General features: G+C 39.7%; 1 protein-coding gene across 1 annotated transcript; it reads right to left on the bottom strand.

The window, feature by feature from the left end:
• Positions 1–26,034: 26,034 nt before the first annotated feature.
• Positions 26,035–68,447, bottom strand: SCN1B (sodium voltage-gated channel beta subunit 1). Its single transcript, XM_075840433.1, has 7 exons — positions 68,230–68,447; positions 61,589–62,082; positions 48,892–49,058; positions 31,518–31,755; positions 31,155–31,296; positions 29,695–29,786; positions 26,035–29,033 (listed from the first exon to the last, which is right to left on the bottom strand). The coding sequence occupies exons 2-6, from the start codon at positions 61,626–61,628 to the stop codon at positions 29,720–29,722; spliced, it is 654 nt and encodes a 217-aa protein (XP_075696548.1). The 5' UTR covers positions 61,629–62,082; positions 68,230–68,447; the 3' UTR covers positions 26,035–29,033; positions 29,695–29,719.
• Positions 68,448–72,089: the final 3,642 nt, after the last annotated feature.

The raw sequence follows: 72,089 nt of genomic DNA, 5'->3' as shown, positions 1-72,089 counted from the left end.
CGTTGTCGGAGGCCATGACTTGAGAGGACACAACAACCGGAGACACTTCTGATCGGTTACAAGTGATTTACATGGACGGCGCCTCTCAGTCACTGAGCACCAGAGCATTGAAAGTCTAACGGCGGAGTACCGGAGCCTCATTTATATTTATATACCGGGTAATTCATCTGGGGGTCTATCTATCTATCTATCTCATATCTATCTATCTATCTTTCTATCATTCAATTCATTTATTTTCACCTTTTTGGTGCAGTAAATGGGAGCCTCTACTTTCTGTTCCTTTCCTATTTCGGGCAGTATTGGGTGGCACCCACGAGGACACACAGAGACATAACATATTTGCAAACATTGGGTCGCCATGCAGCCCTGGGCGCAGCCTGATCGAGGTAAAAACTGCTGCGTGATTGAGGTCCTCATCCTTGGGTTTAGGGCCGCTCTGGAAGGCTTTGCAGCCTGCACAAAAACATCAATACAGTTCTCTTGGCCACCCACAGTGGGGTTTGTCCAGCTTCCCATGACCCTTTACCAGAATAATCAGATTGTTACTTTCCAACAAGTCTTATTCCTTCAGGTCTATGATAACACATCACGCTGGTTCTTCTAAAAGATCCAATCAATGTCTACGTGTCTGAAAACACGGAAAATAATATGAATATTTGTATTCTTAGTGGGTTTAATGACTCAATTTTTATTTGTTTATCTGTGTTCTGCCTAGTGCACGGCCTGAGGGGGCGGAGCATGACAAAAGGAATCTCTATTTGTGCCCTATAAATCCTTGAGTCATGCTCCGCCCCCTCAGGTCCTGCACAATGCATCAGTGGTCACGGTTATCCTTTAACCTTTTGGCTCCGCAGACGGTTTTTGCTTTGAGGACACAGCCCCATTTTTCAAATCTGACTTATCTCTGTCTGTGATAATAACTATGAAATGCATGTTCTTACCCAAGCGATTCAGCAAGTGTTAATAGAGAAATGCTACTCAATATTAATTACCCTAATTCTGCAGTTTTTGGTAATATTCCATATGTGGCCCTATTGTGCAACTTAACTAAAACACCGGCCTCAAAAACTAAGGAGCGCCTGGATTTTGTGACCTCCTTTTTATTAGAATGTTTTCCAGGCACCATTATAGGCTTGCAGAGGCTTTGAGGTGCCAAAACATAAGAAACAGCCCTCAAAAGACCCCATTAGAAAAATACCCCATATGATGACCTAAAAAGCAATGTGGGAACACAGCAAGACGCAGAAGGGAAGGAGCGCCATTTGGCTTTTGGAGCGCAAGTTTTGATGAGTTGGTGTTCAGGTGCCATGTTGCATTTTCAGTCTCTGAGGTACAAGTAGTGGACATCCCCCAGAAGTAACCCAATTTTGGAATTTACACCCCTGCAGGCATTCATCTAGGGGGTGTAGTGAGAATGTTGACCCCACAGCTGTTTTTAAGAAATTTCTCTGCAGTGGATGATGCAAAGCAATAAATGCCAGGGGGCACTGTGAGTGGCACATTCTACGTGGGGCACAAGGTGGCAACATCTAGAGGGGGCACTGTATAATATTTTCTACAGGGGGCATTGTGTGTGCAACTATTTACAGGGATCACTGCATTGTACTATCTACAGTAGCACGGGAAGTATTATATTAGTTATATTCTTATATATAGGAGCAGTATTATATTAGTTATATTCTTGTATATAGGAGTCAGTATTATAGTAGTTATATTCTTGTATATAGGAGGCAGTATTATAGTAGTTATATTCTTGTATATAGGAGGCAGTATTATAGTAGTTATATTCTTATATATAGGGGCAGTATTATAGTAGTTATATTCTTGTATATAGGGGCAGTATTATAGTAGTTATATTCTTGTATATAGGAGGCAGTATTATAGTAGTTATATTCTTGTATATAGGAGGCAGTATTATAGTAGTTATATTCTTATATATAGGAGCAGTATTATAGTAGTTATATTCTTGTATATAGGGGCAGTATTATAGTAGTTATATTCTTGTATATAGGAGCAGTATTATAGTAGTTATATTCTTGTATATAGAGGCAGTATTATAGTAGTTATATTCTTGTATATAGGGGCAGTATTATAGTAGTTATATTCTTGTATATAGGGCAGTATTATAGTAGTTATATTCTTGTATATAGGAGCAGTATTATATTAGTTATATTCTTATATATAGGAGCAGTATTATAGTAGTTATATTCTTGTATATAGGGAGAGTATTATAGTAGTTATATTCTTATATATAGGAGCAGTATTATAGTAGTTATATTCTTGTATATAGGGAGAGTATTATAGTAGTTATATTCTTGTATATAGGGACAGTATTATAGTAGTTATATTCTTGTATATAGGAGCAGTATTATAGTAGTTATATTCTTGTATATAGGAGGCAGTATTATAGTAGTTATAGTCTTGTATATAGGGGCAGTATTATAGTAGTTATATTCTTGTATATAGGGGGCAGTATTATACTAGTTATATTCTTGTATATAGGAGCAGTATTATAGTAGTTATATTCTTGTATATAGGAGCAGTATTATAGTTGTTATATTCTTGTATATAGGGGCAGTATTATAGTCGTTATATTCTTGTATATAGGGAGCAGTATTATAGTAGTTATATTCTTGTATATAGGGAGCAGTATTATAGTAGTTATATTCTTGTATATAGGAGCAGTATTATAGTAGTTATATTCTTGTATATAGGGGGCAGTATTATAGTAGTTATGTTCTTGTATATAGGGAGCAGTATTATAGTAGTTATATTCTTGTATATAGGGGCAGTATTATAGTAGTTATATTCTTGTATATAGGGGCAGTATAATAGTAGTTATATTCTTGTATATAGGGGCAGTATTATAGTAGTTATATTCTTGTATATAGGGGACAGTATTATAGTAGTCATATTCTTGTATATAGGGAGCAGTATTATAGTAGTTATATTCTTGTATATAGGGGCAGTATTATAGTAGTTATAGTCTTGTATATAGGAGGCAGTATTATAGTAGTTATATTCTTGTATATAGGGGCAGTATTATAGTAGTTATATTCTTGCATATAGGGGGCAGTATTATAGTAGTTATATTCTTGTATATAGGAGGCAGTATTATAGTAGTTATATTCTTGTATATAGGGGGCAGTATTATAGTAGTTATAGTCCTGTATATAGGAGGCAGTATTATAGTAGATATATTCTTGTATATAGGGGCAGTATTATAGTAGTTATATTCTTGTATATAGGGACAGTATTATAGTAGTTATATTCTTGTATATAGGGACAGTATAATAGTAGTTATATTATTGTATATAGGGGCAGTATTATAGTAGATATATTCTTGTATGTAGGGGCAGTATTATAGTAGTTATATTCTTGTATATAGGAGGCAGTATTATAGTAGTTATATTCTTGTATATAGGGGGCAGTATTATAGTAGTTATATTCTTGTATATAGGTGGCAGTACTATAGTAGGTATATTCTTGTATATAGGTGGCAGTACTATAGCAGTTATATTCTTGTATATAGGGGCAGTATTATAGTAGTTATATTCTTGTATATAGGGGCAGTATTATAGTAGTTATATTCTTGTATATAGGGGGCAGTATTATAGTAGTTATATTCTTGTATATAGGTGGCAGTACTATAGTAGGTATATTCTTGTATATAGGTGGCAGTACTATAGCAGTTATATTCTTGTATATAGGGGCAGTATTATAGTAGTTATATTCTTGTATATATGAGCAGTATTATAGTAGTTATATTCTTGTATATAGGGGCAGTATTATAGTAGTTATATTCTTGTATATAGGGGCAGTGTTATAGTAGTTATATTCTTGTATATAGGAGCAGTATTATAGTAGTTATATTCTTGTATATAGGGGCAGTATTATAGTAGTTATATTCTTGTATATAGGGGCAGTATTATAGTAGTTATATTCTTATATATAGGAGCAGTATTATAGTAGTTATATTCTTGTATATAGGGGCAGTATTATAGTAGTTATATTCTTGTATATAGGAGCAGTATTATAGTAGTTATATTCTTGTATATAGGGGGCAGTATTATAGTAGTTATATTCTTGTATATAGAGGCAGTATTATAGTAGTTATATTCTTGTATATAGGGGCAGTATTATAGTAGTTATATTCTTGTATATAGGGCAGTATTATAGTAGTTATATTCTTGTATATAGGAGCAGTATTATATTAGTTATATTCTTATATATAGGAGCAGTATTATAGTAGTTATATTCTTGTATATAGGGAGAGTATTATAGTAGTTATATTCTTATATATAGGAGCAGTATTATAGTAGTTATATTCTTGTATATAGGGAGAGTATTATAGTAGTTATATTCTTGTATATAGGGACAGTATTATAGTAGTTATATTCTTGTATATAGGAGCAGTATTATAGTAGTTATATTCTTGTATATAGGAGAAGTATTATAGTAGTCATATTCTTGTATATAGGGAGCAGTATTATAGTAGTTATATTCTTGTATATAGGGGCAGTATTATAGTAGTTATAGTCTTGTATATAGGAGGCAGTATTATAGTAGTTATATTCTTGTATATAGGGGCAGTATTATAGTAGTTATATTCTTGCATATAGGGGGCAGTATTATAGTAGTTATATTCTTGTATATAGGAGGCAGTATTATAGTAGTTATATTCTTGTATATAGGGGGCAGTATTATAGTAGTTATAGTCCTGTATATAGGAGGCAGTATTATAGTAGATATATTCTTGTATATAGGGGCAGTATTATAGTAGTTATATTCTTGTATATAGGGACAGTATTATAGTAGTTATATTCTTGTATATAGGGACAGTATAATAGTAGTTATATTATTGTATATAGGGGCAGTATTATAGTAGATATATTCTTGTATGTAGGGGCAGTATTATAGTAGTTATATTCTTGTATATAGGAGGCAGTATTATAGTAGTTATATTCTTGTATATAGGGGGCAGTATTATAGTAGTTATATTCTTGTATATAGGTGGCAGTACTATAGTAGGTATATTCTTGTATATAGGTGGCAGTACTATAGCAGTTATATTCTTGTATATAGGGGCAGTATTATAGTAGTTATATTCTTGTATATAGGGGCAGTATTATAGTAGTTATATTCTTGTATATAGGGGGCAGTATTATAGTAGTTATATTCTTGTATATAGGTGGCAGTACTATAGTAGGTATATTCTTGTATATAGGTGGCAGTACTATAGCAGTTATATTCTTGTATATAGGGGCAGTATTATAGTAGTTATATTCTTGTATATATGAGCAGTATTATAGTAGTTATATTCTTGTATATAGGGGCAGTATTATAGTAGTTATATTCTTGTATATAGGGGCAGTGTTATAGTAGTTATATTCTTGTATATAGGAGCAGTATTATAGTAGTTATATTCTTGTATATAGGGGCAGTATTATAGTAGTTATATTCTTGTATATAGGGGCAGTATTATAGTAGTTATATTCTTGTATATAGGGGGCAGTATTATAGTAGTTATATTCTTGTATATAGGAGCAGTATTATAGTAGTTATATTCTTGTATATAGGGGCAGTATTATAGTAGTTATATTCTTGTATATAGGGGGCAGTATTATAGTAGTTATATTCTCGTATATAGGAGCAGTATTATAGTAGTTATATTCTTGTATATAGGGGGCAGTATTATAGTAGTTATATTCTTGTATATAGGAGCAGTATTATAGTAGTTATATTCTTGTATATAGGGGCAGTATTATAGTAGTTATATTCTTGTATATAGGGGCAGTATTATAGTAGTTATATTCTTGTATATAGGGGCAGTATTATAGTAGTTATATTCTTGTATGTAGGGGGCAGTATTATAGTAGTTATATTCTTGTATATAAGAGGCAGTATTATAGTAGTTATATTCTTGTATATAGGGGCAGTATTATAGTAGATATATTCTTGTATATAGGGGCAGTATTATAGTAGTTATATTCTTGTATATAGGGGGGCAGTATTATAGTAGTTATATTCTTGTATATAGGGGGCAGTATTATAGTAGTTATATTCTTGTATATAGGGGGGCAGTATTATAGTAGTTATATTCTTGTATATAGGGGGGCAGTATTATAGTAGTTATATTCTTGTATATAGGGGCAGTATTATAGTAGTTATATTCTTGTATATAGGGGCAGTATTATAGTAGTTATATTCTTGTATATAGCAGGCAGTATTATAGTAGTTATATGCTTGTATATAGGGGGCAGTATTATAGTAGTTATATTCTTGTATATAGGAACAGTATTATATTAGTTATATTCTTGTATATAGGGGCAGTATTATAGTAGTTATATTCTTCTATATAGGGGCAGTATTATAGTAGTTATATTCTTGTATATAGGGGGCAGTATTATAGTAGTTATATTCTTGTATATAGGAACAGTATTATAGTAGTTATATTCTTGTATATAGGGGCAGTATTATAGTAGTTATATTCTTGTATATTGGGGCAGTATTATAGTAGTTATATTCTTGTATATAGGGGGCAGTATTATAGTAGTTATATTCTTGTATATAGGAGCAGTATTATAGTAGTTATATTCTTGTATATAGGGGCAGTATTATAGTAGTTTTATTCTTGTATATAGGGGGCAGTATTATAGTAGTTATATTCTTGTATATAGGAGCAGTATTATAGTAGTTATATTCTTGTATATAGGGGGCAGTATTATAGTAGTTATATTCTTGTATGTAGGGGAGCAGTATTATAGTAGTTATATTCTTGTATATAGGGGCAGTATTATAGTAGTTATGTTCTTGTATATAGGGGGCAGTATTATAGTAGTTATATTCTTGTATATAGGAGCAGTATTATAGTAGTTATATTCTTGTATATAGGGGCAGTATTATAGTAGTTATGTTCTTGTATATAGGAGGCAGTATTATAGTAGTTATATTCTTGTATATAGGAGCAGTATTATAGTAGTTATATTCTTGTATGTAGGGGCAGTATTATAGTAGTTATATTCTTGTATATAGGGGGCAGTATTATAGTAGTTACATTCTTGTATATAGGGGCAGTATTATACTAGTTATATTCTTGTATATAGAGGCAGTATTATAGTAGTTATATTCTTGTATATAGGGGTAGTATTATAGTAGTTATATTCTTGTATATAGGGGGCAGTATTATAGTAGTTATATTCTTGTATAAAGGGGGCAGTATTATACTAGTTATATTCTTGTATATAGGGGGCAGTATTATAGTAGTTATATTCCTGTATATAGGGAGCAGTATTATAGTAGTTATATTCTTGTATATAGGGGCAGTATTATAGTAGTTATATTCTTGTATATAGGGGCAGTATTATAGTAGTTATAGTCTTGTATATAGGGGCAGTATTATAGTAATTATATTCTTGTATATAGGGGCAGTATTATAGTAGTTATATTCTTGTATATAGGGGCAGTATTATAGTAGTTATATTCTTGTATATAGGGGCAGTATTATAGTAGTTATAGTCTTGTATATAGGGGGCAGTATTATAGTAATTATATTCTTGTATATAGGGGCAGTATTATAGTAGTTATATTCTTGTATATAGGGGCAGTATTATAGTAGTTATTTTCTTGTATATAGGGGCAGTATTATAGTAATTATATTCTTGTATATAGAGGTCAGTATTATAGTAGTTATATTCTTGTATATAGGGAGCAGTATTATAGTAGTTATATTCTTGTATATAGGGGGCAGTTTTTTAGTAGTTATATTCTTGTATATAGGGGCAGTATTATAGTAGTTATATTCTTGTAAGGGGGCAGTATTATAGTAGTTATATTCTTGTATATAGGGGGCAGTATTATAGTAGTTATATTCTTGTATATAGGGGCAGTATTATAGTAGTTATATTCTTGTATATAGGGGGCAGTATTATAGTAGTTATATTCTTGTATATAGGGGCAGTATTATAGTAGTTATATTCTTGTATATAGGGAGCAGTATTATAGTAGTTATATTCTTGTATATAGGGGGCAGTATTATAGTAGTTATATTCTTGTATATAGGGAGCAGTATTATAGTAGTTATATTCTTGTATATAGGGAGCAGTATTATAGTAGTTATATTCTTGTATATAGGGAGCAGTATTATAGTAGTTATATTCTTGTATATAGGGGGCAGTATTATAGTAGTTATATTCTTGTATATAGGGGGCAGTATTATAGTAGTTATATTCTTGTATATAGGGGCAGTATTATAGTAGTTATATTCTTGTATATAGGGGGCAGTATTATAGTAGTTATATTCTTGTATATAGGGGCAGTATTATAGTAGTTATATTCTTGTATATAGGGGGCAGTATTATAGTAGTTATATTCTTGTATATAGGGGCAGTATTATAGTAGTTATATTCTTGTATATAGGGGGCAGTATTATAGTAGTTATATTCTTGTATATAGGGGCAGTATTATAGTAGTTATATTCTTGTATATAGGAGGCAGTATTATAGTAGTTATATTCTTGTATATAGTGGCAGTATTATAGTAGTTATATTATTGTACATAGGGGCAGTATTATAGTAGTTATATTCTTGTATATAGGAGCAGTATTATAGTAGATATATTCTTGTACATAGGGGCAGTATTATAGTAGTTATATTCTTGTATATAGGGGACAGTATTATAGTAGTTATATTCTTGTATATAGGAGCAGTATTATAGTAGTTATATTCTTGTTTATAGGGGGCAGTATTATAGTAGTTATATTCTTGTATATGGGGAGCAGTATTATAGTAGTTATATTCTTGTATATAGGGCAGTATTATAGTAGTTATATTCTTGTATATAGGGGCAGTGTTATAGTAGTTATATTCTTGTATATAGGAGCAGTATTATAGTAGTTATATTCTTGTATATAGGGGCAGTATTATAGTAGTTATATTCTTGTATATAGGGTCAGTATTATAGTACTTATATTCTTGTATATAGGGGGCAGTATTATAGTAGTTATATTCTTTTATATAGGGGGCAGTAATATAGTAGTTATATTCTTGTATATAGGGGGCAGTATTATAGTAGTTATATTCTTGTATATAGGGGGCAGTATTATCGTAGTTATATTCTTGTATATAGGGGCAGTATTATAGTAGTTATATTCTTGTATATAGGAGCAGTATTATAGTAGTTATATTCTTGTATATAGGGGCAGTATTATAGTAGTTATATTCTTGTATATAGGGGGCAGTATTATAGTAGTTATATTCTTGTATATAGGAGCAGTATTATAGTAGTTATATTCTTGTATATAGGAGCAGTATTATAGTAGTTATATTCTTGTATATAGCAGCAGTATTATAGTAGTTATATTCTTGTATATAGGAGCAGTATTATAGTAATTATATTCTTGTATATAGGGGGCAGTATTATAGTAGTTATATTCTTGTATATAGGGGCAGTATTATAGTAGTTATATTCTTGTATATAGGAGCAGTATTATAGTAGTTATATTCTTGTATATAGGAGCAGTATTATAGTAGTTATATTCTTGTATATAGGGGCAGTATTATAGTAGTTATATTCTTGTATATAGGAGCAGTATTATAGTAGTTATATTCTTGTGTATAGGGGCAGTATTATAGTAGTTATATTCTTGTATATAGGGGCAGTATTATAGTAGTTATATTCTTGTATATAGAGGGTAGTATTATAGTAGTTATATTCTTGTATATAGGGGCAGTATTATAGTAGTTATATTCTTGTGTATAGGGGCAGTATTATAGTAGTTATATTCTTGTGTATAGGGGCAGTATTATAGTAGTTATATTCTTGTATATAGGGGCAGTATTATAGTAGTTATATTCTTGTGTATAGGGGCAGTATTATAGTAGTTATATTCTTGTATATAGGGGCAGTATTATAGTAGTTATATTCTTGTATATAGAGGGTAGTATTATAGTAGTTATATTCTTGTATATAGGGGGCAGTATTATAATAGTTATGTTGTACATTTGGTGCACAAGGGGGAACAAGAATAAAATAAGGCTGGGTAATAGAAGACATCGAGGTAAGAGTGCCCTCTTTGCAAGCTTACAATGTATATATATGCCCCTATGGTGCTGGCCAGATCACGATAAAACATTGTCACCCCCACCCAAGTGCATGGCGCTATCTGTAGTGCAGGCAGCTGCTTTTAGCTCCTGCAAGATGTCCCACTGTCGCGGCATGTCTGGGTGAAGTCTCTGCCTCCTCTTTACACTCGGCAACCACGTCACCTGCAAAAACCCCAGTCCAGATGACAAAATTAATTCAGACACCAGACCCCCCAAAAAACGTACTGTTCCTGGGTCTTCTTGCCTCTTCACTGGACGCCGCAAGCACCTGAATCAGGGGCCCTGCTCACAAGATCCTGACAATGGGCAGCAATGTAATGAGGCCCGTGCGTATCTTCAAAGTGACTACCGCTGGGCCCTGCTCATAAGGCTCAAGTGACATTACATAGGCAGCGACTACTGGTGGACGGGCCACTTTTTTAACTTTTGTTACTGAGCCCCTGACTGGATTATCGGAAAAACTCCTCTGATACGGTATGTTTAACCCCTTCATCTCACTATGCCCCTGGGGATGAATAAGTTAACCCCTTCCATGCAGTAGACCACAGGGATGTTTAATACATTAGACCACCAAGTTTGTTGGCGATGCCATATTCAGTAACTAGACCGGTAAATATGTTGGTATAATCCCTTCCACTGCCCTAGACCTCAGAGATATTAGATAAGTAGATTTTATATATATATTTTTTTTCTTGTAATCTCTTATTCATGAAGAATAAAAGAACTTTATCAATACGTCCTATAAAAACATGTCCTCCTGTAAACATTGCAGCGGCGCTCAAGCCCCCCCCTCACTGTATGAGACATCCGCACATTCGGGTGTCCCCGCCGCGGCCGCGTCACATACCGCTGCGCTATTCTGACCTTCAATAAGCAACAGAAACCGGACAAAAAGAGCGAACGCAATTGTGAACAGAGGATTTATTATCTCATTGCTAGGATGATTGTTACCGGCCCTACAGAACCGGGCAGCACTTCCCGGACCCCCGTCTTATTCGGCCGCGCTCGCTATGTGACGGTCTTATCCAGGCTCCGATATTACACACGTTTTCTAGAAACGTTCATCATTTCTGGGAAATCTCAACATTTCACTCTCACTTTCTCCCGCGTCTAACCTCTCCATCCTCGCTCTGCCTGGTAACTGATGATCACCGCTAGATTTATTTTCCTATCGGTGAAAACTGTAACCACCGTCCAATCACCTCCCTGATTTTAAAACAATGAGTATTGGGCGTCAAACAAACTTTCGAAAATATATAATAGATAAAAGATATTCGCAGAAATCATACCCCTTTTATATCCAGTCGGTATTATTTGGTAGTCAAGGTGGCAATATTGAATTATGATAATTTTTTTCAGAATCGAACCTCTTCGTGGCGATGATGAAAATGGCAATGCACGACGAGTGTCATTGCAGAAACCGGCAAGGTATGGAAAGATTCACGATATACTATATTATCTGTTCCATGTAATGGAGTATATCTGATCTATAGGGAGAGTTTTACTCTATATATAGTTATGGAGTCTGTAACATGTAACTACTACTACTGAAACCCCGATCCAGCAGGGCTACATACTCTGCTACCGGCACCGATCTAGCAAGGCTAAATACTCTGCCACCAGCACCGATCCAGCAAGGCTAAATACTCTGCCACCGGCACCGATCCAACAAAACGAAATACTCTGCCACCGGCACCGATCCAGCAAGGCTACATTCTCTGCCACCGGCACCCCTCCAGCAAAGCTACATACTCTGCCCCCGGCACCGCTCCAGCAAGGCTAAATACTCTGCTCCAGCTAGGCTAAATACTCTGCCCCCGGCACCGCTCCAGCAAGGCTACATCCTCTGGCACCGGCACCGCTCCAGCAATGGCGCATCTGTACTCGGCCCGCCTCCACCTCAGACCTCTAGACAGTGGTTCCCAAACTTTCTGATGCCAGGATCCACTTTTGGCCGAGACCTTTGTTTGGGACCCCACACTGCCGTACTTAGGCCCATTCCAAAAACAATCCCTGCACCATCACAAATAATGTAATGTAATGAGGCCCGTACATATCTTCAAAGTGACTACCGCTGGGCCCTGCTCATAAGGGTCAAGTAATATTACATAGGCAGCGACTACTGGCGGACGGGCCACTTTATTAATTTTTGTTACTGAGCCCCTGACTGGAATATCGGAAAAACTCCTCTGATACGGTATGTTTAACCCCTTCATATCACTATGCCCCTGGGGATGATTAAGTTAACCCCTTCCATGCAGTAGACCACAGGGATGCAGACATTGACATGTTTAATACATTAGACCACCAAGTTTGTTGGCGATGCCATATTCAGTAACTAGACTGGTAAATATGTTGGTATAATCCCTTCCACTGCCCTCAGAGATATTAGATAATAAAAGATATTCACAGAAATCATACCCCTTTTATATCCAGTCGGTATTATTTGGTATAACCGAAAAACACAGCATGGATCTAAAATGGTTCAGATAGAGTAAAGATGCAGCCGTCAGCAAGCATGTGTTCAATTATGAACCAGATCCTGGGGTGTATACCCATAAAGCATCCTAAAGCATTGCATATGACCGAAAGAAGAAAAGATGCAAGACAAGAACATATGAGAAAATAGAAAAGTACTTTAATGAAAATTACACATAAATACACAACAATAAAAAGAATCCATCAACCAACAGGTTAAAAAAGACATGCACGCCATGCACTATACAAGGTAAGTAACGTCTAAGATAGACAAAAAGTATAATCTGGTAATAAGGGTACGTCGGTACATAAATATAAATAAATAAATGCAAAATGACTACAAATGGGGGTAGCATTTGAATGGTGTGTACACCACTATATGTGGGAATAAGTACTCAAAGGTATGAAAATAATACCATGAATGAATGACATCAATATATGGACAAGTATGAACAACATATGGTGATGATAAATCACGTACCCATTAAACATCCAGGTGAGTGCACGGCAATGTGTCTGCCCCAACGCGCGTTTCGGCGCAACTGCCTTCGTCTGGCAGACATTGACATGTTTAATACATTAGACCACCAAGTTTGTTGGCGATGCCATATTCAGTAACTAGACTGGTAAATATGTTGGTATAATCCCTTCCACTGCCCTAGACCTCAGAGATATTAGATAATAAAAGATATTCACAGAAATCATACCCCTTTTATATCCAGTCGGTATTATTTGGTAGTCCAGGTGGCAATATTGAATTATAATAAATGTTTTTCAGAATCCAACCTCTTCCTGGCGGAAGGACTGAAGACGAAAATGGAAACATATGACAAGAGTCACAATGGAAGCCAGGAAGGTATGGAAAGGTCACGATATACTATATGATCTGTTCCATGTAATGCAGTATATCTGATCTATAGGGAGAGTTTTACTCTATATACAGTAATATACCCTCATTGTCAATGGAATTAATGTCCCCACTGGAGTCTGTAACATGTAACCCCAGAGGGATGATGGGAAAAGAGGATAAAGATAACTGTGATGACTCCACTTTTTGGGGATTTATGTAAATAAAACGTATTAATGGTATAACGAAATATTATTCAGCTTTGTATCGGGAGCTCCGGAGCGGCGGGACGTCATCACAGGAGCGTCCTGATTGGGAGGGTGGACGCCGGGAATCACGTCAAGGGAAGGAGTTTGGTAATGAGTGCCCAACGGGAGCATCGGTCATAGACTTTGTCATAGGCTTTCCTCTTCATTCTCAAGATCTCTGATTGCTGTCAGTAATGTTATTCATTCTTTACACCCCCTACGTGTGCAGGACTTGTAACATGACTTATTAAATAAGATATTTTTACTGAACACGGCTGATATCACAGGGACACATAAGCATGCGGTTACTTTCTTTTCTTGAGGCACGTCATACGTAACGGTTACAACACATAAAGTGGCGCAGTCTTGGGAACGTTTATATAACAATTAAACAGATAGAGATCTTAGAGATCACACCCAGACTGGGTCACTTCACACAACCCTACGCCACCTTTACAACTGTCCCGCCTTGTCAGACACTTTCCTCTTATTCGCACCCTCCAGACACCTTCTCACACCTTCCAGCTCTATTCTTCCAGGCTCTTGTCACCCAGGGGTGCTGGCCCCATCCTACTGGGGTAAATCTGTTACAGGACACCTTACACGGCCCCCAATGTTTTGCTGAAACACGCCCGGCAGGCACTTATACCAGGAAGTCTCCAGACCCTCCCCAAGTCTCCTCCGGGATGTAGGTAGTCTCTCTACTAGGACCCTGATCTCAAGGGTCACCTACTGTTATCTGCTCCAATGACTATTTCAGCAGTCCAGCCTTTCTCAGGACTACAATTACCAAACCTTGTGTCAACCAGTCCCCCCAATGTAATATTCCTCACTGGCCCAGCAGTCCAGAAATTTCTCTATTCTCTACTACAAACTTCTATCTGAGTTGAGCTTAGTACCGCTTTTCCCATCCATGGTTCCCACTCCCAGACTGACTCAGACCAAGAAGACTCCCCAGAGCTACCGCTCCAACAAGACTAAATACTCTGCCACCGGCACCGCTCCAGCAAGGCTAAATACTCTGCCACCGGCACCGCTCCAGCAAGGCTAAATACTCTGCCACTGGCACCGATCCAGCAAGGCTAAATACTCTGCCACTGGCACCGATCCAGCAAGGCTAAATACTGTGCCACTGGCACCAATCCAGCAAAGCTAAATACTCTGCCACCGGCACCGCTCCAGCAAGGCTAAATACTCTGCCACCGGCAGCGATCCAGCAAGGCTAAATACTGTGCCACCGGCACCGATCCAGCAAAGCTAAATACTCTGCCACTGGCACCGATCCAGCAAGGCTAAATACTGTGCCACCGGCACCGATCCAGCAAAGCTAAATACTCTGCCCCCGGCACCGCTCCAACAAAACTAAATACTCTGCCACTGGCACCGCTCCAGCAAGGCTACATACTCAGCCACCGGCAGCGATCCAGCAAGGCTAAATACTCTGCCACTGGCACCGATCCAGCAAGGCTAAATACTCTGCCACTGGCACCGATCCAGCAAGGCTAAATACTCTGCCACTGGCACCGATCCAGCAAGGCTAAATACTCTGCCCCCGGCACCGCTCCAACAAAACTAAATACTCTGCCACTGGCACCACTCCAGCAAGGCTACATACTCAGCCACCGACACTGCTCCAGCAAAGCTAAAAACTCTGCCCCGGCACCGCTCCAGCAAGGCTACATATTCTGCCACCGGCACCGCTCCAGCAAGGCTACATACTCTGCCCCGGCACCGCTCCAGCAAGGCTACATATTCTGCAACCGGCACCGATCCAGCAAGGCTACATATTCTGCCACTGGCACCGCTCCAGCGATGGCTCATCTGTTCCCGGCACACCTCCACCTCAGACCTCTAGAGCAGTGGTTCCCAAACTTTCTGATGCCAGGATCCACTTTGTTTGGGACCCCGCACTGCCGTACTTAGGCCCATTCCAAAAACAATCCCTGCACCATCACTAATAACGATAATTGTATTAAAAACCAAAAAATACCATCCAAAGAACGTATTGTCCCTCTATCCCGCTTTTCAGCTGTTCTTGACCTTTATTTTGCTTTTTAGCTGTATATTGCCTGTATTCTCCTGTCCTCCTGTATACTGCCTCTATACTCCTGTCTCTATTCTTCTGTATACTGCCTGTATTCTCCTGTCCTCCTGTATACTGCCTCTATACTCCTGTCTTTTTGTATACTGCCTCTATACTCCTGTCTCTATTCTCCTGTATACTGCCTCTATACTCCTGTCCTCCTGTATACTGCCTCTATACTCCTGTCTTTTTGTATACTGCCTCTATACTTCTGTCTCTATTCTCCTGTATACTGCCTCTATACTCCTGTCTCTATTCTCCTGTATACTGCCTGTATTCTCCTGTCCTCCTGTATACTGTCTCTATACTCCTGTCTCTATTCTCCTGTATACTGCCTGTATTCTCCTGTCCTCCTGTATACTGTCTCTATACTCCTGTCCTCCTGTATACTGCCTCTATACTCCTGTCCTCCTGTATACTGTCTCTATACTCCTGTCCTCCTGTGTACTGTCTCTATACTCCTGTCCTCCTGTATACTGCCTCTATACTCCTGTCCTCCTGTATACTGTCTCTATACTCCTGTCCACTGGCGTAGCTATAGGGGTCGCAGCGGTCGCAATTGCGACCGGGCCCCGAAGCCAGGGGGGCCCACGGCCCCCCCGCACCACATCAATAAAAAGTTACTATAGTAACTCGGGCCGCGGGCCCCTGTTACTATAGTAACATACTTTACTTACCTTCCTGGTTCCGGATCGCAGCGGAGGTCCTGACGTCAAGCGCTGTGCGCAGCGCATGACGTCACAGCGCTATGCCGCCGCGCACAGCATCGAGACTACAGAACTCCCGCCGCGGCCGAAGAGGAAGGTAAGGTTAGCCCTGACTGGCGGGGTCCGACTCCTGGGACCCGCCAATCAGCTGTTTTGAAGGGGCCGCAGCACTCGTACGAGAGCTGCTCCCCTTCATTCCGGTCACACTGTGAATCGGTGTCGGCGATTCACACTGTGAGCGAGTAGTGAAATGAAGGGGAAGCAGCTCTCGTACGAGTGCTGCGGCCCCTTCAAAACAGCTGATTTGCGGGTCCCGGGCGACACATCAGCTATTGATGGCCTATCCTGTGGATAGGCCATCAATGTTTAGGGACTGCACAACCCCCTAAGCCTACGATGTAGCAGGCTTAGGGGGCCCAGGAGACAGGATCACAGATTGTGTGATCCTGTCTGCTGGGCCCTGTATCTAAGCCTACCACACTGTAGGTTTAGATACAGGGCCCCAGCACACAGTAATCTTATACTGTATAAGATTACTGTCTGCTGGACCCTGTATCTAAGCCTACCTTGTGGTAGGCTTAGATACAGGGTCCCACAGACAGTATCACACATGGGCCCTGTATCTAAGCCTTAGGGTATGTGCACAGACACTAATTACGTCCGTAATTGACGGACGTATTTCGGCCGTAAGTCCCGGACCGAACACAGTGCAGGGAGCCGGGCTCCTAGCATTATAGTTATGTACGATGCTAGGAGTCCCTGCCTCGCTGCAGGACAACTGTCCCGTACTGTAATCATGTTTTCAGTACGGGACAGTTGTCCGGCAGCGAGGCAGGGACTCCTAGCGTCGTACATAAGTATGATGCTAGGAGCCCGGCTCCCTGCACTGTGTTCGGTCCGGTACTTGCGGCCGAAATACGTCCGTCAATTACGGACGTAATTAGTGTGTGTGCACATACCCTAACACACGTGTTACTAATCATTTTTTGTGTGTTTTCTTGCAGGTTCGGTCGTTGGACTACGTCGGATTCCAGGACTACTTCGATGACAGCTTTTTTTTTATTGTCAATAAAATGGTTAATGAGGGTTGTGGGTTTTTTTTTATTTCAATAAAATATTTTTTCAATGTCTTTGTGTTTTTTTTTTAAACTATATTACTACCGCCTTAGTAATGGCCGCCGGCTGATTGACAGCATCCATTGCTAAGGCAGGGCTTAGTGTTAGCGGATGCAGAGGTGAACACTAACCCCCTCTATTACCCCGGTACCCACCGCCACCAGGGGTGCTGGGAAGAGCCGGGTACGATCCAGTACCTGACAATCTGTAGTGATGGTCGGCCACTAGGGTGGCCGCAGGCTGGTATTATCAGGAGGGGAAAGGCCAAAAACAGTGGCCCTTCCCATCCTGGTGATGCTAGGCTGCTGCTGCTTTATTGTATCTGGCTGGTTATGAAAATGGGGGTGACCTCACGTCATTTATAAAAAAGAATAATAATTGGAAAGAACGATGTGGGGTCCCCCCCAATTTTCATAACCAGCCAGATACAACACAGCAGCAGCAGGCAGCATTACAAGGGTGGGAAGGGCCACTGTTTTTGGCCTTCCCCAGCCTAATACTACCAGCGTGCGGCCACCCCGCTGCCTGCCCGTCACTACAGATGGTCGGGTACTGGTTTGTACCCGGCTCTTCCCAGTACTCTTGGTGGCGGTGGGTACCGGGGTAATAATGGGGGTTAGTGTAGCCTCTGCACCGGCTAACATTAAGCCCCGCCTTAGTAATGGAGGTTGTCAATCAGCCGGCGGCCATTACTAAGGCGGTGATAATAAAGTTTAAAAAGATACAAGCACATAGAAAAAATATTTTATTGAAATAAAAAAACACAACCCTCATTAACCATTTTATTGAGAATAAAAAAAACGCCGTCATTGAAGTCCTCGAATCCGAAGTCCAACAACCGAACCTGTAAAAAAACACAAACACACAAAAATAATCAGTAACACATAAAGAAGCAAAATTATTATTCTTACCTGTCCTGAGTCCAGCGCTGGAGACGCAATGTCAGCGAGCTGGGCCCTGTATCTAATCCAATCATGTGTGATACAGTCTGCTGAGCTGTGTATCTAATCCAATCATGTATGATACTGTCTGCTGGGCCCTATATCTAATCCGATCATGTGTGATACTGTCTGCTGAGCCACTGTATCTAATCCTATCATGTGTGATACTGTCTGCTGGGCCACTGTATCTAATCCTATCATGTGTGATACTGTCTGCTGAGCTGTGTATCTAATCCTATCATGTGTGATACTGCCTTCTGAGCCACTGTATCTAATCCTATCATGTGTGATACTGTCTGCTGAGCCACTGTATCTAATCCTATCCATAGTTTATAGGGTCGTAGTGCTATAGATATGCTGTCTCATATACACACTTTTTTTGGGGCAGACACATATGTATTGGGGCTATTTCCCCTGACATGTTAAGCCCTGAGGGTATGTTCACACGGCAGCGTCCGTTATGGCTGAAATTACTGTGCTGGTTTCAGGAGAAAACAGCACCGTAATTTCAGCCGTAATGGCATGTGCAGGCGTCTTTTGCTGCGTCCATTACGGAAGTAATTGAAGCTGGTTTTCTATGGAGTCCATGGAAAACGGCTCCATTTACGTCTGAAGAAGTGACAGGCACTTTTTTACGCGCCGCCTTTTGACAGCGGCGCGTAAAAAAAAATGACCGTCGGCACAGAACATCGTAAGACCCATTCAAATGAATGGGCAGATGTTTGCCGACGCTTTTGAGCCGCATTTTCGGACGTAATTCAATGCTAAAACGCCCGAATTACGTCCGTAAATAGTGTGTGTGAACCCAGCCTTAGTGACGCCCCGGCTGCTAGTGCTGCATTGTTGGGTCACTTAGGAGACCCAGCGATGCAGCTGAAAGCGGACCGTCAGCCATGAGAAGTTTGCGCGGGGGGGGGGGGGCCCAGTAAGAATTTTTGCATCGGGGCCCATGAGCCTCTAGCTACGCCCCTGCTCCTGTCCTCCTGTATACTGTCTCTATACTCCTGTCTCTATTCTCCTGTATACTGCCTGTATTCTCCTGTCCTCCTGTATACTGTCTCTATACTCCTGTCCTCCTGTATACTGCCTCTATACTCCTGTCCTCCTGTATACTGTCTCTATACTCCTGTCCTCCTGTATACTGTCTCTATACTCCTGTCTCTATTCTCCTGTATACTTCCTGTATTCTCCTGTCCTCCTGTATACTGTCTCTATACTCCTGTCCTCCTGTATACTGCCTCTATACTCCTGTCCTCCTGTATACTGCCTCTATACTCCTGTCCTCTGCCTCAAGGTACCCTGCTGCTACGCGTCACTGAGGCTCGACTTTGGCCTATCGGTGAGTGGCTCGTCACCCCCAAGAGTTCTTCACACAACCCCTAAGGGAGTCGCGACCCACAGTTTGGGTAGCACTTCTCTAGACTACAGCTCACTGTCTTCTCCGTGACTCCTGCCGCACTGGACGCGGTCACCCCCCATCATCACCCCACAAGCTGCAGCTATTTACAAAGGAATACAGTCCATAGATGGAGAATTTGCCGTTCATCCTCTTCACAGCCTCATTATAAGACTGAATTCACACAGCTGTAATACTGCAACATCCAGATCCCCAGGGATTTACTGACCCAAATTTAGATCACTATATCTGAAACTGGCCAATGAGAGAGCTCTGCTACACTGTAACGAGCCCTGCACCTGTGTGAGGATGAATTTTTTTGATCACAGGATGTAAACCATGAATGTTTCAATTTAGGACGGGAGCCCCCATATCACCTCCGAGAACCGGACCCCACCTGACTCCCCATCGCTGCCACATACAGGAGAGGTGGCCACGCATGCACGTGGTCCTCCGATGCACTGTCTGGTGGTGGCTTTGGCACCAACAGAGGGTACAGCAGAGGGCGTCATCCAACATAAGGGCGATCCTAGTGGACTGACCATGTAGGGTGTATTTACATATCGTGGATAATAAGAGTCCCACGGGGGTACAGTATAGCCCTATGGGCGCTGTATTAGGGATCCATACAACACGTAAGGACTAATCTCGCAGTTGATACCCCGCGCCGCCGCGCGTGTCTTTAAGTGAATTGCGTTGTCACATGATAAACAACCTATTTTATTTTTTTGCAGTGACATGGGATAAAGTTGATTATGTACTAGATCGTTCGATACGTACCCTTCAAAAGGTATGGTAAGTAATGAGGTTAAGTCCATGGGACGGCTAAATTGCTGGATTATCCGGAATCCCAGACTACAGAACGGTTGGACATACTGTATATATATATTTTTCTGCGCAGGTATATACAGATAATGACCTTATACCTGTAGGTCTATGGCGGTGATCTGTGATGTCCTCCACCAACCGGGCTGTGTACGTCCTACTGCTGCCATGTTTTCCACCACAGTCTTTACTAACTCGCCAGTCATGGACTGTCACTGTAAAACTCCGCTAATCCACCATGGGGTTCATTTTTGAGCTGTGACGGCGGATATTCCCTGGAGATTTTAACCCCATGGAACGGGGTCTGTCAATGTATGGTGCTGGGAGCTTGTACATTTACAGAGATTCGATCACAAGGTCACATCAATTGTATTTATGTGATCACACGCGGAGGTTGGGTGTGATCATTTGATCCTTGTGATGGTACGATCATTAGTGATCGCAGGATCACCAGGAAGCGGGATCTCTTGGTTTTAAGTGACAGCCCTGGGCATAACAAAGTAGAAAAAAGTGTTGGGGTACAGATGTGATGCTTGAAGTTCCTCTTGCGTTACACAATTGTCCTTCTTATAACAGGAAACATTTCTTATGGGGTCCTTAAAGGGAATGTGTCGCTAGAAAATGTATTTTTTTTTTTTTTTTAGTTAAACAGTTAGTATATAAGTGATTACACATTGTTTTAATTTTTTCACAAGTCAGGAAATATCATAAATTAGATTCTAATTTATAACATTTCCATGTGCTGGGCACTAGGGGGAGCACTTCCCAAAATTGCAGCATGGTTAATGTGGTAAAGCAACCTCATTGCTTTATGCTGCAAATTTGGGGTAGACACTCGCTCTAGTGTCCTCACACAATCCCCCCTCCCTTATTCTGGCTAGTGCCAGGAGAAGGAAGGGTTTGAATCTTCATACCTCCTACACTGTGTGCCGCCATTTTCTGAGCGACTGCACAGTGTATGGGGGATGAGATACAGTGCTCAGCAGACAGTATCACACGAATGTAAAACACACATCACATACACGAACATAAATTACCTGCTCCTGCCGCCTCCGCTCCTCTGCCTTGCGCCTTCGCTTCGTTGAACATATGGCCGGAAGTCGTGACCGGAAGTCATCATCTTACTGTCCGGCCGCGTCTTCCGGTCCACATGAAAATGGTTCCGGATTTCGCTCTACCAAAGACCTTCCTTTTGGTCTGTGTGGGAGCGGCGCATGCGCCGTTCCCACACAGACAGCATACGCTGCAGTGAATGGAACGGCTCCCGTTCGCATTGTCTATGGGGATGTATGTGCCGTATTCCATCTCTGTATGTGTCGTTAATCGACACATACAGAGATGAAAAAAAAAATGGCAGCCCCCATTGAGAAGTAAAAGTACGAACAAAGTGAAAAAAGTACAACACGAGAATATAAATAAATACAATTTATTTTAATATCATACTAAAAGCAATATGATAAAAAAATAATAATTTTCATGACACCTTCCCTTTAAATGCCAGACCTGTGAATGTACTCGAGACATTGTGACATCTGAGCCTGGGTCTCACCATCCAAAGTCTAGAGTAAGAAAAATCTCATCTTCTGTTTCTGTTTTCTAGTTGTGTAGGAGATCTACTCTTATCCCTGGCCAGCATCGTCTCATCACTGGTTGGAATTATCGGCAAGTTCTTCACAATGTTCCTGTAGGTCACTCATAAGACGACTCCACTGCTTCCTGCTCCATCTTCTCTTCTTCTCCGACTTCAAACCATTCGATTCTATAACCAGGTAGAAAGTCAAAGATTTCTAGGACCTCTAAAGTCAGGACCAGTGTCTCAATAGATCCAGAAAATGTCCATCAATGTATCTAAAAAATGTGTAGACCTCGAACATCCTCGTCCTGACAAAGCAACTATCATCATGATGGGAGTCGTAGTTGTGCAACTGTGGAGAGCCGCAAGTTGAAGAATACATGTCTACTTCTCTGGAGGCCCAATGGACACCTCGACAAGAATTAGGAGCCCATGACTACTGTACAGTCTCCATATTGAACTGTCCGCACTGAGTGATTGGGGAGGTTCCTTCCTGCTACTGTAGTCTGAGTACTGACTGGTCTTCAATGTATCACCTATGTGCGTCCTATGTGCCTCTATAGGGACCAATATGGGGTTTGTATTTTTGGTTTCTGTTGATAACTACCATTGTAAAGCAGAACTTAGATCTTAACTCCCAAGGACCCCATCATTGTAATTGACCAACTATGACCATCTCTAATTGTGAGGTCGTTCCCATGACAATGAGCCGATCATTGGCATTCGACCACCCTCCAGTGATGCTACAAGTAAACTGTAGTCTTACACAGCACCCAGTGAAACCAATAGACAACATCTACTAGATGGTCAAACCACGTCCTCCGTAGCAAAAGCGGCTGCTCTGATTAATAGGTGGTGGAGTCCCGAGCTAATGACTCCCCCCTCCATGAGATCCACCTGATTCAACCCCTTGAATTATGTACTCAAGCATTTAGTTACTCTTCACGCTATCATTGTTGGAGTCGCTTATATCCTGCACTTATATAACATGATTTATCTTTATACGAAATGTAACAGTCGTAAAATATATAAAACACCTCTATACAATAAATATATCTGATTACAGTAAGATCTGCATGTAACAAATGTCTCATGTGTTTATGTATTGTGTATGTCTAGATACCGTATTTATATGTGTTCGCCGTAATCAGTTTGGCGCTAACTAGACTTGGATGCGGAGTCTAGACTGTGGGTACAGTGGCTGGCACTGGCGTCAGTGTGGCTGGCACTGGGAGCACTGTGGCTGGCACTGCAGCACTGTGGCTTTTACTGGGGGCACTGTGGCTGGTACTGGGGGTGCTGTGGCTGGCACTGGGGGCACTGGCTGGCACTGGGGGCACTGTGGCTGGCACTGGGGACACTGTGGCTGGTACTGGGGGCACTGTGGCTGGTACTGGGGGCACTGTGGCTGGTACTGGGGGCACTGTGGCTGGTACTGGGGGCACTGTGGCTGGTACTGGGGTCAGTGTGGCTGGTATTGGCGCAATGTGGTTTGCACTGGCAGCTTTATGGCTATTAGGAGGGGTTTAACAGGGTCTCTGCATCCTTGGCGCACTTATGTCAGACTTCTAGTAAAAAAATCTTTGAGCAGTCCAAAAGGACTTTAAGTGTCCTATAGAGACTTTTCACTCTGCATGTCAAAGACAGCATAGCCATGAGCGGTGGGTGGTGGGACACTGCAAGAATAAAGAATATTCCAGAGTTTACCCATTGCTATTGACCTGTACGCGACCATTATGTGACACCCAATGTAAATTAATAGAAGCAACTCTATAAAAGCCTCGAGTTAAGCCCAGTGACATATCTACAGTCTTGGGCTCTGCTATGTCTGAGTTGCTGGATATCCCCGTGGTACTGTCTTGCGAACCTGATTTGCTGCAAGTGGCATATATAAGAGAAGGAACCCCATTATAGTGCCGGGTTTTACCACCCAGGACAAAGTCACTTCCTGTCCTTGACCCTATTTCCCACCAGGGTTGCCATCCCTTAGTAATTTCAGGACTACTTAGCACAAAATCACGCACAGATCAAAATTTTTACGGACACATTACAAAATCAAGAGTTAATGATAAAGGGATAGTGGCCCCTGCAGATAGTGCCCCTCATAGAGCCTACTGTAAATAGGGCCCTAAAACAGTCCCCTGTAGATAGGGGGCGATTCCCCCCAGGGAGTCGCCCGTAGATAGTGCCTCCCAGAGAGTCCCCTGTGAATAGTGCCCACCGGAGAGTCCACTGTAGATATTTCCCCCAGAGTGTCCCTTGTAAATAGTGCCCCCCAGAGAGTCCCCTATAGATAGTGCCCCCCAGGGAGTCTCCTGTAGATAGTGCGCCTCAGGAAGTCCCCTGTAGATAGTGCTCCCTAGAGGGGTTCCCTGTAGATAGTGTCTCCATAGACACTGCCCCCCAGAGAGTCCCCTGTAGATAGTGCCCCCCAGAGAATCCCCTCTAGATAGTGCCCCCCCCAGAGAATCCCCTGTAGATAGTGCCCCCCAGAGAGTCCCCTATAGATAGTGCCCCCCAGAGAGTCTCCTGCAGATAGTGATGCCTCAGGAAGTCCCCTGTAGATAGTGCCCCCCAGGGAGTTCCCTGTAGATAGTGCCCCCCAGGGAGTCACCTGTAGATAGTGCCTGCGAGAGTCCCCTGTAGATAGTGCCCCCCAGGGAGTCTCCTGTAGATAGTGCCCCACAGGGAGTCCCCCGTACATAGTGCCCCCCAGAGAGTCCCTTGTAAATAGTGCCCTCCAGAGAGTCCCCTGTAGATAGTGCCCCCCAGGTAGTCTCCTGTAGATAGTGCACCCCGATAGTGCCCCCAGGGAGACCCTGTAGATAGTGCCACCCCCAGAGAATCCCCTGTAGATAGTGCCCCCCAGAGAATCCCCTGTAGATAGTGCCCCCCAGAGATTCCCTTGTAGATAGTGCCCCCAGGGAGTCCCCTGTAGATAGTGCCCCCAGGGAATCCCCCGTACATAGTGCACCTCAGGAAGTCCCCTGTAGATCGTGCCACCCAGAGAGTCCCTTGTAGATAGTGCTTCCCAGAGAGTCCCCTGTAGATAGTGTCCTCCAGGGGGACCCTTGTAGATAGTATCCCCAGGCAGTCCCTGTAGATAATGCCCCCAGAGAGTCCCCTGTACAAACATTACATTTTCAACTGTCCCCGTTCCCGCACCATCCTAAAGCGATGCAGGCCTGGTCAGAGACCAGGCCTTTATTCAGCGGAACGACGCAGCCGGCACGATGACGTAATCGCACTGACTGCATCATTGCTAAAGCGCCAAATGGCGAGGCACTGGGCTGATAGTTCTCGTGCCTCGCCAGGCAGTGCTAGACTAATTAATTGTATCCGCGTCCTAATGTTGCATATTTCAATTTTGGCGCATGCGCTGTGCAAACCTTCAGGGGAAGAAAAAAAATGATGGACATTGTTTTTTTCTGCCTGAGACTACGAACGGCAGCAAAAACACCCGGTTTTTGCAGACTGTCCGTAAATATATAGACGGTTGGCAACCCTGTTCCCCATCCACTGGTTTGCTACCAATGTAGTCCTGCACAGCTATCCAAGGTCCCCGCAGCAGCCGCATGGTCCACCTCCATGCTATGTACAGCCTTGGGCTCGGGCCATATGTATCTAGAACCCAAAGCATAGAGACAAACAGACTCAACGTATCAATTAATATGTAAGTAAATGACACAGCAGACATTGTATCAATGTTTATATTGTCCGATTTCTTTATTATTCTCAGTCAAATAAATAGAATATTTCTTTAAAAAACAAACAAAAAGAAACAAAAAACAAACAAAAAGAAACAAAAAAACACCACACGACCCGCAAATTTCCCAGCCTGGAAATAACATGAAGAACGCAAAAGTATCTATATAAAAAATAGTAACCGTAGAATAAAATTAATATGACATTTTATAGCAGGGATTACCATGGTGACAGCGGGTGATGACAGACGGATTTAACACCTTCATCTCCAGCTTGAAGCATCTGCTGGTAGAGGAAGGGTTAAGAAGCAGGCACAATAAGACAGTAGAAGCTTGCTTTGCAAGGCTGCAGCTTGTTGGTACAGTACAATTCAGCATGCATCATACATAATTTGCGGCTACGCAGTAGCCCTACTAAATGATATGCTACTGAGGAAGTTTGTTATGGCATGCCAAGTTCTCCATGAGGCTTCAAAGGCCAACTCCAGCCCTCACCAGATTGACTGCACTTAACCAAGATCGTCCACCCAAGTCATAACCCCAGGGTCTAGAATCCAGAGATCTGGGGCGCTCTTTGATATGGACCTGCCACCAATGAGCTGCTTTAGTTGCCCATGGACCTTCAGAGTTGACATGGAAGGTCCAAGGAGGTCACCAGAGATGGAGCAGTTCTCATTATCATTGTGTGCAGGAAACGAAAGCTGAACACCATCTGCTGGATCACCGCTGGAGACCACTGACCGACCAGGAATATCTACTACACCCCTGGATCACCAGGGATGACCACTGATTCACCAAAAATGATCACTAGATCCTCAGAGATGCCCAATGATCACCAATTTTGGATGTCAAACCACTACGGATGGAGACTAAACCTCAGATCACCAGTTATGGGCACCTCAGTCTCCAGGGACAGGACTGTGCACTCCACCTTGTTGGCGTGCAGGGCTTTTGTAGAGGACGGAGAACATCTATGGTGAACACAAGGTAATGGAGTCAGAAATGGAGCAGATCTCCAGCGTGAGGACCCCACAAAAGAGCAGATCTCAGCTTCGTAGACTCCTGTGGGTATAATAAGTGGTAACGACAGGTTGTAAATAAATGCAGTCAGACCTGAATTTTCATCTGGAGTTGCCCTTTAATTAATCTGAGGGACACTTATTACACCTTGTGCACGAGAAAGAAAGGGGCAAAGAAGTGACTTTGGCCATAAAACCTGAACCGTTTATAGAATCGATTCGGTCCTTGCATCAGTTTTGGTTTTACGCAAATTGCGCAGATCATTCACTGTGATGACTCTCCGAGTTTAGCCAAAGTTCGGCATTAAAGGGGATGTCAGGTTTGGATGATTGACCACTCCTCTGACGATCATCTGGTATCACTCAGGGCAGTGAGTGATTAGCATTACACAACCCCCATTGAAATGAGCCATCTGTGTAATGCACGGGTACACACAGTCCTGTAGAGAGTAGCCTTCGTAACTCTCCACCCTGTTAATAGAGCAGGGCCCCAAGTGGGGGGCCATTCACCCTCCATAGGACCTAAACCGATAAATTGTACTTGTAATACCCTGCCTGACCACATGGTGTGCTGTTCAAAAGAGAGACATGTCCATGCGTAACATAGAATGCAGAGCACTTTCATTTAAGCACAAGTGCCACCCAGTGGTAGAAATATTTAGTGCAATCATTTACATTTTCTAGTCTGAAACACACATAGGACATATTTATAATGTCAGGAAATAAATGGTATAGCCCAGTGTTAGAATTTGATGCATGCTTTGTGTGTGTATAAATCTATATATATATATATATATATGGGATAGATATTTTCTAAACCTCTCTATAGTCTTATAGATAAGGGCTGCAGGTGACCACAGGTGCTTCCAATATGAAAATGTTCAGAGCCTCCTAGCCGGGGCTTAAAACGCGTTAGGCCTCGGAGACGGCCTTCCCTATGGACTGCCATACCTCACAGGGGGAGAAGCAGCCTGGTCAAATCTTCCTCTTTCAATCATACATAATATAATCTAATTTTATTCTCTCTTTTTTTTTAGTTTGTTTTATTCTGTATTACAAAATAAATAACATGCTTTGATAAAAAGTCATTTAACCCCTTCACCCCGAGCTTCGCAGACCCAGAACACAGCAGGAGTTGGGTAACCACACTTGGATTGCACCCCGGTATGTAGTTCACATTCAAAATGTCGCCCCAGTATCCATTGCGGAAGCCGGAACAGCAGAGCTGAGTGAGTTCTATCCACTTTTGCAGCGGTTTTCTCCCCCCGTAATGCCGTCCTGACCGTCAACGTTTATTTAAAGCTTCGAATGTGCAGGGGCTTTAACTCATTGGGTGCCAGACCACGTTGCAGCATGTTGTCCGACAGTACTTTCAGGGTAAAGCCCCACCTGGCCTGGTCGAGTAAATACAAGACTAGGCGCAATTTATTTTTTGCAGAGCAGATAAGAAAAAAATAGGATATGCGTTTGGAGCGACATGCAAGGAGTATTAAGCATGCCCACTGCATCCAAAATACTATGAAAAAAATAGTTTCTTTTTGTTTTCCAGTACATAGAGAAAATTTGGCGTGGATTTGATGGTCGGCTCCCATGAATGTAGCCCCTCCCCCACTCCATGCCCTCAACCGCCCCCCCAAAAAATTAAAGCAATAGTAGCGCAAAAAAAAAAGTCCAACTTTCCATGGAAGCATTTTGAGGAAATTTCCTTAACACCTTCATTGCTGGGTGAGGTAGCAATGAAGAAGCTAAGGAACATTGCATATATGTGTGACCCAGAATGAAGCAAAACGAGTCTTCTCCGCGTCTTCTGTTTGGCATAAAAAGCAACAGAATAGATCTGGAGGCAATCCTGGGATCAGTGGTGGTGGCGGTGGTAGCATTGCCGGCGGTGGTAGTGTTAGCGGTGGCGGAGGTGGGCGCATTTGTGACCCGTTACAGTTTTCGGTCCTCCCAGCAGTGTTTACATTGCTCCTGGCTCCATGTGTTCTCCCAGCTGCAAACAAAATTGAAAAAATTATTTAAAGGGGCAGTACGCCTTAATTTACCCCTTTCGGCCCAAGTCATTTTTGGCCTTCAGAACCACACAAATCTTTTTGTTTTTTTCATCTTGGCATTCCTGATATTTTTATATGCATACCTCCCAACTTTTGATTCTTCATTCACGGGACATATTAGACCACACCCCTGATTGCCCAGGATCGCCCACAAAACATTCTATTAACACCCACTTGGGGGCACATTTGCATAAACCTTGTCCCTTTTGAGATCCGAAAAACAGGACACAACTGACGGTATGAATATGAGGTCTTGTTTTTCTACGGGACGTGTCGTATCTTTCATCCATTCCACATTGGCGTTACGGATACATTTAGCATGCTGATTGTTATTACGCAGAGGCCTCTTTTAGGGCATTTGCAAGAGACACCCCTGGGACATTTGTCAGGTCTCGGACTGTCTTCATAGTGACAGCTTTCCATGGTTATGCCTTTAGCACCCTTTTGCAGCTCCTCTTTTGGCCATTGCAAAAGTATTAGCACCCCTAATCCATGCTCTAACCACTGCACTTATATTCTCCAGTCCGGGTGCCACTGCTATCATTGCACCCCCTATAGTCACACCCTAGGTCTCATTGTCAGAGAGGTCCAGTTACTCACCTGGTTTCCCTGGTCCTGGGTCCTGCTATTCCTGGGGTTGCACTCCTAGGCAATTATCTTTAGTCTCAGCGGTTATTGCTAAATAATCTGAACTGTAGAAGAGAGAAAATGAAAAGAAAGTCAAAGTCTAGATCCAATAATGCAAAAAAAAGGGGAAAAACACAATGTTCATATGTGAGTTATTCCTACTAAAGGTCATGCAGAATAAATAAAGTGAATCTCTAACTTTTAGCACTATATCATTTTTAGGTCCAAAAGTTTCTGCTTCTTAAAGGGGTATTCAGGCCAAAAATATTTATCACCTGTCCACTTGATAGGTGATATATGTCAGGATGGTGGTGCTTTAACTGCTGGGACCCCCACTGATCCCCCCCACTGATCGCTGGATTGGGTGACCCTTGTTTCCTATCTCCCAGCTACATGATCAAGGAAGGAGTTGCTGCTCGGCTCTGCACAGCGCTCGGAAAATTCTGTCACTACCATGCTCTTGTGATCAGTGGGGGTCCCAGCGGTCGGGCACCCACCGATCGAACATTTATCACTTATCCAGTGGATAAGTGATACATGTTTTTCCCTTTTATATATGTAGCTCTGCTTTTCTTACAAAGCTGAAATCCTCTGCATAGACTTACAGTTACATGATAAAATTATGGATACTTGCAACCACCACTAGAGGGAGCTCAGGAGCTAACTGCATACAATGTAGACATTGAACTCAATAATAAAACAGTATGCAGTAAGCTCCCTCTAGTGGTGGCTGGAGGCAGGCAGAATGTTATCATGTAACCGTGACTATGCAGGGGCTTTGGAGCTCTGGATCAGAAACATGATGACAGAAGCAACAATAAACCTATTTAGAATTTATTTTTTTTCAAGGGCAGACCTAACCTTTAAGCGTTCAGTACAATTAATTTAATGTGACATCCAATAGTCCAGAAATTCTGCTAATTCAGAATAATTAGGTATTCTGGAATCAACTCACAAGCCTAAAAGAGTAATTCTGGGTAGAGAAAACTATATACTCTGATATATATTTATCAGAGGATATATACTCTCTTGATTCACATTCACGGCAGTATTTTCTTTCGCACTATTAAAAGTAAGCAATATATACTTTGCAATGGTTGTCTGGTAATCCAGAATATTTCATCGTCCGGCACCAATCAGGTTTAGTTGGTGTAAACTGCAAGTTTGAACATTAGGCTGTAATACATGGAATTGCCACTAGATGGTGATGCATATTAACAAATCTATGGAGATTTCTATTTAATGGCTCTGGCAGTGCCTGGGGATAGGGATGGCGCATAATCAGATTTTCCAAACGCAGAGGGTCCCATCTAAAACAGCCTCATGAGTAGTAACACCCTTACTATCATCCAGTGGGGTCCAGTAACCATTTTAGGCACCTATGGAGCTAACATTTAGTCACAGAGTCACCCAGGCTCCCACACTTCACTCACGCATTCTCCAGAACTGCCTCTTCCCCGGCCGCAGCAATCTTTCGATAACAATAGATCATTTCAACCACCAGCCATATTGTGAGCACCACAATGAGGACGTACATCATGATCTCTGACACTATGGAAGCGACATCTCTGTTACCTGCGTGAAGAGACAGAATCATATGATATTCCGCAGACCAATACTGTGATTATTTTTGCTTTTTCCACCTTTGAGCATTATTTTACAGCTTAAATCATCTACCCATCACTTTACTTCTTTTGTGCTGATTTTAAGCTACAATATGACTTATACACTACTCACTGCCAAAGCTGCATTCAAATTATTTAGTTTTTCGTCTTTCGGTTTCGTCTGTCACTCACCTTTGTCCACGACCGTAACCTCAATGAATTTGGTGACGTTGGTGTTGTAGTCGTGACTTTCAAACATAAGCGTGCGGTTGACTCTGCACATGTAGGTCCCTGCGTGGTCGAAGGACACGTTGGTGATGACTACGGACATGTCCTGTAAGTCTTCCGAGTGACTACTCCCATTCCACTTTATCCTACTTAGAAAGCGGTCGTCCATGATATTTGTATGCTTGTACTGGTAAAGGAGAATCTGTCTCAGAGAAGGAAAGACAAGAGAATCATCATCGCCAGCAAATTAAATAGAGGGGGAGGGGGCGAGACCCCCCAAGACCCCCGAGCTGGTGGCCTAATAGCACTGGGCATAACTTAATGTGAGGTCTTCAACTCCGCGACCAAAGTGTCTAAAGACGCTCATCAGAGGCTTTTGCCATGCTTTACACTGCAGCTATTTTAGTTCAAATTGGCCGCTGTGTATAAGTACTAGATCAGCAGGAAGCCTGATGGTGGCGCTAAGACCACGGCATTTAATATGCCCTGTTATGCCTGGATGCTACAAAAGCGGTGTAATCTGACGGTGTGAGCTGTGACCCCCCGAAATTAGTGGTGGTCTCCGAGCTTTCCTAGAAACAGAAAATATCTAAACAAAATAAGACGATTTAAAGGGGATGATTTAATAAACTTTTCCTTTAAGTACGACATTCATTAAGATAAACCTACACGAGAACTTTACTGCTGTGGAGACTTCTAATGAGAGCGGAAAACAAGGAAACCTAATAGAATATTTATACCCCACAAGTCTCCTAATCTGACAAGATCTCAAGAAGCGAAAAATAAATATCTTTGAAGTTCTGTATTTCTACAGGGAGGAGGCGACGGAAGGTACAAAGCAGACGAGATCATTTACGGTGACAGAAAATCCTGTGAACTTGCAAAATTTGGATATTAAGCTGACATATACAAGTTATATAATAGAATGTGCCCGGGTTATACCAGCATGCTCCATATCACTATATACAGAAGATACCCAGGTTATACCAGCTGTACATATATAATTATATACAGAAGATACCCAGGTTATACCAGCACGCTCCATATCACTATATATAAGAAGAGGTATAACTTATACCAGCTGTACATATATAATTATATACACAAGATACCCAGGTTATACCAGCATGCTCCATATCACTATATACAAGAAGATGTATAACTTATACCAGCTGTACATATATAATTATATACAGAAGATACCCAGGTTATACCAGCATGCTCCATATCACTATATACAGAAGATACCCAGGTTATACCAGCACGCTCCATATCACTATATATAAGAAGATGTATAACTTATACCAGCTGTACATATATAATTATATACAGAAGATACCCGGGTTATACCAGCATGCTCCATATCACTATATATAGAAGATACCCAGGTTATACCAGCACGCTCCATATCACTATATATAAGAAGATGTATAACTTATACCAGCTGTACATATATAATTATATATAGAAGATACCCAGGTTATACCAGCATGCTCCATATCACTATATACAGGAAGATGTATAACTTATACCAGCTGTACATATATAATTATATACAGAAGATACCCAGGTTATACCAGCATGCTCCATATCACTATATACAGGAAGATGTATAACTTATACCAGCTGTACATATATAATTATATACAGAAGATACCCAGGTTATACCAGCATGCTCCATATCACTATATACAAGAAGATGTATAACTTATACCAGCTGTACATATATAATTATATACAGAAGATACCCAGGTTATACCAGCATGCTCCATATCACTGTATACAAGAAGATGTATAACTTATACCAGCCGTACATATATAATTATATACAGAAGATACCCAGGTTATACCAGCATGCCCCATATCACTATATACAGGAAGATGTATAACTTATACCAGCTGTACATATATAATTATATACAGAAGATACCCAGGTTATACCAGCATGCTCCATATCACTATATACAAGAAGATGTATAACTTATACCAGCTGTACATATATAATTATATACAGAAGATACCCAGGTTATACCAGCATGTTCAATATCACTATGTACAAGAAGATGTATAACTTATACCAGCTGTACATATATAATTATATACAGAAGATACCCAGGTTATACCAGCATGCTCCATATCACTGTATACAAGAAGATGTATAACTTATACCAGCTGTACATATATAATTATATACAGGAGATACCCAGGTTATACCAGCATGCTCCATATCACTATATACAAGAAGATGTATAACGTATACCAGCTGTACATATATAATTATATACAGAAGATACCCAGGTTATACCAGCATGCTCCATATCACTATATACAAGAAGATGTATAACTTATAACAGCTGTACATATATAATTATATACAGAAGATACCCAGGTTATACCAGCATGCTCCATATCACTATATACAAGAAGATGTATAACTTATACCAGCTGTACATATATAATTATATACAGAAGATAGCCAGGTTATACCAGCATGCTCCATATCACTATATACAAGAAGATGTATAACTTATACCAGCTGTACATATATAATTATATACAGAAGATAGCCAGGTTATATCAGCATGCTCCATATCACTATATACAGGAAGATGTATAACTTATACCAGCTGTACATATATAATTATATACAGAAGATACCCAGGTTATACCAGCATGCTCCATATCACTATATACAAGAAGATGTGTAACTTATACCAGCTGTACATATATAATTATATACAGGAGATACCCAGGTTATACCAGCATGCTCCATATCACTATATACAAGAAGATGTATAACTTATACCAGCTGTACATATATAATTATATACAGAAGATACCCAGGTTATACCAGCATGCTCCATATCACTATATACAAGAAGATGTATAACTTATACCAGCTGTACATATATAATTATATACAGAAGATACCCAGGTTATACCAGCATGCTCCATATCACTGTATACAAGAAGATGTATAACTTATACCAGCCGTACATATATAATTATATACAGAAGATACCCAGGTTATACCAGCATGCCCCATATCACTATATACAGGAAGATGTATAACTTATACCAGCCGTACATATATAATTATATACAGAAGATACCCAGGTTATACCAGCATGCTCCATATCACTATATACAAGAAGATGTATAACTTATACCAGCTGTACATATATAATTATATACAGAAGATACCCAGGTTATACCAGCATGTTCAATATCACTATGTACAAGAAGATGTATAACTTATAACAGCTGTACATATATAATTATATACAGAAGATACCCAGGTTATACCAGCATGCTCCATATCACTATATACAAGAAGATGTATAACTTATAACAGCTGTACATATATAATTATATACAGAAGATACCCAGGTTATACCAGCATGCTCCATATCACTATATACAAGAAGATGTATAACTTATACCAGCTGTACATATATAATTATATACAGAAGATAGCCAGGTTATACCAGCATGCTCCATATCACTATATACAAGAAGATGTATAACTTATACCAGCTGTACATATATAATTATATACAGAAGATAGCCAGGTTATATCAGCATGCTCCATCTCTCTATATACAAGAAGATGTATAACTTATACCAGCTGTACATATACAATTATATACAGAAGATACCCAGGTTATACCAGCACGCTCCATATCACTATATACAGGAAGATGTATAACTTATACCAGCTGTACATATATAATTATATACAGAAGATACCCAGGTTATACCAGCACGCTCCATATCACTATATACAGGAAGATGTATAACTTATACCAGCTGTACATATATAATTATATACAGAAGATACCCAGGTTATACCAGCATGCTCCATATCACTATATACAGAAGATGTATAACTTATACCAGCTGTACATATATAATTATATACAGAAGATACCCAGGTTATACCAGCATGCTCCATATCACTATATACAAGAAGATGTGTAACTTATACCAGCTGTACATATATAATTATATACAGGAGATACCCAGGTTATACCAGCATGCTCCATATCACTATATACAGGAAGATGTATAACTTATACCAGCTGTACATATATAATTATATACAGAAGATACCCAGGTTATACCAGCATGCTCCATATCACTATATACAAGAAGATGTATAACTTATACCAGCTGTACATATATAATTATATACAGAAGATACCCAGGTTATACCAGCATGCTCCATATCACTGTATACAAGAAGATGTATAACTTATACCAGCCGTACATATATAATTATATACAGAAGATACCCAGGTTATACCAGCATGCCCCATATCACTATATACAGGAAGATGTATAACTTATACCAGCCGTACATATATAATTATATACAGAAGATACCCAGGTTATACCAGCATGCTCCATATCACTATATACAAGAAGATGTATAACTTATACCAGCTGTACATATATAATTATATACAGAAGATACCCAGGTTATACCAGCATGTTCAATATCACTATGTACAAGAAGATGTATAACTTATAACAGCTGTACATATATAATTATATACAGAAGATACCCAGGTTATACCAGCATGCTCCATATCACTATATACAAGAAGATGTATAACTTATACCAGCTGTACATATATAATTATATACAGAAGATAGCCAGGTTATACCAGCATGCTCCATATCACTATATACAAGAAGATGTATAACTTATACCAGCTGTACATATATAATTATATACAGAAGATAGCCAGGTTATATCAGCATGCTCCATATCACTATATACAGAAGATGTATAACTTATACCAGCTGTACATATATAATTATATACAGAAGATACCCAGGTTATACCAGCATGCTCCATATCACTATATACAAGAAGATGTGTAACTTATACCAGCTGTACATATATAATTATATACAGGAGATACCCAGGTTATACCAGCATGCTCCATATCACTATATACAAGAAGATGTATAACTTATACCAGCTGTACATATATAATTATATACAGAAGATACCCAGGTTATACCAGCATGCTCCATATCACTATATACAAGAAGATGTATAACTTATACCAGCTGTACATATATAATTATATACAGAAGATACCCAGGTTATACCAGCATGCTCCATATCACTATATACAAGAAGATGTATAACTTATACCAGCTGTACATATATAATTATATACAGAAGATACCCAGGTTATACCAGCATGCTCCATATCACTATATACAAGAAGATGTATAACTTATACCAGCTGTACATATATAATTATATACAGAAGATGCCCAGGTTATACCAGCATGCTCCATATCACTATATACAAGAAGATGTATAACTTATACCCGCTGTACATATATAATTATATACAGAAGATACCCAGGTTATACCAGCATGTTCAATATCACTATGTACAAGAAGATGTATAACTTATAACAGCTGTACATATATAATTATATACAGAAGATACCCAGGTTATACCAGCATGCTCCATATCACTATATACAAGAAGATGTATAACTTATACCAGCTGTACATATATAATTATATACAGAACATGCCCAGGTTATACCAGCATGCTCCATATCACTATATACAAGAAGATGTATAACTTATACCAGCTGTACATATATAATTATATACAGAAGATACCCAGGTTATACCAGCATGCTCCATATCACTATATACAAGAAGATGTATAACTTATACCAGCTGTACATATATAATTATATACAGAAGATACCCAGGTTATATCGGCATGCTCCATATCACTATATACAGGAAGATGTATAACTTATACCAGCTATACATATATAATTATATACAGAAGATACCCAGGTTATACCAGCATGCTCCATATCACTATATACAAGAAGATGTATAACTTATACCAGCTGTACATATATAATTATATACAGAAGATACCCAGGTTATACCAGCACGCTCCATATCACCATATACAAGAAGATGTATAACTTATACCAGCTGTACATATATAATTATATACAGAAGATACCCAGGTTATACCAGCACGCTCCATATCACCATATACAAGAAGATGTATAACTTATACCAGCTGTACATATATAATTATACACAGAAGATACCCAGGTTATACCAGCATGCTCCATATCACTATATACAAGAAGATGTGTAACTTATACCAGCTGTACATATATAATTATATACAGGAGATACCCAGGTTATACCAGCATGCTCCATATCACTATATACAAGAAGATGTATAACTTATACCAGCTGTACATATATAATTATATGCAGAAGATACCCAGGTTATAGCAGCATGCTCCATATCACTATATACAAGAAGATGTATAACTTATACCAGCTGTACATATATAATTATATACAGAAGATACCCAGATTATACTAGCATGCTCCATATCACTATATACAGGAAGATGTATAACGTATACCACCTGTACATATATAATTATACACAGAAGATACCCATGTTATACCAGCACGGTCCATATCACTATATACAAGAAGATGTATATCTTATACCAGCTGTACATATATAATTATATACAGGAGATACCCAGGTTATACCAGCATGCTCCATATCACTATATACAAGAAGATGTGTAACTTATACCAGCTACACATATATAATGATATACAGAAGATACCCAGGTTATACCAGCATGCTCCATATCACTATATACAAGAAGATGTATAACTTATACCAGCTGTACATATATAATTATATACAGGAGATACCCAGGTTATACCAGCATGCTCCATATCACTATATACAAGAAGATGTATAACTTATACCAGCTGTACATATATAATTATATACAGAAGATACCCAGGTTATACCAGCATGCTCCATATCACTATATACAAGAAGATGTATAACTTATACCAGCTGTACATATATAATTATATACAGGAGATACCTAGGTTATACCAGCATGCTCCATATCACTATATACAAGAAGATGTATAACTTATACCAGCTGTACATATATATATAATTATATACAGAAGATACCCAGGTTATACCAGCATGCTCCATATCACTATATACAAGAAGATGTATAACTTATACCAGCTGTACATATATAATTATATACAGGAGATACCTAGGTTATACCAGCATGCTCCATATCACTATATACAAGAAGATGTATAACTTATACCAGCTGTACATATATATATAATTATATACAGAAGATACCCAGGTTATACCAGCATGCTCCATATCACTATATACAAGAAGATGTATAACTTATACCAGCTGTACATATATAATTATATACAGAAGATACCCAGGTTATACCAGCATGCTCCATATCACTATATACAAGAAGATGTATAACTTATACCAGCTGTACACATATAATTATATACAGAAGATACCCAGGTTATACCAGCATGCTCCATATCACTATATACAAGAAGATGTATAACTTATACCAGCTGTACATATATAATTATATACAGAAGATACCGAGGTTATACCAGCATGCTCCATATCACTATATACAAGAAGATGTATAACTTATACCAGCTGTACATATATAATTATATACAGAAGATACCCAGGTTATACCAGCATGCTCCATATCACTATATACAAGAAGATGTATAACTTATACCAGCTGTACATATATAATTATACACAGAAGATACCCAGGTCATACCAGCATGCTCCGTATCACTATATACAAGAAGATGTATAACTTATACCAGCTGTACATATATAATTATATACAGGAGATACCCAGGTTATACCAGCATGCTGCATATCACTATATACAAGAGGATGTATAACTTATACCAGCTGTACACATATAATTATATACAGAAGATACCCAGGTTATACCAGCATGCTCCATATCACTATATACAAGAAGATGTATAACTTATACCAGCTGTACATATATAATTATATACAGAAGATACCGAGGTTATACCAGCATGCTCCATATCACTATATACAAGAAGATGTATAACTTATATCAGCTGTACATATATAATTATATACAGAAGATGCCCAGGTTATACCAGCATGCTCCATATCACTATATACAAGAAGATGTATAACTTATACCAGCTGTACATATATAATTATATACAGAAGATACCCAGGTTATACCGGCATGCTCCATATCACTATATACAGGAACATGTATAATATACTAGCAGGACATATATAACTATATACAGAAGATACCCAGGTTATACCAGCATGCCCCATATCACTATATACAAGAAGATGTATAACTTATACCAGCTGTACATATATAATTATATACAGAAGATACCCAGGTTATACCAGCATGCTATATATCACTATATACAAGAAGATGTATAACTTATACCAGCTGTACATATATAATTATATATAGAAGAAACCCAGGTTATACCAGCATGCTCCATATCACTATATACATGAAGATCTATAACTTATACCAGCTGTACATATATAATTATATACAGAAGATACCCAGGTTATACCAGCGTGCACCATATCACTATATACAGGAAGATGTATAACTTATAACAACGGTACATATATAATTATATACAGAAGATACCCAGGTTATACCAGCATGCTCCATATCACTATATACAAGAAGATGTATAACTTATACCAGCTGTACATATATAATTATATACAGAAGATACCCAGGTTATACCAGCATGCTCCATATCACTATATACAGGAAGATGTATAACTTATACCAGCTGTACATATATAATTATATACAGAAGATACCCAGGTTATACCAGCATGCTCCATATCACTATATACAAGAAGATGTATAACTTATACCAGCTGTACATATATAATTATATACAGAAGATACCCAGGTTATACCAGCATGTTCAATATCACTATGTACAAGAAGATGTATAACTTATACCAGCTGTACATATATAATTATATACAGAAGATACCCAGGTTATACCAGCATGCTCCATATCACTGTATACAAGAAGATGTATAACTTATACCAGCTGTACATATATAATTATATACAGGAGATACCCAGGTTATACCAGCATGCTCCATATCACTATATACAAGAAGATGTATAACGTATACCAGCTGTACATATATAATTATATACAGAAGATACCCAGGTTATACCAGCATGCTCCATATCACTATATACAAGAAGATGTATAACTTATAACAGCTGTACATATATAATTATATACAGAAGATACCCAGGTTATACCAGCATGCTCCATATCACTATATACAAGAAGATGTATAACTTATACCAGCTGTACATATATAATTATATACAGAAGATAGCCAGGTTATACCAGCATGCTCCATATCACTATATACAAGAAGATGTATAACTTATACCAGCTGTACATATATAATTATATACAGAAGATAGCCAGGTTATATCAGCATGCTCCATATCACTATATACAGGAAGATGTATAACTTATACCAGCTGTACATATATAATTATATACAGAAGATACCCAGGTTATACCAGCATGCTCCATATCACTATATACAAGAAGATGTGTAACTTATACCAGCTGTACATATATAATTATATACAGGAGATACCCAGGTTATACCAGCATGCTCCATATCACTATATACAAGAAGATGTATAACTTATACCAGCTGTACATATATAATTATATACAGAAGATACCCAGGTTATACCAGCATGCTCCATATCACTATATACAAGAAGATGTATAACTTATACCAGCTGTACATATATAATTATATACAGAAGATACCCAGGTTATACCAGCATGCTCCATATCACTGTATACAAGAAGATGTATAACTTATACCAGCCGTACATATATAATTATATACAGAAGATACCCAGGTTATACCAGCATGCCCCATATCACTATATACAGGAAGATGTATAACTTATACCAGCCGTACATATATAATTATATACAGAAGATACCCAGGTTATACCAGCATGCTCCATATCACTATATACAAGAAGATGTATAACTTATACCAGCTGTACATATATAATTATATACAGAAGATACCCAGGTTATACCAGCATGTTCAATATCACTATGTACAAGAAGATGTATAACTTATAACAGCTGTACATATATAATTATATACAGAAGATACCCAGGTTATACCAGCATGCTCCATATCACTATATACAAGAAGATGTATAACTTATAACAGCTGTACATATATAATTATATACAGAAGATACCCAGGTTATACCAGCATGCTCCATATCACTATATACAAGAAGATGTATAACTTATACCAGCTGTACATATATAATTATATACAGAAGATAGCCAGGTTATACCAGCATGCTCCATATCACTATATACAAGAAGATGTATAACTTATACCAGCTGTACATATATAATTATATACAGAAGATAGCCAGGTTATATCAGCATGCTCCATATCACTATATACAGGAAGATGTATAACTTATACCAGCTGTACATATATAATTATATACAGAAGATACCCAGGTTATACCAGCATGCTCCATATCACTATATACAGAAGATGTATAACTTATACCAGCTGTACATATATAATTATATACAGAAGATACCCAGGTTATACCAGCATGCTCCATATCACTATATACAAGAAGATGTGTAACTTATACCAGCTGTACATATATAATTATATACAGGAGATACCCAGGTTATACCAGCATGCTCCATATCACTATATACAGGAAGATGTATAACTTATACCAGCTGTACATATATAATTATATACAGAAGATACCCAGGTTATACCAGCATGCTCCATATCACTATATACAAGAAGATGTATAACTTATACCAGCTGTACATATATAATTATATACAGAAGATACCCAGGTTATACCAGCATGCTCCATATCACTGTATACAAGAAGATGTATAACTTATACCAGCCGTACATATATAATTATATACAGAAGATACCCAGGTTATACCAGCATGCCCCATATCACTATATACAGGAAGATGTATAACTTATACCAGCCGTACATATATAATTATATACAGAAGATACCCAGGTTATACCAGCATGCTCCATATCACTATATACAAGAAGATGTATAACTTATACCAGCTGTACATATATAATTATATACAGAAGATACCCAGGTTATACCAGCATGTTCAATATCACTATGTACAAGAAGATGTATAACTTATAACAGCTGTACATATATAATTATATACAGAAGATACCCAGGTTATACCAGCATGCTCCATATCACTATATACAAGAAGATGTATAACTTATACCAGCTGTACATATATAATTATATACAGAAGATAGCCAGGTTATACCAGCATGCTCCATATCACTATATACAAGAAGATGTATAACTTATACCAGCTGTACATATATAATTATATACAGAAGATAGCCAGGTTATATCAGCATGCTCCATATCACTATATACAGAAGATGTATAACTTATACCAGCTGTACATATATAATTATATACAGAAGATACCCAGGTTATACCAGCATGCTCCATATCACTATATACAAGAAGATGTGTAACTTATACCAGCTGTACATATATAATTATATACAGGAGATACCCAGGTTATACCAGCATGCTCCATATCACTATATACAAGAAGATGTATAACTTATACCAGCTGTACATATATAATTATATACAGAAGATACCCAGGTTATACCAGCATGCTCCATATCACTATATACAAGAAGATGTATAACTTATACCAGCTGTACATATATAATTATATACAGAAGATACCCAGGTTATACCAGCATGCTCCATATCACTATATACAAGAAGATGTATAACTTATACCAGCTGTACATATATAATTATATACAGAAGATACCCAGGTTATACCAGCATGCTCCATATCACTATATACAAGAAGATGTATAACTTATACCAGCTGTACATATATAATTATATACAGAAGATGCCCAGGTTATACCAGCATGCTCCATATCACTATATACAAGAAGATGTATAACTTATACCCGCTGTACATATATAATTATATACAGAAGATACCCAGGTTATACCAGCATGTTCAATATCACTATGTACAAGAAGATGTATAACTTATAACAGCTGTACATATATAATTATATACAGAAGATACCCAGGTTATACCAGCATGCTCCATATCACTATATACAAGAAGATGTATAACTTATACCAGCTGTACATATATAATTATATACAGAACATGCCCAGGTTATACCAGCATGCTCCATATCACTATATACAAGAAGATGTATAACTTATACCAGCTGTACATATATAATTATATACAGAAGATACCCAGGTTATACCAGCATGCTCCATATCACTATATACAAGAAGATGTATAACTTATACCAGCTGTACATATATAATTATATACAGAAGATACCCAGGTTATATCGGCATGCTCCATATCACTATATACAGGAAGATGTATAACTTATACCAGCTATACATATATAATTATATACAGAAGATACCCAGGTTATACCAGCATGCTCCATATCACTATATACAAGAAGATGTATAACTTATACCAGCTGTACATATATAATTATATACAGAAGATACCCAGGTTATACCAGCACGCTCCATATCACCATATACAAGAAGATGTATAACTTATACCAGCTGTACATATATAATTATATACAGAAGATACCCAGGTTATACCAGCACGCTCCATATCACCATATACAAGAAGATGTATAACTTATACCAGCTGTACATATATAATTATACACAGAAGATACCCAGGTTATACCAGCATGCTCCATATCACTATATACAAGAAGATGTGTAACTTATACCAGCTGTACATATATAATTATATACAGGAGATACCCAGGTTATACCAGCATGCTCCATATCACTATATACAAGAAGATGTATAACTTATACCAGCTGTACATATATAATTATATGCAGAAGATACCCAGGTTATAGCAGCATGCTCCATATCACTATATACAAGAAGATGTATAACTTATACCAGCTGTACATATATAATTATATACAGAAGATACCCAGATTATACTAGCATGCTCCATATCACTATATACAGGAAGATGTATAACGTATACCACCTGTACATATATAATTATACACAGAAGATACCCATGTTATACCAGCACGGTCCATATCACTATATACAAGAAGATGTATATCTTATACCAGCTGTACATATATAATTATATACAGGAGATACCCAGGTTATACCAGCATGCTCCATATCACTATATACAAGAAGATGTGTAACTTATACCAGCTACACATATATAATGATATACAGAAGATACCCAGGTTATACCAGCATGCTCCATATCACTATATACAAGAAGATGTATAACTTATACCAGCTGTACATATATAATTATATACAGGAGATACCCAGGTTATACCAGCATGCTCCATATCACTATATACAAGAAGATGTATAACTTATACCAGCTGTACATATATAATTATATACAGAAGATACCCAGGTTATACCAGCATGCTCCATATCACTATATACAAGAAGATGTATAACTTATACCAGCTGTACATATATAATTATATACAGGAGATACCTAGGTTATACCAGCATGCTCCATATCACTATATACAAGAAGATGTATAACTTATACCAGCTGTACATATATATATAATTATATACAGAAGATACCCAGGTTATACCAGCATGCTCCATATCACTATATACAAGAAGATGTATAACTTATACCAGCTGTACATATATAATTATATACAGGAGATACCTAGGTTATACCAGCATGCTCCATATCACTATATACAAGAAGATGTATAACTTATACCAGCTGTACATATATATATAATTATATACAGAAGATACCCAGGTTATACCAGCATGCTCCATATCACTATATACAAGAAGATGTATAACTTATACCAGCTGTACATATATAATTATATACAGAAGATACCCAGGTTATACCAGCATGCTCCATATCACTATATACAAGAAGATGTATAACTTATACCAGCTGTACACATATAATTATATACAGAAGATACCCAGGTTATACCAGCATGCTCCATATCACTATATACAAGAAGATGTATAACTTATACCAGCTGTACATATATAATTATATACAGAAGATACCGAGGTTATACCAGCATGCTCCATATCACTATATACAAGAAGATGTATAACTTATACCAGCTGTACATATATAATTATATACAGAAGATACCCAGGTTATACCAGCATGCTCCATATCACTATATACAAGAAGATGTATAACTTATACCAGCTGTACATATATAATTATACACAGAAGATACCCAGGTCATACCAGCATGCTCCGTATCACTATATACAAGAAGATGTATAACTTATACCAGCTGTACATATATAATTATATACAGGAGATACCCAGGTTATACCAGCATGCTGCATATCACTATATACAAGAGGATGTATAACTTATACCAGCTGTACACATATAATTATATACAGAAGATACCCAGGTTATACCAGCATGCTCCATATCACTATATACAAGAAGATGTATAACTTATACCAGCTGTACATATATAATTATATACAGAAGATACCGAGGTTATACCAGCATGCTCCATATCACTATATACAAGAAGATGTATAACTTATATCAGCTGTACATATATAATTATATACAGAAGATGCCCAGGTTATACCAGCATGCTCCATATCACTATATACAAGAAGATGTATAACTTATACCAGCTGTACATATATAATTATATACAGAAGATACCCAGGTTATACCGGCATGCTCCATATCACTATATACAGGAACATGTATAATATACTAGCAGGACATATATAACTATATACAGAAGATACCCAGGTTATACCAGCATGCCCCATATCACTATATACAAGAAGATGTATAACTTATACCAGCTGTACATATATAATTATATACAGAAGATACCCAGGTTATACCAGCATGCTATATATCACTATATACAAGAAGATGTATAACTTATACCAGCTGTACATATATAATTATATATAGAAGAAACCCAGGTTATACCAGCATGCTCCATATCACTATATACATGAAGATCTATAACTTATACCAGCTGTACATATATAATTATATACAGAAGATACCCAGGTTATACCAGCGTGCACCATATCACTATATACAGGAAGATGTATAACTTATAACAACGGTACATATATAATTATATACAGAAGATACCCAGGTTATACCAGCATGCTCCATATCACTATATACAAGAAGATGTATAACTTATACCAGCTGTACATATATAATTATATACAGAAGATACCCAGGTTATACCAGCATGCTCCATATCACTATATACAGGAAGATGTATAACTTATACCAGCTGTACATATATAATTATATACAGTAGATACCCAGGTTATACCAGCATGCTCCATATCACTATATACAAGAAGATGTATAACTTATACCTGCTGTACATATATAATTATATACAGAAGATACCCAGGTTATACCAGCATGCTCCATATCACTATATACAAGAAGATGTATAACTTATACCAGCTGTACATATATAATTATATACAGAAGATACCCAGGTTATACCAGCATGCTCCATATCACTATATACAAGAAGATGTATAACTTATACCAGCTGTACATATATAATTATATACAGGAGATACCCAGGTTATACCAGCATTCTCCATATCACTATATACAAGAAGATGTATCACTTATACCAGCTACACATATATAATTATATACATGAGATACCCAGGTTATACCAGCATGCTCCATATCACTATATACAAGAAGATGTATAACTTATACCAGCTGTACATATATAATTATATACAGAATATACCCAGGTTATACCAGCATGCTCCATATCACTATATACAAGAAGATGTATAACATATACCAGCTGTACAAATATAATTATATACAGAAGATACCCGGGTTATACCAGCATGCTCCATATCACTATATACAAGAAGATGTATAACTTATACCAGCTGTACATATATAATTATATACAGAATATACCCAGGTTATACCAGCATGCTCCATATCACTATATACAAGAAGATGTATAACTTATACCAGCTGTACATATATAATTATATACAGAAGATACCCAGGTTATACCAGCATGCTCCATATCACTATATACAAGATGTATAACTTATACCAGCTGTACATATATAATTATATACAGAAGATACCCAGGTTATACCAGCATGCTCCTTATCACTATATACAAGAAGATGTATAACTTATACCAGCTGTACATATATAATAATATACAGAAGATACCCAGGTTATACCAGCATGCTCCATATCACTATATACAAGAAGATGTATAACTTATACCAGCTGTACATATATAATTATATACAGAAGATACCCAGGTTATACCAGCATGCTCCATATCACTATATACAAGAAGATGTATCACTTATACCAGCCGTACATATATAATTATATACAGAAGATACCCGGGTTATACCAGCACGCTCCATATCACTATATACAAGAAGATGTATAACTTATACCAGCTGTACATATATAATTATATACAGAAGATACCCAGGTTATACCAGCATGCTCCATATTACTATATACAAGAAGATGTATAACTTATACCAGCTGTACATATATAATTATATACAGGAGATACCCAGGTTATACCAGCATGCTCCATATCACTATATACAAGAAGATGTATAACTTATACCAGCTGTACATATATAATTATATACAGAAGATACCCAGGTTATACCGGCATGCTCCATATCACTATAAACAAGAAGATGTATAACTTATACCAGCCGTACATATATAATTATATACAGGAGATACCCAGGTTATACCAGCATGCTCCATATCACTATATACAAGATGTATAACTTATACCAGCTGTACATATATAATTATATACAGAAGATACCCAGGTTATACCAGCATGCTCCTTATCACTATATACAAGAAGATGTATAACTTATACCAGCTGTACATATATAATAATATACAGAAGATACCCAGGTTATACCAGCATGCTCCATATCACTATATACAAGAAGATGTATAACTTATACCAGCTGTACATATATAATTATATACAGAAGATACCCAGGTTATACCAGCATGCTCCATATCACTATATACAAGAAGATGTATAACTTATACCAGCTGTACATATATAATTATATACAGAAGATACCCAGGTTATACCGGCATGGTTCCTGTTTAGTTGATAATTTAATGCTTCAGTTGTCTTCTTGGCCGTTTGTCTAGCGTCTAAATATCATCAGTTTCTTCCTTTGTACTGGATTACTCACCAAGTCAAATTTCTCCATTCCATCTCCTCTAAAAAACCATTCTGTGAAGGTTTTGGCTGATGTTTCTCCTCGCTTCTTGCAGGAAATACACCGGATCTTAAATTCTTTTCCAACGACGGCCTCGGTTTCCGAATCCACCTCAACGCAGCCGGACCAGCAAGTGTATGCTACAAAACCAAGACAAGTTACCATTATTACATATATTGTATAGCAGTGGTCTCCAACCTGTGGTGTAACTACAACTCCCAGCAGGCATCCAGAGTGACAACTACTCTATGTGCCATTTGCAGCCACCCATAGAGATTTCCTATAAGGACCAGAAAAATTAAGTTGAATTCAGCTCAAGAACCTGAACTAGAGACAGAGCTAAACGGCCTGGACTCCAGACTGATACATTTTACCTGCACTGATACATTGTAGCAAACTGTTAGTACTGCAGAAAGAATTGTGCTGCTGCTCTATTAAGTTTACAGAGGATTACAACAAACCCTCAAGTTTAAGATGTATGTTAGGATGGGTTTTTAGCCTTTAAATATGAACAAAAAATGTTTCCATTCACTGTCGTCAAGCAGTGATCTTGAAAATTGTATAACAAATTATATTAGAACTTTTCATTGCACAGTTGTTGCATGGATTTAATGGGTTATAGACATACATGTGGTCCCTTCAATGTTTTCACTTCTTGGTGGTTTTTGCTCAAACATGGACACAATGTATGTACATAAACTCTACAGCGGATACAGCTGTGGCCCCTGATATCTGCTCCCAGGGGCCAATTTTCTCCACTTAAAGAAACACATCAGGCAAAACTGATACAGTTAGTACATAGCTTGAGGGGGAGGAGCATGACACTGTGATTTAAAGAGAACCACACAGAAAATCTGTGTCGTGCTCCGCCCCCTCAGGCCCCCCACTGTAATCTAGAATTTATAACAGTCTAAGTGTCGGATCATTTATTCCATCAAAGGAGCAATTTAGGATTTTATTGCACCCGGTCGTGCAACACAAATGGTGTCCAAGGATTTGAACTGTAAGTACAAGATAATGATCAAAGTCAGAAGGTCACGTCAACGCAACGCACAGGAGAAGGTCACACGTCCTCAGGAGAGCCAAATACCAAGCAAAGGTCACAAGTCAGAGCCGAGTCAAAGCCAAGGTCAGTAAAAAGGAAGAAGAAAGCAAACAAAGATTAGATAGAGATGATAGATAGATAGATAGATAGATAGATAGATAGATAGATAGATAGATAGATAGATAGATAGATAGATAGATAGATAGATAGATAGATAGATAGATAGATAGATAGATATGGGATAGATAGATAGATAGATAGATAGATAGATAGATAGATAGATAGATAGATAGATAGATAGATAGATAGATATGAAATAGATAGATAGATAGATATGAGATAGATAGATAGATAGATAGATAGATAGATAGATAGATAGATAGATAGATAGATAGATAGATAGATAGATAGATAGATAGATATGAGATAGATAGATAGATATGAGATAGATAGATAGATATGAGATAGATAGATGATAGACAGACAGACAGACAGACAGACAGATAGATAGATAGATAGATAGATAGATAGATAGATAGATAGATAGATAGATAGATAGATAGATAGATAGATAGATAGATATGAGATAGATAGATAGATAGATAGATAGATAGATAGATAGATAGATAGATAGATAGATAGATAGATAGATAGATAGATAGATAGATAGATATGAGATAGATAGATAGATAGATAGATAGATAGATAGATAGATAGATAGATAGATAGATAGATAGATAGATAGATAGATAGATAGATAGATAGATATGAGATAGATAGATAGATAGATAGATAGATAGATAGATAGATAGATAGATAGATAGATAGATAGATAGATAGATAGATAGATAGATAGATAGTCCATGTATCTACTATTGCTCTATGACAGGTGATGTTGTATAGGTGACGGGTACATTATAGCTCAGATGTGACTATAGACCCCGGAATGTTCTTAGGTTTTTGTTCTGCTGTGGGGGAGAAGTATTTCATCAGTAAGTAAAAGGCTGTACTCTGTAGAAGGAGCGCTGTGCTGAGGCAGGGTCCGGGCCCCCGGGGCTCTGGCAGTGCACTTTACTTAATAACTTCTGACTGAGTAGTCACCACCTGGATTCAGCGCTTGTTAATGGATCATGTTAAGTTTTAACCCTTTGTGTCTCTGCAGTGGCCACGGCCCAGGAAGCCCACGCTCCACACACGGGCGTGACCTGCTCACATGGAAATGAGAAGATTCTAATCTGCAGGTAACACCTGGCAAAAGTCATGATATTTACCCCTGGAGGCGGTAGTCCCAACAAGACCTGTGATTGGTTTGCAGTGGTCCTCAACCTATGGTTCCCCATTTGTTGTAAAACTAGCGGCATGATGGGAGTTGTAGTTTTGAAACAGCTGGAGAACCGTAGATTAGAGACCACTGCCGTAGAGTATGTCTACACACACGAACGTTACCGGATAGCTTGCAATGCAAACAAGCGGAAATTCACTGCCTGCAAAGGGCAATCATATGAATTTTTCCCGTCCATTAAACCCTACAACTATTGGTCTTGCTCAAGTTCCTCTTATGAAGAACTTTGTTGTATATGAGCAGTGTCACCATCTGCCAGTGGACCACCTGTCCTAGATGGAAGAGTTAACGGGTCCACAGCTCAAAATTCAGTGGTGGGTCTGTGTGTACCCAAGAAGCTTTCATCTATTGGGGACTACTGTGAAGGTCTTCAGAAAAGCCTTCTACTCAAGAAAGACCATGACACTTTGTAGGGGTTAAGGCTTAGCAATAGGAGGTGACCATACACAGAGGGTCCGCTCTTCTTGCGACAACGTAGATTTTATTCTGATACAATTATCATCCCAGGTCTTGGCCTGTCTTGACCTGTGACTGTCATGACCTGATGGAACTCCAAAAATTGACTATGGTGTTACTCATTGATTTGGCAGCTTTGCCTGTACTCCTCAGGTCTCTGACTATGGGGGTCTCCAGAAATGGATTCTGATGAAGAAAGACCATGACAGCTTATATGGTAGGTAATGGGTGGTTACCATAGACTTCACATCTAAGTTTAGCTAATGCCAAATCTCTCGGGACACAGAGGATCCACTCTTCTTGTGATTGATTGGATTGTCTTCTGCTACAGTTACCAACTCAGATCTTGGCCTGTCTGGACCTCTGACTCAAGAGACTTGATGGAACCTTTACCTGTTACAACCAACCTTGTTGTTCCTTATTGATGTGGTACCTTAATGTGTACTAATGTGCTAGCTCTTCAACTATAGGGTTTTTATTTTGGGACAGCTTGGATTGTGTTCTGATACAGTTACCATGTCCGATCTTGGCTTGTCTTGACCTCTGACTCAAGTGACTTGTTGGAACCTTTGCCTGTTATAACCAACTATGTTGTTTCTTCTCAATGTTGTACCTTTACATGTATGGTTAGCTCTACAACTATATGGGTTGTCTTTGGGGACTTCAAGAAAGGTCTTCTAATCAATAAAGACCACCTTGCTTCCTTGTAGGTCTTAAGATGAGCAATTAGAGGTTACCTTCAACTCTCCATCCCAGTGAAAAACCTACAGAGTACTAGAGGGTCCACTTTTCTGGCGACAACTTGGATCATATTCTGGTCCAGTTATTGGTTTGGCAAGACTTCTGACTATGTTATGACCTGACCAGTACTACCAGCTACTCGGATCTGCTTATTGACCTGGTTCTCGATTTGTACACGTCAACATTACCTATAGAGGCCACAACATTGGTCTCTAACCGAGAAACCCCAAGTGGGAAGATCATCTTAGACTTTAGATCCTGGTTTAGCCAAGGACAACCCTCTTGAGATACAGAAAGGTCTAATCCAATCACGTAATAGTCCAACTGAGGTGATTTTCTTCACTGTGGCCCTTAAACAAGTAACTTATAATGAATAATGACCTGACGTTGCTGATTGTTTTCGGTCTTATACAGGTTTATATGGAAAATATATTCTGTATAGTCCATTACTTTACCAAACCCGGCTCTTCTATCCATCAGGACTAACAGAATGTAACAGTGAAGATGAGAACATCTTATGCTCTCGCTTCATTGTCTTAAAGTGCCGGCATTAGCCTCCTGCTCGGCTTTTCCATTGTTCTGTCGTCTTCATGACTTATTCAACATTGTTTACAATCAATAATTAATACTTGTAATAACTTCTGTTTCCAGTGAACTTTCTTGTAAATTAGTAAGTTTCCAGCATGAAATCTTAGTGATCGGAGAAATAAGAATAATTATTAAGGGACCAACCGTAAACAACGATGGTCAGTGATTATTAAGGTGATAAAGCAAATGGTCACAATTGATCCAAAGGTTGGAACTAGTACAGGATTGTTACAAATATCTTTCAGCGCCTGCTCCTTTAAAGGGCTCCTCTGCTTTGGACAACCCCTACTTGTTAGAAGGGTCCATTGACAATAAGCTGATCACAAAGTGTCCCCCTGCTGGGATCCCCAATGATCAGCTGTGATCTGAGGAGGAACCTGGCAGTAAGTGTTTAATTTCCCTGCAGCACCACCACAGGAGAAATAAAGTATTACACAATGTCTATTCATATCAATGAGTTGTCTGTGTAATACATGACAGGACAGGTCCTCCAGAGAGAGAGAAGCTGTGCTTAACCGCTCTCCACTCTGCCCAAAAGATGAGGATCCCGGACAGAGGACCCCCCGCTATTAACTCCTTAATAGAAAATGGGGTTTAATAAACTGGACAACACTTTTAATGATCAATAAAGACCAATGGGAAGGCTGCCTGGATTGGGCTAAAATCCAATGCTGGTATGACCGGCTGACAATATGATGTATATGGGGGCCTCCAGACTGTGCCATGACTGCCACTGTCACACACTCACCTTTCCCATCCCCCACTGCCCCCACACCATTGGTTCCCAGGTGCTCGGCTGGTCTTTGTTAAATAGGCCATTGAAGGACTGACTCCTGAATTTGAATATTTTTTTTTTGTCCACCGATGGGTAGAATATCAAGAAGGAAAAAAACAAAACACTCTCTGTGCTCCTTCAAAAACTATGTTGGCTCCTTGAGCTTAAGGACGGTCTCCTGGATTTGGCCATAAGGGTTAATGAAAAATCCAAAAAACATTAACTTTCTCCAAGTGAAAAAACTTTTTAAGAATTAGTCTAAGCGATGGACGTCTTAGCCTAAACCAAACCAAAGCTAAACTCCAACATGAAATGTGTCCTGGTTTATTACAAAGACAACCCAAACTTCTAAGAATATTGAGCTATAAAATAGGCATGGGATAGACAGGACATCATTGACTGGAAGAAAATATAGACCATCTCCCCTGGGAATCAGTATGGTGGGAACGTGGAGACATCTTGACGTGGACTCCAGTAGAAAGAATTATTCATTGACTAGTAGAGGTGCTGAGCTGTCTTTCCTAAACCCTCCATAGTATATAGATAGGATGTTGATAGTCATGTCCAACCAGTCGTCTATCACCTTTCTCCGGCAGTGGTTGCCATCTTTTTTTTTGGAGTATTTCTAATGTTTTTGAAGTGTCTCGTGTAAAGGCCATATCCTAACGATTTTAGGATGAGTATACGAGATACTCAAATATTATTCAATTTTTGGATCAAGGGGAGAACATCTAGACCAACATATACATCAACTTGTCCCAAGATTTATACTTTTCAGGACTCTTAAGGTGGGCGCCATCTTCTCAACGGGTTTAGACTGAGATTGATTTAATGGTGACAATGTCTATTCTCCCAATTAATTACGAGGCCAGAAAACTCCCCTAAACCTGAATTTTGTCAACTACCCTCCTAAAGAGATGGATGGATTCCCCAAGAAGATCAAAAGATCATCCACGTACAATGGCACTTTCTTCTCCCTAGTACCCAACCTGGAACCCTCTACTTCCAAACTATCCCGTAGACTAATATCGAACATCTCGAATACCAGTCCAGACAACATTGTAGTATTATTACAATATTATTCACTTCTACCTCCAGGACCACATGTAGTGATGAAGATGGAGCTTCAGTGAAATATGAAGATGAGAAAGTTTATGAGAGCCGGAAAGATAGTTATAGTTAAAGGGTTTGTCTTCAGATTGAAGCTGACCTGAAGATCGGATGATATTACTGAGGAATCTCAGGGCCAGCCAGTCAAATAAATGGGTTACAATGTAATACGGGGACAGGCCAAGTCCACCAGAATGGGAGCCGCTCTGGCTTATAGGAGAAGGTTCACAGGACATCCATATATCCTATGGGTCATATGGGTCAGTGGTTGTCCAGTTGATGGTGAATAGATGACCATAGAAGTTGTATCTGAAGTAGTGGAAGATTTTTTTCCTACTTGGATCAATTATAACCAACCGAAGAAGTAGATGTAGATTGGGGATTCATAAAACAAGGATGAGAGATCTTGAGAAGATCCTAACCTGTAATGACACATCTATGAAAGAAAGACATGAAAATGGTCCAGACTAAGAACTGGGCAAAAGGACTATTGATGACTTGGACAGCTATAAAAGCAATTGAAACAAGTAGATCCTTGACCAAACCTTCTGCTTGAAGCCCTTTCAATGTGACTGAAGCCTCATCGTCTTTTGGACATATATTTAGAAGACCAAATTTGCCGGAAACGTCAACTATACTCAACAAGGAGAAGAAAGAATGAGGACGACCAACCACAAGATGGACCGAGGCAACCGGAGAAATTGAAGATTGACTATTGATGGCACGACACAACATTCTTCGGGATGCTAGCACCAGTTTAGGGGTTAAAGAGGTTGTCCTATCAGGACGACCCTATGTCTACAATGCAGACCCACTGGCGATCAAAGGATCAACAAGGGTCTGGCAACTGAAACCATTGAAATCCTGAGGATCAGCTGATGTCACCGGGGGCCACACACGTCTTGCAGGAGAGATGTCGTAATATATGTCGCCCATTTATAAGAATGAATGACCAGGCCTCGTGGGAATTATTCCTTGCAGTGTTTTTCCGCCCTGGCTGCGCAAATCTACCAGCCTGATTGTAAAAAGCTCCTTAACTAAACCAGCTTTGGAGTCGTCTACCACAGCAGAGGTGACATTTGCTGAGTAATTACTGATTGTGGCATCAGAAAGAATGGAATCAATTACCTAATTATTGCATTGTTATTCCTGCTCTTATTTCACATATTAACCCTGTAATTATCCGCTGACATAAGTGCGGGGCCCGCTGCTCAGCCGTACAGTAAGCTCAGAACAAAGTGGAGCTGCCAGTGCCTCTATTGTGACTGTATTTACTCCGCGTCTCATTCCACCAGCAAAGGAAATTACATTTTTTATAAGATAGGAAATTGAATTGCGCGTTTCCCCGGCCTCATGTGTATACAGCAGCATCTGCTCCCTGTGCCCTCCCTCACACTGCAACTACTCTCCCCCCCCATCCAGCCCTGATGCTTTCCCTATTCCGTCAGGGCTCCTGTATTTTCTTTCAAGAGATCTGCAAGTTCAGCATTTCCTTCCTAGAGCAATGCAGGGAAAGTTCGAGAGCGACAATGAAACGCGTCAGTCCATTAGCTGTAGAGGACCATAAAATCAGCATGATAGGAGGAAAACGGATAAATCCGGAAAATAAATGATTGTGTTTATACAGATCGAGTGCAAAGGAAAAGTAGAAGAAATGTCCTCAGCAGCCAGTCGGACATGTGGCACTACAACTCCCAATATCAACTGACCACTGGACATGACCATTAAACAATTCCATTAAACTCTATACATAGAAAACTACAACCCCCAACATGCCCTGACCGCTGGACATGATCATAATACAATTCCATTATACTCTATACATAAAACACTACAACCCCCAACATGCCCTGACCGCTGGACATGACCATAATACAATTCCATTATACTCTATACATAAACCACTACAACCCCCAACATGCCCTGACCGCTGGACATGACCATAATACAATTCTATTATACTCTATACATAGAACACTACAACCCCCAACATGACCTGACCGCTGGATATGGCCATAATACAATTCTATTATACTCTATACATAGAACACTACAACCCCCTTCATGACCTAACCGCTGGATATGGCCATAATATGGCCATAATAAGGACCATGAGCTAGAACCACCACCAGTTCAAAGGATCCATGGTGGAAACCAACATAAGACACTCAACAACCGCTGAAGTCACCGGTGGTCCATCTCAAGCATCAGATCAGTCATTGCCAGTGATGGAACCACGACTGCGTGTGAACTGGTTAAGGTCCCATCTCACAGACGTCCAACCATGTCTCCTGTTGACATGTCCATAGACTGGGAGACGTCAAAAGATGTGATCAATGGAAGATCGCGAGCTCAAACCCTAAGGGCACGGCCAGACGTGGTGGAATTGCAGTGGAATTCTCCAGCGGCCGTTTTTTACATTTGTTTCAATACATTTTTAGGAAAGTTAGTTCAGACGTTGCGGAAAACTGCGCTGCGGACCATAGGCTGCGGTGCAGAATTTTCCCTCCCAGCATGCACTGTCTGTTGTGGAGAAGAAGCGGAATTTCACTGCAGATTTCAGCCTTTGCAATGCAAAAACTGAAATCTGTGGCAAGTCCGCTGTGTTTTCTGCCACGTCTGAATTACCTGTCAAATATGCAAATATTGGTGCAGATTCATTGTGTAATTGCCCCAAATCTGCACCAACATTTGCAGCGGAAAAACTCTGCCACGTCTGGCCGTGCCCTAGCAGATCCCTTAAATTAAGGGTTGTTGTGTGGTGTGGGGTGGTGTGGCTCTTTCAACCTGATAGTGAGGGAGGCTGTATGTCTGTTTAGACGCTGGACAGTCTAGGGTTTATTTTGCGCTGTGTTGTAAACCCACTTTGCATGTATGTAGACCATAAATCCGGTTTTGGCCAGTCTCAAACCTAATGTGTTGAAGTGAACATTTTCAAGTGTGCCAACCATCTGGACCCTAGTGATGATGATCCTGTGAGCTAAGTCGTTACATATGGTGGAGAATGCGGGCACAAAAATGGCACCTGGAATTTAAAGGGTCAAAAGCCTGATGTTTAATGCCCTGTTCACGTGGAGCTTTTTGCAGGCAGATAAAACAATCTGCCTCAGAAGTACTTCAGGAGTTTTAGGCAGCTTTGGACCTGCCTGCGCTTTTTTCCTGCGTTTTTTTAAAAAGTTTATCGCCCGCGGCCATTGAAGTTAATGCAAGGACTGCAGATGAAAAATGCCACGAAAAATGCTCGGAAACGAGCGCCGCAGGTTTTTTTCTGCCTCCCATTAATTTCAATAAGAGGTCAGAGACAGAATGGCAGCAAGAAAGGACATGCCACTCTTTTTTTCCTGCGAGCAGCTAAAAGACTCCCGGGAAAAGAAACGCCTCTGCCTCCCATTGAAATCAATGGTGGGAGATGTAAACCTTTTTTTTGGCGCTGATTCCAATGCCGTCTCCATGTGAAAATCAGCGCCAAAATACTCTGTGTGAACTGGGCCTAAATCTGGTTATGGCCAGTCTCAAACCTAATGCACTGTGTTGGAGTGAAAATTTTGAAGTGTGCAAACCATCTTGACCCCGGAGATGGCGATCCTGTTCTCGAACTTCCCCCAAGTTGTTAAATATGGTGGAGAATGCGGGCACAAAAATGGCAGCTGGAATTTAAAGGGCCAAAAGCCTGATGTTTGAAAGTGACTTTCCCTGAGAAGAGAAGCTGATTTGTAAACGTTCAGAAATCATTGTAATGGGTCTTATAGATGAATTTGTCAAACCGATGCGGCAGATACAGCGGCGCGAAGACATTGCTAAACAGAATGGTCATACCCAAATCATCCTGGCACAGTTTGAAGCAGAGCGAGAGGCTGTGTGGACGTAACTGCAGGTGTAGTTGGATGAACGGGCCTCCGAGGCCTAAGAGGCCGCGCACTTCCAAAACCGCAAGTCAATGTCGGACACATCTGACCTGTCTGTTTAATAGAGAAGTGGATTTCATTGACCTAAAAACGTCTTTGCCAACCTGCAGTTCACTTTTCTCTCTGGATTTCAGTCAATCATCATAAGATACACAAAAACGTAGACACACGACAACGAAAATAAAGACACTTGTATCACAATAAGACGATTGTGACTTGTTAGCAGGGCTCTTGTAATATATACATGCAGATTCTGAAATCCCTGCAACCCTAATACAGATCACAGCTGAGGGTTTGTTACAATGTACCAGTCTAGAGACAACCTTCTATGAGTAAAATACAGCGGCAGCACAAATCCCTCTCCTGTTCTGACAGTTGCTACAATGTATGAGAGCAGGATAAAATGTCCAGGCTGTTTAGTTCATACTAGATTGTCTTGTCTGGATGCAATTGTAACAAACCCTCAGCTGGGAGAAGTATTCGACTTAGTTCAACAGCCATTTAGGGTTCCGTTCCGAGCCTCTGTCCATCACTTTTGATTGCAAGACTAGTGCAGGATTCAGTTATACTTTTTCTATCAAAATTAGGAAACACCTCAACGGAAGCGCGATGCGCCCCAATATAACTCAACAGCGTCCATTGGGCGCCATTTGAATTCATCATACGACGGGTCTGGTACATGTTATAGACGGAAGCCACAATGCGGATGTGAACAGAGCCTTAGGTCAGGATGGATTTTCATCTTCTAAATGAGAATGTTGCCATTCACTGACAGCAATCATGTATATTTGAAATGTTGACCCCTTAACATTGACATGGAGTGAGATTATTTTAAGGGCGCCACTGACTGGGAGCAAAGTTCAGGGACGTCCATGTTCTCTGTGACCAACAGATTAGAAATGAAGACAGAGCTGGGTGCCGTGTAAATGAAGGGTTTAGGCTACGGGGGAACCCTGCTCATTACTTCATTGTATGGAGTTCCCCTTTAAGTAAGGGATTGCTGCCAGTGAAGCCCTAAATCTACTCAACAAGGAAACACAGGGCCCCTAATGAGATAATCTATTGTTATACTCTGGATTATGGCCCCAATATTCTGGATTATCCCGGATTTCTTCAGCGCGTTCAATCTATATTCTGAAGTCATAAATATTAGCCAATCACAGCGCAGCACTGAGCGCAGCATTGTTATAAAGTCCTCGCTCCACATGGGCACACATAGAATTACTTGTATTCTCCAATGCTACAAAATGTCAGACACTTCAGCGTATCACATGCTGCTCAGTATATTATTGTAACCTAATAGTGCGACCCCCCCCCCCCCCCGCAGAAACCACAACCCCCAGTCAGCAAAACGAGGCCTCCAGATGGTCGCAGCACTTGAACCAGTGAAGGGATATAAAACCTTCCCGCCCCGTCTATTGCACAAGCCAAAACCACTCCACCCCCAGAATCTACGATAACATGTGACCCATCGTCCTATATACCCCACCTTATTCTCCTATATACCCCACATAATCTCTTATATACCCCACCCCATTTTCTTATATACTGCACCCTCTTCTCCTATATACTATACCCTATTCTCTTATATACTACACCCTCTTCTCCTATATACTGCACCCTATTCTCTTACATACTATACTCTCTTCTCCTATATACTGCACCCTCTTCTCCTATATACTGCACCCTCTTCTCCTATATACTGCACCCGCTTCTCCTATATACTGCACCCTCTTCTCCTATATACTGCACCCTATTCTCTTATATACTATACTCTCTTCTCCTATATACTGCACCCTCTTCTCCTATATACTGCACCCTCTTCTCCTATATACTGCACCCTCTTCTCCTATATACTGCACCCTATTCTCTTACATACTATACTCTCTTCTCCTATATACTACACCCTCTTCTCCTATATACTATACCCTATTCTCTTATATACTGCACCCTCTTCTCCTATATACTGCACCCTATTCTCTTACATACTATACTCTCTTCTCCTATATACTACACCCTCTTCTCCTATATACTACACCCTCTTCTCCTATATACTATACCCTATTCTCTTATATACTACACCCTCTTCTCCTATATACTACACCCTATTCTCTTATATACCCCACCCTATTGTCCTACATAGCCCACACTATTCTCTTATATAACCCACCCTATTCTCTTATATACCCCACCTTATTCCCCTATATATTGTACCTTATTGTCTTATATACCCCACCCTCTTCTCCTATAAACTACACCCTATTATCATATATACCCCACCCTCTTCTCCTATAAACTACACCCTATTATCATATATACCCCACCTTCTTCTCCTATATCCCGCACCCTATATTCCTATATACATCGTATATGCAGTAAATCCATGTGCACCAGTCATCTGCTGGCTCTCTAGCTGTTCTGATACTACAACTCCCAGCATATCTGTGGCTGTAAGGATAAAGAATTATTGCATTGTTTATAGTTTAAGATGAAAATTGTTACATCTATGGCCAGCTTTACTCATTTAAAGGGGAACTCCACCTGAAACGTCTCCTCTACCATGTCATATAGACATATCGGAAGGTAACGGTCACTTTGAATCTCAGACATGAGGTGGTTGGGTGCCATTGATTGGAAGTGGAATTGCCCTTTAAATAGAGACTTGGGTTAACCTTTAAGATGATGAAGAGTAGAAAGTAGTCACTCACCTGTCATAAGGCAAACAAGCAACCCCACCCAGTAGTCCATGGCTTATCCTGGATGTTCTGGGGCCACCAGAAGTCTTCTTCTCCCAAGTCGCTCCAATGTCTATGACTTCTTAAGACGTTTCCGTATCTTTATTCCTCTCAATGTCACATCTCCGGCCTCCTCCGGTCGTCCATATAATTAGACGTTATAATAGTTGTCCTCCCGTCTTCGCTTCTTGTTACTTTCCCCGTTCCCCCCGTCAGGGTCAGCGTTCCCCTGCGAGGTCTCGGTCGTCTCCAGACCCCCCACCCCCTTCTCTTATTCCTCTTCTAGAAGATGTTACTTGATCACCCCAAGCTGATCATTCCAAGGGGGCTAATTTTAGATTAAGATGGAGGCTGGCGGCCCACCCACCCTTCCCGGACCTGCTCAGATGATACCCCCACCATGCACTTCTTGGAGGGAGGGGTAATTTCTTGAGTCTGGGGCTCTTTTCTTGCAGATAGAAGAAAATCTGGAGGAGAAGAGAGAAAGACACTTGAATTTAGACGTATCATTGACGCTGCGGGAATTGGAGCAGTCGGCATAGTCGTCTTGTCACTGAGGCAACGTCTAATATTCCACATTCATGTCTGCGTATTAAGGAACCGGCTGCGGAAATGACCTTCTGTCTGGAGAAGCTTCTGTCTCCGCCAAGAGAATATTCTCAGAACTGGTCGCGGCTTAGATGAGAATATTGCAAAAAAAAAAATAAAATAATTGAGAATCGCTTAAGTAACAATTGCAAAATTCCTTTAATCCAGCACTTACAAATCGGTTATTGCCGATTTATCAAATGTTTCGGAGGGTGGACAACCTCAGGGACAGCCTGAGGAGTCTTGTCACATTATCTTTCTGCACTGTGCTGGAAACAAGTAACAGATTATCAGAATTTCCAGATTATTGGATGCCGGATTAAAGGAACCGTATCTGACACTCTTTTCTGTAAAAACTATATATGCGTGACTTCCTCTGGGTGGTGCTTGCCAGCTGCTGTGTTTGCTGTTTATCACTGCTATGTCTTTGCCTGAAGGTGTCTGCTGCTGCTCTGTCCCTCATGCTTTATACTGCAGCTCAACAGAAAATGAGTGCATGTTGCTTAGACTTCCATTACAGCAAAATATTGTTATAAACTACAAGATTAGGTAATTGAATAGATCAAGTTCCTCTTTAAGCAATTTCCTCTTTTCTTAAAAGTTCCTCAAATGTGAACCGTCACTTTAATAGAGATGCTGGGACTGGTGACATCATCGCACCTGCTCAGTGATGTCACTTTATGTAAAATGATCAGCTGACTGGGGGAAATCATCAATTATGGGTAGAAACTGGTTTGCATCTGCAGGGCTATAGGTGTCCAAGGGGGGCAAATGCCTCTCTGCCACAGAAAAAGACACCAGGGTTATAATGGGCACATGGTAGGGGGGGGGGGGTGTCCTGGTAGAGGCTTTGCACTAGACCTTTGTGCCTCTGTATCACTCCTTTTCCCATGTGCATTACTTGCATGCCCTCCCTGCCCAGCTCCTGCCTGGCACTGCCGCCCTGGGAATCCCCAATCTCAATGTTTTTATTATTCCGCCCCCTTTCTTTGAGTTTTGCGCACCAGGTCTGCCGCTCTCACTATTTATAATTTTACTAAGTAGAGGAATTCCTCGCTGCCGGCTGCGACGTGTTCAGATTTCACGCTCACGTCTGTTTGTAAATTTTCCCAAATTTGCCAATATCTGGCTTTCCGCCTCAGACCGCTGTTTTTGTTTAACTTGGGGTACCGCACATTTAAAGGGACCTCGTCGCTCGGATGGGTAACTTTATATTCGTGCACCCCTTACAGCATTGATCTTATTTAATTGCACAGGGTCCCAAAGTGCCAGTCAGGGAGGGGGGGGGGGTGGGGGGTTACATATACTTCCCCTATATGGGTCTTTGTAGCCATTCAGCAGGGCCAGAAGAGTCACATGTATCTGCAATATTGGCTGCATAGAAGCAGGAGGAGATCGGGGAGGGGTAGATAACTTCTCCTACCCCCTGACTGGCACTTTAAGGACTATTTAGTGAGTGCCATTGATATGATACATATAGAGAGTCTTGTATGTATCTCACTCATAGACAGTAGACATGCTCCATCTCCCGCAGGGACCATAGGGGGCAATTAGCTCCAAGGGTCCTTCAATCCTGCAACCTCTGCCCCCACCCCATAGCTAGGACCCTGCGGAGATCCCTTTTAATCATTAGGATCATTTGATTAGCCTTCGCCTTGCGTGCACCTTGCGTTTTCTTTGATCTCCGTTCTTTCTCTTTCTGACTCCTTCCCTGGAGACAGTTCAAGTAATTATGACACAATCCTTAATCATCTTCTCCATAATGAAGCTGAATATTAATTAATAGCAGTTTTCTACTTCACTATTTCCTGACATTTCTCTGAATTTGAAGTGAGCTCTTCTCCATCTACAATTTGAATTTATTTGGTATTATTTTTGAAAGCTGCTTTGGATGTAACTGGAGTATAAAATACTCCAGTTACATCCAAAGCTGCTTTCAAAAATCTGCAGGTCGCCCTTGGAACAGGTTTATTTACTCTGCTTAGCTCTATCCGCTAAACTCCCACAATGCATTGCTTTCGGTTAGCATTGAACTTGAGTTTTGTCCTATTTTATACTCCACTCACATCTAGAGCTGCATTCAGAAACTTGTTGCTTGCTACCCTGAATATTTTTGCAAAGTGCTCACAAATATACCCCTTAATAGGTTAGAGTCTGTGATGTAATTCACTCTGCTGCATTGCATTGTGTGTGATAATGTTTTGTTTTTTTTACGTCGGCCACCTGCACTGAGAATAGGGTATAAAATAGGCACTGAACCATCAGAGGAGGTGGATAGATGTGAGGACACATAACCAGAGAAATCAATAGAATTTTCAATGCAGCTTTGGATGTGACTGGAGTGTAAGACTTGATGACATTTTGTAAATTGTTCCCTTAAGATAATCTCTGTGCGTGTAACGTATGATTATTAATGAGAGAATCTCAATGAAAAGAAAAATATTGGAGAGATGAAATGAATTTTTTATCATCAGTTTTAGAAAGTATCTGAAGTCGCTGGAGTCAATAATTCACTTTGGGCACCATGAATGAAAGTCTCTTACTCACTGATCCAACTTTATATTCAGCAAAGCAGTGGACTACAGCCTCTGCCTCTCCTGCTATTACAAAACTACAACACCCAGCATGCCCTAAAAGTTTAAGGGTTTCAGAGCATTATGGGAACAGTAGTTTAAAGCCACATGTTTGAGACCACTGATCCACATTCTATACTCTTACTCAATGATCCATATTTCTTTACTCTTACTCGCTCATTCACATTATACACTCTTACTCACTGTTACATTTTATATATTCTTACTCACTGATACATATTTCTATACTCACCCAATTATACATATTTCTATACTTTTACTCACTAATCCATACTTCTATACTTCTGCTCGCTCATTCACATTATACACTCTTACTCATTTTATATATTCTTACTCACTGATCCATACTTCTATACTTTTACTCACTGATCCACATTCTATATTCTTACTTACTTATCCATATTCTCTCACAGATTCATATGTCTTTTCTCTTATTCACTGATTCACATTCTATATTCTTGCTCACTGATCCTTATTTCTATACTTTTACTCACTGATCCATATTTCTATACACTTACTGATCCATATTTCTATACTCTTACTGATCCCTATTTCTATACACTTACTGATCCATATTTCTAGACACTTACTGATCCATACTTCTATACTCTTACTCACTGATCCATATTTCTATACTCTCACTGATCCATATTTCTATACTCTTACTGATCCATACTTCTATACTCTTACTCACTGATCCATATTTCTATACTCTCACTGATCCATATTTCTATACTCTTACTGATCCATACTTCTATACTCTTACTCACTGATCCATATTTCTATACTCTTACTGATCAATATTTCTATACACTTACTGATCCATATTTCTATACTCTTACTGATCCATATTTCTATACTCTTACTGATCCATACTTCTATACTCTTACTCACTGATCCATATTTCTATACTCTTACTGATCCATATTTCTATACTCTTACTGATCCATACTTCTATACTCTTACTCACTGATCCATATTTCTATACTCTTACTGATCCATATTTCTATACTCTTACTGATCCATATTTCTATACTCTTACTGATCCATACTTCTAAACTCTTACTCACTGATCCATATTTCTATACTCTTACTGATCCATACTTCTATACTCTTACTCACTGATCCCTATTTCTATACACTTACTGATCCATATTTCTATACTCTTACTGATCCATACTTCTATACTCTTACTCACTGATCCATATTTCTAGACACTTACTGATCCATACTTCTATACTCTTACTCACTGATCCATATTTCTATACTCTCACTGATCCATATTTCTATGCTCTCACTGATCCATATTTCTATGCTCTCACTGATCCATATTTCTATGCTCTCACTGATCCCTATTTCTATACACTTATTGATCCATATTTCTATACTCTCACTGATCCATATTTCTATACTCTCACTGATCCATATTTCTATTCTTTTACTCACTGATCCATACTTCTATCCTGCCTGCTATGAACTCATTCTTACTCTATATCTTATACACTAACCGTTTTTGACATGCAGCCTCATGATTGGCTGATCATTTGTTATATAGTAACATCACCACACTGGGTATAGTGATGTCACTAATCTCAACCCATGGGCCCCAAACAGTGTAAATCTGCCCTTGTACCAACCCCAGTTCTCACCCCCTACCACCATTTCAGGTTTGGTGGTGATAATGGGTCATGCACTGACCCCCATTCCTATATTACATCTTACTCACTGATCCTCTCTCCACATATTATAGTTGATTCATGGATCTCAAACTAGAGTTTAAGCTCTTGGACCTTGTTGAGAATTTGGCACCAGTGCCCCCCAACTTTCATGTGGGTGGAGTAAGCAGCGTACTACTGTGAGCGTATACCTGGAGCCGGCCCTATCTGCACCCCCTTTACTGACGCCTCTGCCAATACCCATCATGCACGCCAGTGTAATATATTAAGTTTATATCAAGTTTACCTCCAAGTCAACAGGCTAACCTCTCTAGCACCCCCTATAGGCTGAGTACTGCGCCTCCTGCCCTGATCACCACTGATACCTCTCTATATATTATGTTACAACCAAACCCTGAAAAATTATACAAATCAAAAAATGAGCAGAATATAACGTATGACAATCTCAGCTCTGCTGTTCTGCCTCACTAGGCCGGAGCTCAGATTTTTTTTCCCTACAAATCGTGTCTGGGCGACAATAGACGTGGAACACAAAGCAAATGTAATAATTGCGCTGTGTCATGTCCGCTGCGTGAGGGCAGAACCGCCAGATCAGAAGTAGAAAAACAGCAGACCAGCCGACAAAGTACAGGTTCAACACCGCACAATGCCCAGGACAAACCCTTAAAGGGACAGTAACCCTAAAGTCTATCCGCTCTCCATTTAATGCAGATACAATCTATTTTTCTTTTTTGGTTGGTTGAGCGACAGGAAGTCCAGAAACCTCTTCTTGATCCCTACTTTATGTCACATATCCCCAACTTGAGACCCTCCAAAATGTGTCCCTCTTATAATACTACTGCACTATTATAAACTGTTGGCTTTAGGGTTAGCGGCCCTTTAATGGCATGTAATAGTCTTATAAAGACGTCCCAGCACAGATACAGTGACGGACATCATGCTGCTGTGCACCCAAAGGCGTCTTCCAAGGACTAAACAACAGGAAGTGATCTGTGCAGCAGTAAAATTCTTCCCCCCAATAATCAGGGGTCTGAATAATCTCTTCCAGGGGATCTAGATACAATTTTACATATATATTTTGGAATATCAGTAACTGTTATCTTAGGTTGATATTTGGCGGTGACATATCAACCCACACACATATATATATATATACAGGTAGATAACACTGCAGTCATTGTATTATATAATATTATGTGTCCACCGTATTATGTATGCAGCACCTCTCCATAGTAATGCCGTATCTCATACCCCAGCCACTACTCTATTATAGTGTTACTTATGTATCATTGATATTATATGTAACCTCTCGTGCCGTTCCTTGCATGGGTCCCCCCTGGCGTGGGCGGCTGTGAGACCCTCTATACTGGTAGTCAGGAATCAGAGTTGGGTTTGATGCTCAGACACTGCGGTTACTTCTGAGAACGCTGCAGTCATCATCACCCAGTGCTGGGGGCAACCAGAACCCACTGCTCAGATGCCACCTGCCCACATGGACCAGTATCAACCCTATCCCATGACCTTGTCCCTCCCAGCATTGCCTGACCTGTGACCCCCCCCCCCCTGCTCCGCACCCAACATGGTGATCAGATCGCATCATCCTCATCCTCAGTCATTGCCGGTGCCTACATCTGCCCATCGTGGCCTCTTCCTCCTCATGCACCATCCCTGTATCTATGCAGCGCCCCCCTCCCCTCTCCAGTAACTCATCCTGCTGCAGAATGGGCATGGTATATACAGATAAGGGGCTACTTGCCTCCGTCTTCTGCTCCTCAGCCGGCTGCTGATGTTGACTGATCTCAGGTGCAGACGTCTCTCAGAGAGAGACCCAGGCCAGGTAACCGTCTCCCAGGAAGGGATTTCCTAGAATCGCTGCGATGTTGTCCACGCAACGCAATGCGGAGTAATTCCTGCTGTTTCCCTGGGAGACAACGGTCTCGTATGTGTCTGTATCCCCCCCCCCTTAGCCGTCCTGTTCTCGTCCTCCCATCCCCCCCATCTGCCTGTCTTGCATTTTCTCCCACCCTGGTCCTGTCCGCTCCTCTTCCCTCCCTGGTCCTGTCCGCTCCTCTGCCCTCCCCCTGTCACTTTCTCTCTCTTCTCGCCCGCTTTATCTCTGTCATATCTGCCATTCTCTCCTTCATCCCTCCCTCTCGCCCTATTCCTCTCGCTGCTGCATTGATGGAGAGGACTGGAGAGCTGACATTGGAGGAGAGCTGCTGCCTTGCTTGGGTTGGCTGCAGCGCTGAGGATCCTGTACATTCAGCACTGTTCACATTAGTATGCAGGGCAGGTGCTGCTGTCCATGGTGCTGCTTAGTGCATGTGCCTCATAGGTGGAGTATTTCAGAATTCTCACTGCATGGCCTCATTGACACGTCTGCTGCACAGCTTCATGGGAGTAGTAGTGCAAAGCGTCACCGGGGGCAATTGTTCTTCTATCCTCATCCCATAGGCAGGAGGTCTCATTCATACTCTATGGCTACATTGACATGACTGCTGCATTACTTGATGGGAGTAGTAGTTCAGGGTGTTACCATACAATGCAGCCTGATACAGAGGGGGTCATAGGTGTATAATGGCTTCATTGACATGACGGATGTACAGCATCATGGGAGTAGTAGTGCAGTGTCACATGGGACAGGATTTATGGTATTCTCAGCATATACATGGGTGTAGTACTGTGTGATTCCTACTCATTATATGGCCTCATTGACATCACTGCTGCATTGCATAATGGGAGTAGTAGTGCAGGGTGTGTGTCTGTATATATATACTACAGTATATATGTGTTATGCTTCTATCTACATCTCAGATACAGGATAATTCTTACTCACTGTATGGCTTCACTGACATGACTACCGCACAGCTTGATGGGAGTAGTAGTTCAGGGTCTTTATGCTTCTATCGTCCACAGCTGCTACATAATTTGACCATTACTTTCATAAATAATATTTCTACTTTCCCCACCAAAATAAATTAATAAATACTGCAAATAAAAAGTTGATTCATAATCTATTCAGCCATTTCTGAGTTATCCACTAATAAGTATCCAGCTTTCCACAGAGACAGAACGGCTTCTAAATGATATTATTCTGTATCAGATATTCACCTCCTTCTCCCACCGCTCTTTCTGTGTAAGTGTCAGTCTTCACTGTTGTTCTGGAATTCTATTCATGAACAGAGGAAACAGCTATAGATCAAAGGTTGATGCTGACGTGCATGAAGGATGGCTAGACCATGACATTTCAATGGGAATACAAATATTTTGTAATAAATGATGGTTCCTATCCATACGTAATGCTGTGGCTGTAGCTCCAATCGGTGGGTATAATCCATTACATGTCTGAACCCAGGTGGCTGTAATATTATCCTCTCCCCATGGATGTAGCTGTGCTAGTCAGGGCTGGATCCATATGTTATCAGTGTGTATGTGCAATGCAGCGTGTAATGAACTTCCGCAGGCAGCGCTGGGTGGACACAGCTATGTACTATACAGTGACATAGCAAAAAACTAGGCATTGGGTTGTGATATATTTCTGCTGCGTCTACAGCCTGGTATTTAACAAGGTCGTTCAGGAAATGTTATTACTTTAATGTGACTCTCCGCCCTTAGACATCATTTTGTTTTGTTAATGTGAAAAGGTCCAAAATTCTGCACTAATTAATTTTTAAATATATCTTTATAGCAGTGGGAGCTCCATTTCTCTGATACAGAGTTCCAAATCCCCTGTATAGACATAGAGTTAAAAAGATGACATGGTAGCTGCCACCACTAGGGGGAGCTAACTGCATACACTGAACTCAATAATATATAAATCATCAGTAAACTACTCCGCTCCCCCTAGTGGTGGCTGCAGGCAGACACAATGTTATAATGCATCTCTATGGCTATGCAGAGGATTTGGAGCTCTGTATCAGGGGAAAAATAGCTCTCACCCTTATAAGGATATATTGAGAAATTAACTAGCACAGAATTTTGGACCTAAAAACAACATAATGATAAAAAGTGGGGATTCCCTTTAAATATTTTTAGCACGTCACACATATTTTGTATCATATTTAAAGTGTGACCAGAATAAAGCGACTTTTATCTTGTTGCTTCTTTTTTAACTAATTAATACTCTATATTGATCTACATTCTTCTTTTTCTGCAGTTCCAGAGATTATTTTTTTTTTACAGCAGTTACCTGGACATAAGAAAACACAGTCAGGAAAAAGCTCATCAACTTCTGCGCGGAAGTGTAGTGAGCATGCTCTGTGACATTAGCTTAGGGGGAGGAGGGAGGAGGAGCTACCCCCACCATCTATAGTTAATGGTCTGATCCTGCGTTATCTGCCTCCAGTTTTGTAAGAGACATGTTACCATTCATTGTAACCCCACCCACTCATGATAATAAGTGACTGCTGACCCAACCCCCAGAGTGCACAGCACAGGCTGAAAAGGGACATCTACAGTGGCCAGAGTAGGAACTGCAATATTTTAGGAGTTTATGTTAATATAAAAAGTGACATGATAAATTAAAAACACCACAAAAAAATAATAATATATATATATATATATATATATATATATATATATATCCTGATAAGATGATTTACTCTTCACATACGTCACACACGAACATACTTACTACTTACCTGTTCAAGTCTATGACCACATCAGATCATGATTTTACAGCTTATATATAGAGTGAATCTACATTAAAAAAAAAACATTATCACTGTGTCATTAATTATCCTGTACTGATCCTGAGTTATATCCTGTATTATACTCCAGAGCTGCACTCACTATTCTGCTGGTGGAGTCACTGTGTACATACATTACATTACTTATCCTGTACTGATCCTGAGTTACATCCTGTATTATACTCCAGAGCTGCACTCACTATTCTGCTGGTGGAGTCACTGTGTACATACATTACTTATCCTGTACTGATCCTGAGTTACATCCTGTATTATACTCCAGAGCTGCACTCACTATTCTGCTGGTGGAGTCACTGTGTACATACGTTACATTACTTATCCTGTACTGATCCTGAGTTACATCCTGTATTATACTCCAGAGCTGCACTCACTATTCTGCTGGTGGAGTCACTGTGTACATACATTACATTACTTATCCTGTACTGATCCAGAGTTACATCCTGTATTATACTCCAGAGCTGCACTCACTATTCTGCTGGGGGAGTCACTGTGTACATACATTACATTACTTATCCTGTACTGATCCTGAGTTACATCCTGTATTATACTCTAGAGCTGCGCTCACTATTCTGCTGGTGGAGTCACTGTGTACATACATTACATTACTTATCCTGTACTGATCCTGAGTTACCTCCTGTATTATACTCCAGAGCTGCACTCACTATTCTGCTGGTGGAGTCACTGTGTACATACATTATATTACTTATCCTGTACTGATCCTGAGTTATATCCTGTATTATACTCCAGAGCTGCACTTACTATTCTGCTGGTGGAGTCACTGTGTACATACATTACATTACTTATCCTGTACTGATCCTGAGTTACATCCTGTATTATACTCCAGAGCTGCACTCACTATTCTGCTGGTGGAGTCACTGTGTACATACATTACATTATTTATCCTGTACTG

The sequence above is a fragment of the Rhinoderma darwinii genome, chromosome 10 (genome assembly GCF_050947455.1).
Source record: "Rhinoderma darwinii isolate aRhiDar2 chromosome 10, aRhiDar2.hap1, whole genome shotgun sequence".
Taxonomy (NCBI): Eukaryota; Metazoa; Chordata; class Amphibia; order Anura; family Rhinodermatidae; genus Rhinoderma; species Rhinoderma darwinii.
Note: the sequence above shows the minus strand (reverse complement) of the source record. Positions and strands in the feature narration are given on the sequence as shown.

Bases quoted from the DNA above. Each gene is read 5' to 3' on its own strand.
- SCN1B (XM_075840433.1), bottom strand. From the start codon at position 61,628: ATGGACTACTGGGTGGGGTTGCTTGTTTGCCTTATGACAG. The intron at 31,297-31,517 runs GTGAGTGACAGA...CTCTTCACGCAG, and splicing joins GGTTACGGTCGTGGACAAAG to GTAACAGAGATGTCGCTTCC. The intron at 29,787-31,154 runs GTGAGTGAAGTG...TCTCTTCTACAG, and splicing joins GAGGCAGTTCTGGAGAATGC to TTCAGATTATTTAGCAATAA.